At 37.2% G+C, this 51,299-nt stretch overlaps 4 protein-coding genes and 1 non-coding gene across 6 annotated transcripts; 3 read left to right on the top strand and 2 right to left on the bottom strand.

Moving 5' to 3' along the window:
• Positions 1-1,077: 1,077 nt before the first annotated feature.
• On the bottom strand, positions 1,078-27,862 carry LOC137386974 (autophagy-related protein 9A-like). 2 transcript variants are annotated; one of them, XM_068073227.1, is made up of 18 exons: positions 27,575-27,862; positions 26,709-26,895; positions 26,226-26,334; positions 25,117-25,242; positions 24,090-24,234; positions 22,384-22,486; positions 20,745-20,844; positions 16,062-16,208; positions 15,473-15,613; positions 13,502-13,639; positions 12,556-12,706; positions 6,763-6,897; positions 6,369-6,548; positions 5,394-5,492; positions 4,158-4,334; positions 3,219-3,339; positions 2,134-2,286; positions 1,078-1,884 (listed from the first exon to the last, which is right to left on the bottom strand). In XM_068073227.1, exons 2-18 carry the CDS (start codon positions 26,839-26,841, stop codon positions 1,748-1,750), a joined length of 2,295 nt encoding a protein of 764 aa, XP_067929328.1. In that variant the 5' UTR covers positions 26,842-26,895; positions 27,575-27,862; the 3' UTR covers positions 1,078-1,747. The 2 variants fall into 2 exon arrangements, with proteins under 2 accessions (XP_067929328.1, XP_067929329.1); XM_068073228.1 differs by having other exon boundaries at positions 5,394-5,489.
• A 175-nt stretch (positions 27,863-28,037) lies between these two features.
• Positions 28,038-28,137, top strand: Trnay-gua (transfer RNA tyrosine (anticodon GUA)). Its single transcript has 2 exons — positions 28,038-28,074; positions 28,102-28,137. It is a non-coding gene; the product is annotated as a tRNA-Tyr (tRNA).
• A 172-nt stretch (positions 28,138-28,309) lies between these two features.
• On the top strand, positions 28,310-29,396 carry LOC137388001 (uncharacterized). The gene is made up of 3 exons (XM_068074520.1): positions 28,310-28,350; positions 28,479-28,822; positions 29,347-29,396. Exons 1-3 carry the CDS (start codon positions 28,310-28,312, stop codon positions 29,394-29,396), a joined length of 435 nt encoding a protein of 144 aa, XP_067930621.1.
• A 1,740-nt stretch (positions 29,397-31,136) lies between these two features.
• On the bottom strand, positions 31,137-36,815 carry LOC137388594 (small lysine-rich protein 1-like). The gene is made up of 4 exons (XM_068075076.1): positions 36,744-36,815; positions 35,433-35,570; positions 33,100-33,231; positions 31,137-31,741 (listed from the first exon to the last, which is right to left on the bottom strand). Exons 2-4 carry the CDS (start codon positions 35,433-35,435, stop codon positions 31,592-31,594), a joined length of 285 nt encoding a protein of 94 aa, XP_067931177.1. The 5' UTR covers positions 35,436-35,570; positions 36,744-36,815; the 3' UTR covers positions 31,137-31,591.
• Positions 36,816-45,792: 8,977 nt separating this feature from the next.
• LOC137387708 (nuclear transport factor 2-like) lies at positions 45,793-50,698 on the top strand. Its single transcript, XM_068074202.1, has 4 exons — positions 45,793-45,964; positions 47,040-47,111; positions 48,420-48,518; positions 50,373-50,698. The coding sequence occupies exons 1-4, from the start codon at positions 45,878-45,880 to the stop codon at positions 50,484-50,486; spliced, it is 372 nt and encodes a 123-aa protein (XP_067930303.1). The 5' UTR covers positions 45,793-45,877; the 3' UTR covers positions 50,487-50,698.
• Positions 50,699-51,299: the final 601 nt, after the last annotated feature.

Genomic DNA, 51,299 nt, shown 5'->3' with positions numbered 1-51,299 from the left:
CCGGACAGCCCTGCTGGCAGTTTTGCGGAAAAACACAGTTATAGCATCACACAATGTATTGCCATATCTGTCATAGCTCATACCTTTTTTGTAAAATAAGTAAGCATAAAAATATTGCAGATTTGATTCTATTAAAAATGCAGCAATACACTAAGTGAACCAACAAATACAGTCAGTTTTGAAAACTGCAACAAACATCTGCATACAGCAGTTGAACACTAAAGTAACAAAAATCATCAGTGGCAATCGAGCTACTTCGAAACTATTGTTCGCACAGTCCGGCAGTTTTTGTTCCAACTCCAATTTGTTTGAGACCCGTGGCACACAAAAACTGAGGTTGCACTGTATTGAGCTCTCCCAAGTTTGGTAATGTTCAACCAAGAGATGCTCTTTTAAATTTTTATAAAGAGACATACTTTTGTTTTGTATTTATAGTTGACCCATTAGTCCTTTATAGCTTTTTGAATTTGTCTGTAATGAAGCAAACCTCTGGAGCAACATTTAGAGAATGTAAAGAGCATGTATACAAAGAGCATGTATACAAAGAACATGTATACAAAGAGCATGTATACAAACAGCATGTATACAAAGAGCATGTATACAAAGAACATGTATACAAAGAGCATGTATACAAAGAACATGTATACACAGAGCATGTATACAAACAGCATGTATACAGACAGCATGTATACAAACAGCATGTATACAAAGAACATGTATACAAACAGCATGTATACAAACAGCATGTATACAAAGAGCATGTATACAAAGAACATGTATACAAAGAACATGTATGCAAAGAGCATGTATACAAACAGCATGTATACAAACAGCATGTATACAAACAGCATGTATACAAACAGCATGTATACAAAGAGCATGTATACAAAGAACATGTATACAAAGAACATGTATACAAACAGCATGTATACAAACAGCATGTATACAAACAGCATGTATACAAAGAGCATGTATACAAAGAGTATGTATACAAAGAGCATGTATACAAAGAGCATGTATACAAAGAGCATGTATACAAAGAGCATGTATACAAAGAGCATGTATACAAAGAGCACGTATACAAAGAGCATTTATTGCAAGAGATGAATAAACTCCATGCAATCATACAAAAAAATTAGAATAAGCGAATGTAAAAATAGATTTACAACAAATAAAATAAGGACATAATACAGGACTCCGTAATATCGAGAGCAAACAAACTGTCTCAAAAACTAGGGCGAGAAGCGGCTGTTGAAAATTTTCATGAAGGAAAAACTCCTCTATGCGGTAAGTTATAACCTGCCTATTAGTAGAATATAGTATGTGATCCCAAACCGAGGAGGGGATGATTGTGCAATTTATAAAAGACCAACCAAGAACTGCCAAAAGAAAACAAATGATAATTTAGTGGTATGAAACTAACAAAATGTAGAATATTCCACACTTGCAATTCTCCTTCAGTTGTAATGTCAAATGATTCTTAATAGTAAGTAGTAGGTAGCCGATTGACTGCTGGACATTATAGAAAAGCTGATGAAAATTCTCAACCTGCAGCATTGGTAAGCAAACGTAAAAAGCATGCGCAAAAAACTTTACACTTTCAAGTAACAGAACTGAGTGAAGTTGTCATCCCCTTAGTAGCATATCTCGGAAGGCTACTGCGTGCATAAGGCCTTGGTTACTCTTTCTGGCTTTGATCAACACTAGAGATATAAGGGTTGCCAAGAGAAGCACCAATTTGCAAGCATCAGCTCTGTTGGTTAGTATACGATGAAGAAGAGCTGGGTGGCTCGTGAAGTTCCTCATCTATTGTATGAAACTGGGGTACTGGTTGCAACTCACTATCCGTTAAAACTTCCCGAGCTTGCCCCAAGTCTTCATATCCTGCAGGACAGAATGTAAACTTTTACCTCTAACATACGAGCACACAAATTCATACCACACTTTACCTTCTATGTTTACAAGTGAAAGTCAGCGTCGTAATGACTACGCTGTCCAGCCAGCGTAGTCATAACAACAAACATGTTATTCATAGTACAATATATCAAGTGCATCGGAAAAATGACTTGACAAATGACGACAAGACTTAAATTTTAAACTTGTGGATAAAGAGAATGTAGCAATGATTCCTACCAGTGTGGCCAACGTGAGGGCGTTGTTTTCTCCTTCTCAGCTCATGCATGTAAAGAGCGCTTAGACTCATCTCGCTGCTGTTGTACTCGGAGGAAGGGATTCCTAATGTGAAACCTTCGTAGGAGTTAGAGTGAGCCATGGCATCAATAATACCTGAAAAAAGATTGTTACCATGTAACTTATTGCAATATAACATTAGAGTTCAAAGTGATGTGACATTGCAAAGTCTAATGAACAAACAACTTCACTTTAGTCAGAAGTAATTTCCTCATGAGAAAATTAGTAATAAAATGTAAATGAATATTAATGTATAAATCTTTTGTGCAAAGATTTTATAATACACCTTGTTAAAATGGCCTAATAACCAACACAAAAACCAATCTTATGACGAACATAAATATGGGTGTAGTGAGCTATCACGCCCATAAATGGGTGTAGAGCTATCACGCCCATATATGGGTGTAGAGCTATCACGCCCATAAATCTTTTAGGTACAGATTGCTAAAGATTTAAAGTTTGTGTCTCACTGTCTGTCAAAACAAGTGCTAATATATTAATTGTTCAAAAGTCAGCAAAGGTTAATTTTGCTTGAATACATTTGTAGTTTGCCTCAAACTTGTACAAATATAAAAAAAAACACAGTTGCAGAATCTCCTACATTTGGCTGCAAGAAAAATATAAAAACAGCCCACTGTCTCACTGTCTGTCCAAACAAGTGCTAATATATTAATTGTTCAAAAGTCAGCAAAGGTTAATTTTGCTTGAATACATTTGTAGTTTGCCTCAAACTTGTACAAATATAAAAAAAACACAGTTGCAGAATCTCTTATGTTTGGCTGCAATAAAAATATAAAAACAGCCTAATTTTTGAAATTTTTCACAACATCAATTATTTGGTAGGCAGCAGCAAAATGTGCAGCTAGCAATATTTAAATGCGTCATCGCTTCAGCGCAATGGTTTTGACAACAAAATCTGAATAAAAAAGTTTGTTACTGTATGAAGTTGGTGAAATTATCCGGTGTACTTTTACATAGTGAATGTACTGTTAACAGACAATGCAACAATTAAAGAAAAGCCAACAAACCTCCAGGTATGGGTTGATCGGAGAGAGGACCAGTTTGCTGAGTCAGTGTACCTCGGAGTACCTTGTTACTTATGCTGCCATACATGCCTCCCGATCTACTTCCAGGAACTCCCGCTAAGGACTATCAAAGAATATGTCATAAGTAGGCATTCAAGAAGTAAAAAAGTCAAAGTCAAACAATAGTTGAACTACAGAGGCCATACATTAACAACAGTCAAACTACAGAGGCCATGCTATAACAACAGTCAAACTACAGAGGTCATGCAATAACAACAGTTGAACTACAAAGGTCATGCAATAACAACAGTTTAACTACAAAGGTCATGCAATAACAACAGTTGAACTACAAAGGTCATGCAATAACAACAGTCAAATTACAGAGGTCATGAAATAACAACAGTCAAACTACAGAGACCATACAATCATAACAGTCAAACTACAGAGGTCATGCAATAACAACAGTTGAACTACAAAGGTCATGCAATAACAACAGTTGAACTACAAAGGTCATGCAATAACAACAGTCAAATTACAGAGGTCATGAAATAACAACAGTCAAACTATAGATGTCATACAATCATAACAGTCAAACTACAGAGGTTATACAATCACAACAGTCAAACTACAGAGGTTATACAATCACAACAGTCAAACTACAGAGGTTATACAATCACAACAGTCAAACTACAGAGGTTACACAATCGCAACAGTCAAACTACAAAGGCTATATAATCATAACAGCCAATCCAATGCTCTCGAAAAGGCGGCTAATATGGAACAATGCCTCATGAAGAGGTTAAGGATGATGACATCGATAAAACAGTTCTCATTTAAACTACAACATACTGTGTACAGCTAATTAGAAATCCATGGTAACAAGTCACCAGAATCTGGTGACGGTGAATCAAAGCACCTGCACACACATGTCATCCTACTTACAGCTCCCATTGCAGATGTGTCCATTACCCGTCTGGAACTGGCCCAACCAAGAACGCTGTCAGTTAATGGATTAGCCCTGGCAGTGGTAGTCTGCCTGCAGTCCCTGGCAGCACTCTCTCTTATGCTCTGCAGATACCTAGCACTCTGCTCAGGAGGTGCCCAAGTAGGATTGTTCAACTAGAATGAGAAAAGCACATTTCATTCTCAGCAGGGTGTGCAGAGTGTGTAGAAAGCTAGAAGACCAATCAGAATGCAGGTTTGCAAGATGATCAGAACATGCTCTATAGAGGCGCTTGGGCCAATATTCAGGTTTATATTACAGCAATGATATAACGCAATGTCTCAACACAATTCATCACCGTTGTTATACAAAACGCTTGGGTATGTGCCACGGAGTCATGTGAGAAATCAGCTTAGTTTTATTATCTGGCTAATGCAAGAATGGGTGAACTCACAATCTTTATGAAACAAAACGTGTCTCGAGCCTTTGATCCTTAAATTAGAAGACATTTTGTCAAGTACATACGATATTTACTGTTAGTAATAAAAAAGTAAACTTCACGATGCTATTTTACTGCAATAGTAACGAAGCTAAGGCATATCAGCCCACCCTTAATGGCCAATGCTTACAATAAGAATAGCTTTATATCTTGCATATTTAATTAACAAGGGGCTCCGTGACATGCCAGACTTCCGATTAGCAACTCAGAAAAGGCTAGCTAGTGTGCACCAAGCAATTCATATGACAAAGATGCCAGTCTGTGTTTATGTCAAGGCGATCGCAAAAACTAAAGGAAAGACATATTGCCATCAAGTTTCTGTACCAGACTAACAAATTATTATTATATTGGATTAACTCTATGCAACAGTATCGAATGTTTCACAAATAATCTTCACTATAATAGCAACATTCTAAAGCATTCACATAAAAGGTATGCGGGTTTTATGTAGAGCAGCAGGTACTTCAGATTACCTACAACGAAGAGATGCAGGCATCTTAGACTACCTAAGAAAGGGAAATGCGAGTACCTTAAATTATCTACGATAGAGCAGCAAGTACTTTAGATACCTGTGATAGAGAGATGCAAGTAAATTAAATTATCTACAATAGAGATCCAGGAACTTCAGATTATGTATGATAGAAAAATACAAAAATTTAGGTTGTTAGTCACCTCATGACAAAATGTGAGCTAAATGAATGTTAGAAGGAAAAACAACAGACAACTGTCAGCTTACAGAGAAGTTCATGAGTGATAACTCTACTTTGCCTCCCTCAGCCTGCATGTATGTTTCTACACTGTCATCTGAAACGTCTTCTCCTCCTGTTTCACCCTGTTGTATAAAACAAACAGATAAATATGAGTAAATATTTGTTTGCTACTGTTGCTTAGCCATGGTTGATCTCTGTTATGATACATCCGACCGTCTCTCAGTCATACACCCGACCGTCTCTCAGTCACACATCCGACCGTCTCTCAGTCATACACCCGACCGTCTCTCAGTCATACACCCGACTGTCTCTCAGTCACACATCCGACCCTCTCTCAGTCATGCATCCGACTGTCTGTCAGTCACACATCCGACCCTCTCTCAGTCACACATCCGACCCTCTCTCAGTCACACATCCGACCCTTTCTCAGTCACACATCCGACCCTCTCTCAGTCACACATCCGACCCTCTCTCAGTCACACATCCGACCCTCTCAGTCACACATCCGACCCTCTCTCAGTCACACATCCGACCCTCTCTCAGTCCCACATCCGACCCTCTCTCAGTCACACATCCGACCCTCTCTCAGTCATGCATCCGACCCTCTCTCAGTCACACATCCGACCCTTTCTCAGTCACACATCCGACCCTTTCTCAGTCACACATCGGACCCTCTCTCAGTCACACATCCGACCCTCTCTCAGTCACACATCCGACCCTCTCTCAGTCACACATCCGACCCTCTCTCAGTCACACATCCGACCCTCTCTCAGTCACACATCCGACCCTCTCTCAGTCACACATCCGACCCTCTCTCAGTCACACATCCGACCCTCTCTCAGTCACACATCCGACCCTCTCTCAGTCACACATCCGACCCTTTCTCAGTCACACATCCGACCCTTTCTCAGACATGTTCTACCTTTGCATAAGCCATTTTGTAATAAGAAGACACGCGAAGATCGATCAGACATGACCTCCTTGAAGTTTTGAAGGCTTACCATATTATTGCCATGTTTGCGAATGTCTAGTTGGGCAAAGGAGCAGATGTCTCCAAGACCAGCCACATCAACAGAGAAATTGCGGTAAAAGTCGACTATCTCCATAGACTTGGGCCGCAATTTGAAGATGAGGATGAAGGGAGTGATCAAGGGGCTTAATAACTCATGGAGCAAGAACACCTGAAGCCAAACCATAGCATACAGCTGGCATTGTCAACTAAACTAAAGCATGTGACTCCTAGATGAATTAGGTTTGACTAACAAGAATGCGATCATCCTTTGTCAATACTCACTAATAATAGGACACCAGTCATTTCTACAGCTTTCAAAGCTCATTGTACCAGCACATATCAACTATACATTAAAAGAAGACAAGAACGCTCTTCATACTCACTGCCTTAAATTCAAACAGTTGGCCAAACTCTTCCCTCACTTGGCTAGTGTGTGCTTTATCCTTCCATTCTATAGGCTGATAGTGAGTATGGGCCAGAATTTCAATCATCTTAGCTTCAGGCACAAACACCATGTTCTGCGGGCAAACCAAGCACACTTCTTAACAGAAAAGCTAGTGAAGCACTTAGGAACCAAGCTTTTACCTTACCTGGAATCGGTGACTCGTGACTTATAACCCTATTAGCAATATAAATATGTTACTAAACTGATTCAATTACATAAAAGTTAGCAAATCTTTGTTAAACAATTAATTAGGGGGAAAAAACATTACAATTTTAAGAATCTCAAAAGCGCATTAGTCACAAACACAGCTTCCTTTTTTGAATGGAAGTTGCCCAATCATTTAAATTTTTTAAAACACTGCAACCTTGATTAAAGCGGATGCTCGGACTAAATTGGACATTGTCACAGTTTGTGGGCTCTCATGTACTTTTAAAGTGACAGAGACAGAACCCCAGTTCAAAGGCAAATCAAACTTTAATCAATTGTTCTAACACACTGAAAGAAACTTAAAAGACAGTTTGGTTTGTCAGCCAGCAGCACAACTGTGGTTATTAATATACAGTCAAACATGGATAACTCGAACTTCAAGGGACCGAGCAAAAGTGTTCGAATTATCAGAGCGTTCAAGTTATCAGAGCACTGTCACAAGTCCATATATTTACTTATTTATTAGTAGATACATGTACATATACAAACTATAATATAAATCAAAAGCACAAATGGCTTGTTTCAAATTAAATGCTTCTAATGTAAAGTTTAAAACGTTTTCATGAAAAAGTATAGAGATTTTTCTATCACTTGAGATTGGTTTGTTGTTTGAGGTGATGTTATTGCCAGGACGTTTTTCAGATTGACATTGGCAAAACGTGATCGTTGTTGAAATGCTTAAAAGAAAAGACATTTTTTTCTTTTGAGGTTTTACCCACGATCAATTTTGCCGTTTTTTCTTGAAGTTTATGCAGATTACCTTACTTTACCTGGGATTCGTTAAGAGCAACACTCCGAGGCAGTTCAATTAGAAGTTTTACGAGGTTTTACGGTACATTCTATATCACTCACGCTTTTTTAATAGATACTTATTGAATGTACACACGTATTCTGTGTTTAGGTCAAACGATGAATAGTTTTTTGTAGCTCAGACAACGTATACGTTTAATTACAACAATTTTTAAGACGTTTTAAACATTCAACATTCCGACGTTGATTCAACACGGAATCAACGTCGGAAAACTATTCATCACGGGCTAGCCAGGTCACGCACTCAAGGATTTTCGCCACGCACATACAAAACAACATGCGATTTTTGTTTTGTATGGCGTGGTGAAAATCCTTGCGAGCGTGACCTGGCTAGCCCGTGCTATTCATCGTATCGCAGTATAAATCAAATTTCACCAAACTTTTAGAAAAGTCGTTGACAAAAATATTTTGCCGATGGTGGTAATAACGACGCTTATGAATTACAAAAAGATGAAGTTTACCTCTATGGCTTTGAATAAAGTGATTTTCTAAAGCGATAACAACCGTTTCGGTAGCCGTTGGGCAAAAAAACAGTTCAAATTAACAGTGTTGAGTTCGAGTTATCTATAGCAATTTATCATTACGTGGGAACGGACCAAAGGAAATGTTCGAATTAACCATGTGTTCGAGCTATCCGTGGACGAGTTATCCATGTTTGACTGTATTTATATTTGATTCCAGCCGATCTTCCTCTATAGAAGCTCAGCGATGTTTCTGTAATAAACTTAAAGATGTGGTTGCGTCAAAAAGGTCGATTTAATGAAATTAATACCAATAAAAGGCTAAAACATCAGCTACAATTTGATGTCATTTTTGTCTTTGTAGACCAATCCTGGAGGTAAATTTATCTTTTACTATGAGTCTCCTAAAGATATACTGTTGAGTTGGCATTCAGATTATATTTCCCTGTTTGATACTATAATGTAATTTCCTGCGCGTGCGAGATACGTATGTACAGTGAGTTCTTGACGGCTTCTTTTTAATCCATAGCATCTAGCAATACAATGGTTTCAATTGATGAATATACTAAAGGTAATATTTTTAGTAGGCTACTCATTAATACATGTAATAATTAATAAAATTATAACTTTTTGCTATCACTAATCATTGTTTTATAATTTATCGTTTTACCGACCTATATTTGCTTCAAATTTTCTGCGGCAGTTTTATCTAGTAAATTAGATTTATGATTTGACTTTAAATGTTCACTTCTCACTTGTAGAAAATGAAGAAAATCGATTGATCAATGCAAATCTTTAACTTCCAGAACCAAAGCTTCGAATCGTTGGCTTGGTGAACTTATGCTTTTGTTAAACATTTATTCATGTTTAAAATTACACTCGCAATCTAACTCCCAATTTGAAAGCTTTCAATAGATACGCGTTAGAATGACATATATTTATTGCATATGTTTTATTGATTACAGGATGTTTATGTGGTCCCGCCAGCTGAAGCAGCTTTGTCAAACTTTGTAAAGCTTTGTGAAACTCGGATAACTCGCCCTCGAATAACTCGAAAACACGGTTAACTCAACGTATTTGTTTGGTCCGTTCCCACGCAATGATAAATGGCTTTAGATAACTCGACCGAAACTCCGTTAACTCGAACAGGTTTTTGTCAAACAGCTACCGAGACGATTGTTACTATCGCTTTAGAATATCACTTTATTCCAAGCCATAGAGATAAACATTGACTTTTAGTAGTTCTTAGGCCTCGTTATTACCAACATCGGCAAAATATTTTCATTAACGACTTTTCTAAAGGTTTGCAAAAATCAAATTTTACCAAACATCCGCTTAGCGATAACCCTCTGAAAGCAAGAAAAGCGAGGTGAAATTCGGATAAATTTAAAGTAAAATCGGCAAAATTGATAATGGGTTTTTAATAGTAAAGCAGTTTTGTAATAACTGACTTACTGCAAAATTGATCTTGGTTAAAACGCTCGGTAGAAAATACGTATGTATTTTTTCTGAGCGTTTTAACCGTGATCAAGTTTTGCCAATTTTAATCTGAGAACGTCCTGGCAGTCACATCACCTAAAACAACAAACAAATCTCAGGTGATAGAAAAATATCTATACTTTCTGATTAAAAATATTTAAAACTTCACACGAGAGACCCTTTAACTTGCAACAAGCAATCTATGCTTTTGATTTATATATAGTTTGTATATGTACATGTATCTACTGATAAATACGTGCACTTATGACTGTCCTAATGACTCGAACACTTTTTCTCGGTCCCTTGAAGTTTGAGTTATCCGAGTTTCACTGTATATTTATTGCATTTGTTTTACTGATTACAGGATGTTTATGTGGCCCCACTAGCCGAAGCAGATTTGTCAGTGTGGAAACTGTCATAAATGGAAAAGAGAGACTTGAATGTGTGCTGCATAAACCATGATGTTTTGATTGAGTTTGCTGCAGTAGATGAATTTGTCTTATTGTATCAGCTGAAATTATGTGAGTGGCCACGACTTGACGAATATTTTTAATAAAAGCTTTATGCCGAGATGACAATTTTTTTGCTTGTAAAAATTGTATAATAAAATAATATTGTTGAAGATAATGCCAAACAAGATTTGCGGAAACTAATCAAATGTGACCAGGGAATTTTTTTCTACACATTCATACCGATAATGACTCGATAACGTTGACAGTCGACTATACAATGTACAGGACTTTTAGGGATGTAGTTGGTTTCGCCACATTTCGCCACGCAGTTTGCTTATTTTACTTACGGTAGTAAGAAACTAGTTTTCGGTGTGGGCAATGATATACAGCCCTATCCCCTAAGATAGGCGACGAGCATAATGTGGGCGAGGCTTTTGGGAGGCTGTAAATCGTTAGTGTGGGTAGCACCAGAACTGTGCCGATACAAAGACCTTATCCTACATAGTTTGCTTGACAAAATTACCGTAGACCGGTAGAATTGGTAGTCGGTACTAAGATGCTTACACAGCATTTAGAAGAAGCTAATATGACAAGTTTTTAATTTTCCATGTTTGAGGCCTTTGAGACATTGGTAATAATGTTTCTGTAGCTGGATTTAAAATTTTATTCTAGCCAAGATAAAATATATGCCAATAGAGCCGCGTAGGACTAGACTTTTATCACAATAGCCGATGTGAATACGAGAGATGGAGACAGGTTGTATCACGCATTACATCATTTTGGGCAAGTCTGGGCATGTTCTTTTGGCCTGAGTGTTTTTACCGCGATCGAATTTTTTCGATTTTAATCTTCAAATACAGTCAAACATGGATAACTCGAACTTCAAGGGACCGAGCAAAAGTGTTCGAATTATCAGAGCATTCAAGTTATCAGAGCACTGTCACAAGTCCATGTATTTACTTATTTATTAGTAGATACATGTACATATGCAAACTATAATATAAATCAAAAGCACAAATGGCTTGTTTCAAATTAAATGCTTCTAATGTAAAGTTTAAAACGTTTTATCAAAAAGTATAGAGATTTTTCTATCACTTGAGATTGGTTTGTTGTTTGAGGTGATGTTATTGCCAGGACGTTTTTTTAGATTGACATTGGCAAAACTTGATCGTTATTGAAATGCTCAAAAGAAAAGACATCTTTTTCTTTTGAGCGTTTTACCCACGATCAATTTTGCCGACTTTTCTTGAAGTTTATGCAACTTCAAGAAAAAGTTACCAAAGAAAAATCCCTTACTTTACCTGGGATTCGTTAAGAGCAACACTCCGAGGCAGTTCAATTAAAAGTTTTACGAGGTTTAACGGTACATTGTATATCACTCACGCTTTTTGAATGGATACTTATTGAATGTACACACGTATTCTGTGTTTAGGTCAAACGATTAATAGTTTTTTTAGCTAAGACAACGTATACGTTTAGTAAAAACAATTTTAAGACGTTTTAAACATTCAACGTTCCGACGTTGATTCAACACGGAATCAACGTCGGAAAACTATTCGTCACAGGCTAGCCGGGTCACGCACTCAAGGATTTTCGCCACGCACATACAAAACAACACGCTGTTTTTGTTTTGTATGTGCGTGGCGAAAATCCTTGCGCGCGTGACCCGGCAAGCCCGTGCTATTAATCGTATAGCAGTGTAAATCAAATTTGACCAAACCTTTAGAAAAGTCGTTGACAAAATTATTTTGCCGATGGTGGTAATAACAACGCTTATGAATTATGAAAATATGAGGTTTACCTCTATGGCTTTGAATAAAGTGATTTTCTAAAGCGATAACAACCGTTTCGGTAGCCGTTGGGCAAAAAAACAGTTCGAATTAACAGTGTTGAGTTCGAGTTATCTATAGCAATTTATCATTACGTGGGAACGGACCAAAGAAACTGTTCGAATTAACCATGTTTTCGAGCTATCCGTGGCCGAGTTATCCATGTTTGACTGTATCTTGACAATGAGATCGCCTAACACAACAAACAACATATCAACTGATAGACAAAGAAAAATACTTTCTTTTATAATCAACTCAAATTTGATGCAACCCCACCTTTAAGATGGAAGTTGCCGTTATAATACCAGATTAGTTGCGCTTGGCTGAGCGTTTCGAAATGGCGTTTATTAGTCTAAAATCATTCAAGCATCGGTGCTCGGTGAAGGTACAAAAATGCTTTTCAACCATGCGACAGTAATAATATTACTTCATATCAAAAGTTGCCATGCAATTACAAAAACTAAATCAGAGAAGAAATAGAAATATAAATTACCTCAGGCGGAATAAATATCCGACAAGTTGAGAGGACAACTCCGCATGCAGTTATGACCGTTAGCATGTGTTCTATCTGCAGTGTATCTTCGTCATACACGGTGAAACAGATTAGCACAACCAATACAGCCCCAGCCACAAATGACACAAATCTACATAAAAAACATTCACGCATTTACATCATTGAAATAAAGCTCAATGCGTATCATAGAACACGGGTCTGAATGGAGCATAAATTCATTCGACTTTCCTGCATTTTGAAAGGAATTTACGCAAAGAATGCAGCACTGAATCCGCAGAAAAATGGATTACTAGTTGAGGAAGGACAAATAACTATGGTATTAAATTCTATAAAACAAACAACTTCTCATAAACAAAAACTATAACGACCAAGCGCGTTGACATGAAGGGAGATATTGTAACCTTTTGCATCAGCAGTTATGTCCATTTTGAGTTCATCAGAAAAAATGACATTTGCAATAAAAAAAATATCTGCATGAAATGGGCTTGCCTCAACATCTGTCATCAAAATGAAAGACGCACAGACAGAGTGTAACACTCACTTAGCTAGGACAGCAATGAGAGGTGACATGAATCCACAGAGTGTAACACTTACTTAGCTAGGACAGCAATGAGAGGTGACATGAATCCACTGAGTGTAACACTTACTTAGCTAAGACAGCGATGAGAGGTGACATGAATCTACTGAGTGTAACACTTACTTAGCTAGGACAGCGATGAGAGGTGACATGAATCCACACTTACTTAGCTAGGACAGCGATGAGAGGTGACATGAATCCACACTTACTTAGCTAGGAACGCGATGAGAGGTGACATGAATCCACACTTACTTAGCTAGGACAGCGATGAGAGGTGACATGAATCCACACTTACTTAGCTAGGACAGCGATGAGAGGTGACATGAATCCACTGAGTGTAACACTTACTTAGCTAGGACAGCGATGAGAGGTGACATGAATCCACTGAGATAATCATTGCTCACTTGGTAGGCCCGACAGAGCCGTGCATTCAGTTCATGGTCAAGTTCATTGAAGTGTCTAAGGTGAGCTCTGGCATACAATGACCTGTGAATACACCAGTTCCATAGAGTTGTGCACAGATAGAGTAGGTCTCATAACTCCACTGCACAATCTTTACTATAATTTTAACTATAATATGGACTGCATCGTCGATTGAAAGCCATGCTAAGAGCGTAAGGAACAAAAAATGCATTGCATGAGAATTGAACCCCAATATCCTGCTTTGCAGCCAAGCGTGCTACCGACAGTGCAACTTGACCACCTTGCAGCATCATGGAATAACTATGCACATATTGATTAGACATGATAATCTAACGGCAACGAGCCTGCCAGCGCACTAGTTCTATCATGACAGACACAGCGGCAAGCAGAAACCACTCATCACAGAATGGTTATTCTCAGATTAAATCAGAAAATTCCTCAGTTTGACGCCAAGTGAAAAAGCAGTTTAATAACGTATGCAACCTGTGAACATAATTGGGCATATACAAGCTATGTTAAAGGTCCTGTTGGGTTGTCTTCAGGTGAAACATCCTGTTAACACAATGTTGTAAAGCAGAGCCTTTTATGTAGAATTACAGAATTTCAGGCCATTTGAAACATCAGTCTTTTAGCAACTGACCAAAATTTTCATGTATATTTGGCCACGGCTAGAAAACCATCTATGGTCTAAGTAAGGCATTTAATAATGTGTGTAAGAAGATAAAAACAAACACTTGTCACCGTTTACAAAAATTTTTAAATGCTTCGACCAATCATAATTTAGTTCGGGAGCAAAAATCTTTTGATAAAGGCAGATGCGCAACATATCAGGGGTGCATTTACGCTGATGTTATTAAGTAGAACTAATGAGAGATTTGACCTTTGATGACAAATTACGCTAACACATCGCAGGATTAGTCATTTTAAAACTCAACAAACTCTTTGAAATGTGGTATTGTTAGAAATGATCAAAGGAGATCCAAGTGAAAGTAGATCTTAATCTGTCACGCAATGATTTAGCTTTATTCACATTCATTAGAATAACCTAGAAATTCATCTGCTGACTTTTGCTGACTTTTGCACAATCATATTTATGTAGGGTTCGAGAGCCATTAATTAATTAATTAATTTGTTAATTGAAATAATTTTTCAGCTGCCCTAATCAATGATGTGTGATTCTTTTTATACATCATCAAATAGCTGGTCGACAAAGTACTAGTTTCTCAAGCGACAGCAAAATATGCATGTAAATTTCCATCAGCTACAAAAACTGATTCTTTAGATAACCTGAAATTTGATGATTTTACAATAAGACTTCGCTTAGCGAAATGGTGTTAACAAATGGTTTCACTTTAACATGGTCCAACAAGGTTTCATTTTAGCATGGTCCAACAAGGTTTCATTTAAATATGGTCCAACAAGGTTTCATTTTAACATGGTCCAACATGGTTTCACTTTAGCATGGTCCAACATGGTTTCACTTTAACATGATTCAACAAGGTTTCACTTTAACATGGTCCAACATGGTTTCACTTTAGCATGGTCTAACATGGTTTCACTAACATTGTTCAACAGGATTTTTAAATAGGGCATTAAATTTAAGCCTTTTGATTCACATATCAAATACAGATACAAGCAGATCTGCACACAATAGTGAAAATTAAAAAAAACTCTTGAAAATTGTAGTTCCCACAATCTGTAGCAGGATGGACATACTTGAGTGATGCAGTTTTAGTAAATGTTTCCTGACCCAGTTCATTACTGAACTACTAAAACAGAAGTCTTTCTCTTAAAAACTGAACTCATGAAATGTTAAGCAGATTGTCACAGCATGGAGTTATTAGATTGATTCACCTGAACAAGGCAACTTTAAATAGAAACTACGGACAAACTCACCATTTTCTAGAGCCGAGGAACCCCGGCTCGTTCTTTACAATACTGCCATAGACAAAGAACAAATAGAGAATTTGCCATAGAAATATGACAGGACTGAAGATGAGTGATAACAGGGCTACAATCAGTATCTTCCTCGACAGCCTGCAAAAGAGAAGCGGAAGGTGATAATAAGGTGGCACCAATAGCAGACAACAAAGAGGTTTATTTATGCCTGCCATACAGTTACAACTGACTTTCAATTGTCAGTGAAAGATTTATGGTGAAATCCAAGTCACTGAAAAATGATTTTAAAATGTCAAAAACACTATATAGCAGTTCCATATAAATATCAGTTAACAATTAAAACTTATATTACAGGCTTCGCTTATCAAATTTGGGTGTTGCAAATGTCAAGGACAAATGATTTGCATCATGATTTCCATCTTCAGTACGTTTCACAAAGCAATCAGCTAGTACTTTAGCTGTTACGGTTCAAAAGTAACGAGAAACATAATTTTGTTAAAATAATATATACAAGCGATAATGGTGGCCAAATAGATACACTCACGCAGTATATGCACTTTCATAACACATAAAGAATACGACTTACTCATCTGAGAAGTAGACCCTCCTGTGTATACTTTTAAAATCCTCCTTGATAAAGTAGGGGTCCTTGAAGGGGGAGATGTTCTGAGAAAAAGGTCTCCAAAACAGCAACCACTCTATTGTTGTCTTTAGGCCATTGCTGAGATAGGTACTACAGAATACAAGGCTACGTAACCATGGTGACCCCCTGACCATCATTTCATATCTGTTGTCTCGAATCACTCGTATTTCAAACTAAGCAACATTTTTTAACAGATTTCGCAATTCCAAACCTGCTCAGCTTGCTAGCTCAGTTTAAATATTAAATTTGGCAATTTTACAAAAAATACTCACTTAACAACATTGGTTTCACTTAACAATCATTTGTTAACAACAGTGGTGTTAACAACAGTGGTGTTAACAACAGTGGTGTTAACAACAGTGGTGTTAACAACAGTGGTGTTAACAACAGTGGTGTTAACAAATGATTCACTTTAGCATGGTTCAATAGGATCTTTAAACGTAGCATTTAATTTAAGTCTTTTGATTCACAACCTTCATTCAAATTTAATGGTCAAGCTGCCCAAAACAAAGCAATTCTTTTTATACATCATTAAATGACTGGTTGAGACCGTAGCTGTTTTTCAAGTGGTGGCCATGTATAGATGTGCATTTCCATCAGGTAAAAAAACCGATTTTTTAGATAACCTGAAACTTAATGATTTTACAAATAAGACTTCATTTAACAACACGGTGTTAACAAATAGTTTCACTCTAACATGGTCCAACAAGGTTTTAAAAGTCGCATCTAATTGATGCGACCTTTTGATCTTTTTCAGCCTTTTGATGTTTAATCAAATACTGATAAAAGCAGACACATGCACAAAATAGTGAACATAAAAAGGAAAGGTAACTCTTACAAATTGTTGTTTCCCACAAACTATAGCAGGGTGGATATACTTGATTGATGCACAATTTTAGTAAATATTTTTTGAACCGGAAACATCATTGTAATTCAATATGACATACTCTTAATGTCCTATTCAATTACAAAAGGAGGGCTTATCTTGTGAGGCACAATGTCACACTTACTATAGCCCATCACTATTTGGTAATATTAAACTGGATTAAACAGTTCCACCAACACAGTTCCTCATAGAAACAAAACCGTTCAAAGCAATAATCTATATATATATATTTCTCAAAGTCCGTATATCTGTCTGTTGAAAATCCGGCTATAGCTATTATTAGAACAGCTGAGCTGGACAACATTGCAGACTCAAAGTCATGGCTCACCGTCATTGGAAGCCTAACCTTATTAACTAGCTTAGTGGAGTTTTCCATTGGCAATATGCCAGGCTACTAGCTTGAAAGGTACAGTTGTTTGACAAAGTTTTAAAACCTTTACAGTTGTTTTTATCTTTCTCTCAATTTATTTCAACTACACGACACACTTCTCTCATGATGTGTACTTTGAAAGTTATAATGGCAAATGGTGTTATATGTTAAATACAAATCAATTTTCTGTCCAAAGACTCTTCTATTACACGGACAACGCCGGGTGGCACAGCTAGTACTATGCTAAACCTCACAGTTTTGACAAGCTAGGAAAATGATTGTTTCATTCAGATTTACCAAAAATACCCTTAATGAAATGCTAACTGATGTTTTTGCATATATATTAGTATAAACATTTTCAGATGTTTTTTGAAGTTTCTACTTTCACAATGACTAGCCAAACCAAGGTCTTTAAGAAACTTCACAGGTTTTTACGTTTCTTCCAGTTTCTATTCATATCATATATTGCTGTCATGTTTAGGTAACAATATAAAAATTCTCAACATTATTATAGTAAATAAAACGAGTGGAATTAAAATTTGTTAAAATAAAAACGTGAATGACAGCTTGTTATCTTGTGATGTCATAGCAAATTCTAACCACACAAACAACCACACAAGCATAGGCCACACGCAACCAGCTGAATAAGAGTTGCTTCAAAAATCACACAGAAATTTTAATGCTAAATATTTAGTCTGTCCATATTGCCATTTCTGTTAGTCACAAAACTCCCACAAAAAAAACAGAAAATTCAGGTTAATGCTAAGCAAGGACTGGCCTGGTTAAAAGTGCAGCTGAAATAGAGACAGATTCGAATACTACCCCAGCGCATAACAGAACATCTATATCTTATAAACGGAAATATGGCTTTGCTACTCTGCTCTCTGCTACTTGGCCGAACAAATGGCTAAGTGGGGCGTGTGCCCAGAGATGCGCGCATTAACGGCCTCACCTAAAATATATTAGTAAAATCGGTTAAGAGCAGTTTCAGGGCTATAAATACCATCTTTTTTTTGTTCTAAGGTTAAATAAATACAGCATAGCAGAATGTTATGCTATGCATTGCATCATCTACAGAAATCTTAAAGGTTGACTTGCAACAAAAGTCACATCACAGTTATTTGGTATCAAAAGATTCACCATGACTTACTATGTTGTGTTATGAGTGCCAAATATGTGGAAAGGTGATTACAAGCTCTTAAAAGCTCAAAAACGAAAAGCCGCCGTAGATTGGAATCTCTTTATTTATCTGATGTATTCGTTACAGTTGGTTATCGTCTTGTCACGTGATGTTCTCACGTGAATTGAAAGGCCAATACAAAGCTCAATATAAAACTTATCGTAGCACTAGTTTATGACAAACACTTCGGGTTTTACCAAAGACCCCGTATCAAATATAGATGCTCACTACTTTACAGTTTTGTTTCGGCATTATTCGATCGTCAAGCCGTAATCTGATCATGTGACCCAATACTTCGAAAATAATTTTTGCAGCACTTTTCGATCATCACAGGTAACCAACAGGCTCGTCATGATTATCAGACAATGATATGTACTCCTTCGAGCTAAGGTTAAAAAGTTTAACAAATTTTTACAGTAAGTTATAAGATATCAGTGCTAAAAGTGACAGCATTACAATGACAATAAAACAGACGCGTACCAATAGAACATAGACATAAGTTTTATTGAATAGGTGAAGCATATTTGTGAAAATATTTCGACGAATGAGATTGCATGAAAGTGTAAACAGAAACCATCCTGTAACCACTACGTCCCATTTGAGCCGTTTCGGAAAGCAAATCCAAACTACGGCGGTCTCGTGGGGCTGCGATTAACTGTTCATTTTTTAGCTTTTAAGAGCTTGTAATCACATTTTCACATATTTGGAACCTACAACACAGCAGAGTAAGACATGGTGAATCTTTTCATACCAAATAACTGTAATGTGAATTTTGTTGCAAGTCAACCTTTAAAGTTTGTCATCTGTCGGTCTCTCCAGCTGTAGCTGATTAGTATCTAGCAATGGAAAGTCCTGAAAAGTCTGTATCATGGAAGATTTGATCTCAGAACCTCCTGTTCACCAGGCATTAAACTAACCCAAGCTATGCAAGATGCAATGGATTCAATGGGAGATAATTACGATATGTTATCTGGATTAAAATATGCATAGCACTCTGCATTACGGCGCAACGTCACTAAAACTTGTTCTCACGGCTCTTATTAGCAAGTTTAGCAATACGGATACTAGCTTACACAAATTAGCCATTGGCAATGTGCCAGGCTAATAGTAAGAAGCAGGCCACTACATTTATTGCCACTGTTTAACAGCTGTTTTTAATACCCGTGAGATGCTGGGCATTTGGTTAGTTAAGGTATGAATTTTACTGGAACTTTTCAGAACATTTCCAAAAAGAAAACAAGCTTACTATAATGCATGCTGCGAAGGGTAAAAGCTGGTTCACAGTATAACGCCGTAAGTCGGCGTTAATCCCACAATCCCACAGCGTATAAGTAATCCCACAATGCATTGGATGTCGTAGGTGATTACAATACTCACACTATCACAAACCTATTCGCATTCGAATCAACGAATAGTCCACAGCATGGCGTTGTCATTACACAATGCAGTCACTGAAATTATGAAATACTAGTCCCGCAGCAACTATCATGAAGTGAACTATAGATTAAGCAATCCACAACAGCCAATCACCATCACCGAAGCAGTGCACATTGTACAGACTGTTATAGATTTAAGGCAAAATATCGGCAAAGTTTGACTGCTGCAATGTTTCATGACATATCCGTGTTGCCTCGGCGATGCCATCGGTCTATGGTGCACATGGTCTATGAATAATCGACGAAAGGACAACCCTGACATGATTAATTGCAGTGTGAACCAGCCTTAAGCCTGGTTGCCATATACGCCGCAAAGCACCGGAGACAGCATTGCAGGCTATTAGCGGTGAAATGGGAACCAACGCCCCGGGTACCGCCATGGACCGCCGGTAGTTGCCGGTGGCAATGCAATAGTTTAGCGCTATTCAAATTTCGCAAAAGGCCGCAGGCAAAACCTTCTCGAATGCACTGTACGGGTGAAGGTCACCATTATAGAAACGGCATGTCGAGCGAACATTTTATTTGATTTCGCGATTATGTTTAGCGATGCAGCTTTTATGTGAACAGATGCCACCAAGCCTAGTGTCGCAAGAGTTTTGCTGCGCATGTTACCACCGGAGTCTCGCAATCGATATGGGAACCAGGCTTTAAGTGTCATGCTGTTAGAACAAACCATGTAACATGAATCTAGATCCCAAGCTAACTTAGTATGGAAAACTGCAAAACAATTATAATCAGCAGTCGGGCTACTCACAATCGGCCAATGAAAGGCAGGCTGAACTTGACTGGAATAACCGATTTGTTAATCATGGCGATGAAGAAGTTCTTGTATCTTAGAATTCTGTGATGTATATCTGTAAAAGTTAATAGATATACATAATAGCTGACGCAGATGCTCTGCGCCAGATATACCAAACTCATTCCATTGAATCATGGCCATGAACCACAGGCTGCAACACGTATCATAATTGAAGGAGCGCTACAAATTATGCAGATGTTCCCCAACAACCAGGGTGAGAAAATCCATAGTATAAAACTTCACAAGTTTAATACATCCAGAATTGTTTGCTAGTTATTGAAAAAGGAGCCATGTTGGCTGGTAAAGAGCTGAAAAGGTTTGTGACATAATATGTTTAAATTTGTGACATAGTAAGTCTAAATTTTAAATGTAAACAATGCAGAATGACCATACAATCAAGCTTGTAGAAAGGGTCAACTTACGGGGTTTAGTAAAACGCGAGACGTGTGTTGAATTTCGTGACACTGCGTGATGGCTAAAATCATGCCAGATCATCATAAAATTGCTCCCAATGGCTTACCAGATGCATTTCAAGTAATATCTCAACAAACCAGTGACTTTCTTTCCATGTTGAAATTATTTTCAAGCTAATACAAGTCGAAGTTTTTATAAGCATGTGTGATTATGACTCCTGAAAATTTCTAATAGATTTTAAAGTGTTTTTAACTAGTTTTAATACACTTTGGACCAATTTTGACCCTCATGTATTTTTCTAGTTTGTTGAAATTTTTCTTGAGCTAGAAAAAAAATGTGAGGGTCAAAATTGGTCCAAAATGCATTAAACCTAGCTAAAATTGTCAGAAGTCATTTTCACAGATACGTGAAAAATACTTTGACCTGTATTAGAGTGAAGATAATTTAAACTTGGAAAGAAAATCACTGGTTTGAGATAAAATGCATCTGGTAAGCCATTGGGAGCAATTTTATGACGATCTGGCATGATTTTAGCCATAGCGCAGTGTCATGCAATTCAACACGCATCACGTGTTTTACTAAACCCATCAACTTACAGCTACTGCAAACATCTGTTGCTGCAACAATGCATTACAGTACTCAACTAATAAAGGGCACGGCTCGGTCACTAACTCGGTCACTAACGCTGCCTGAATTAGTGAACACCTGCTTGCTCAGTGCCTACTCCCAACACTCACAAGTGCATTAGCATGCTGAGAATATCGTTATGTTTTCATGCTCCACAAGTTTGTCGGCATCCGCAAGATGGAAATGGCCCAAACCCACAAGTCAAGTGAGTTTCGTTAGGCGCCAATTTTTACCGAATGTTTCATATTTGCGAAAGATGGAAACAGCACTTGCGAAGGATGCGCAAGAAAATGCAGCTATAGCAATTCCATTTTAAACATTTTTCACACTCCAGTCGTTCGTATGTCAATTTGAGTAGTTCCGAATGCGCCACTATGACCTCTGGCGTGGAAATCACCATCTTTTTTAACAAAGCGCCCGCGTTAATCCGCAACACACGAATATCCATCGAAACACATATCACACGGTAACTCAACATGTGCACAACTCAAAATCACATCATACACATGTGGAAAATACACATCGTGGAAACAGTGTACATGTAGGATAATACCTAGAGGAGTGAGCTCATTGTTGTATATACACATCTGCACGTTCCTCTGCGCTTCTATAAGCTTGCTTTGTACCTCTGACCATGTCTTGTTATCCAACTCGTCCTGGTTTGAGGAACAAAGCATAAAATAGGGCCACCTGCTTTACAATTCCTCTATGTAATCAAGAAGCCTTCACACAAAGCTTACAATTGAAATGCCAACTCATGGCACACACCAACAAGGCCCCGATTAGCCATAGCAAATATGCAGTGAATCACAAAGATGGACGATAAGTGCAATGATTTGCATTGATAAGCTTATACTAGTCCTTTCTTAGTTTTCTGAAGGAAAACCTAATACTAGATGTTTGTAAACAGATGTGCTAAAAGAGTGTGTAAAAGAGTGTGTAAAAGAGAGCTGGTGTCTAATAACAAGGTAGTTTCAAGCATATTTTACGGTATCAAGCGCAGTCAGGCTATAATTATAAAATTATTCATCAGCTATTACCTCTAAACTCTTCAGCCGTATGAATGATATCTAAGGACTATATCTCTCTTTGTTTGTCAGGGGACCTTGCATAAGTGTATAACAGAACAAAGCATTGTCTGACAAGCTAGAGCCATGAACTAAGCTAGGAGCTGTCCAATTGGTCAGCTTGTACTGGTCACCTTTTTTATTTATCAGCTGATTGGTGAACTGCACTTTGTACCCCATGAAGTTTGTTAGCCAACGATGTGTCAGCAATTTTATCTATTAATTTTGTTATATATCACAGGGACATCAACATGGGTGAGGGTAGGCAAGATATAATGGAGTGAGTCTACAGCTGGCACCGTTATAAACAAGTTTGTACTCACACCAACACTATAGAAAGACTAATCAAGACTTCTGTGGCAGAATATATTAAAAACTTGACATCCCTTGTAAAATAAAATCAAAGCAAACAATTAATTCTCCTGCTTTCACAATAACAAAGAACTATAGATATATTTTCACGATCCACCTCAACTCTTGTTGGGAGCTAAGGCTGCAGTACATACTGCTACAATTGTTACATTTACGAAGTGAGGCGAGGAATAGAGACCTAGCTGCGAGGAGTGCATACAATGCTCCAATAATTACGGAGAGAGCCAACAGTAGCGTACATGGGGTTAGCCTAGGTCATTATCCACGGTCATATCCTATCTATATTGAACGCTTGTAAATAGTTACACAGCCTTCCATTATGCCCAGGGGCGAGCGCAGCAGTGTTTTACATCACACCGTGAACAGCATTACGGTTAAATGCATTCGGATAAATGAAGCATGCAAATGCCTGTATTGGTCATGAACTACTTCATCTGCACCACCCTAACCTTTGTGTAAACCCAGTCGGACAAAAATATTACTCGGTCCTGCTGATGCAGAGTAACGCATATCATTCGAAGATATCGAACTCAGAGTTGTACTCTCGCTTTCTTAACACAAATCCTGAGTACTTTCTAAAATAATTAAACTTCAACATAAGTTAATAATAATTTTGGAAGGATTTATAGTATTCCAAATTATAGTTACGCACACTGGCTAAGACCACACAGAAATAATCTGATACAAATCATTTAAAAGAATCAAGCTATCTGCTACTGAGCTGACCAGAGAACTCCGAGAGTGAGTACAGATAACACAATAGTTTTTAAAACATGTATTAAAACTCTGAACGTGATGCAAAATAGAGGTAGGTACTCACGGGGTCAATGTTCATAGCGTGCCGATAGAACTGGCGCATCTCCCAGTACTTTGTCAGGTTATAGGCATAGAGAAGGGCTCTTGTCAGGAAGAAGGCAAGCGCAATAAGTATGCAGATAGCTACAGTCGGTATTGAAAACCCACAGCTGCAATATGTAAAATAGTCTTTAAAAAAATGGAAAGCTGCAAAAATTCAATGTATTCATATCATATGCATTGCTAAAGCTATGCGAAACTACAATCGCTACAAAGCTATTACGATCCTCTACAATGTTCCTTACTCTCACAAAGCTATTACTTTCACGACCATCAGAGTCAGTGCTGTCACATTCATTATTTGTGTATTTAACTAAGTCTGAATCTGAACTGGCTAAAATTTCATCACCAAAAACTGTTATTTTTCTAACACAAGAAGTGTTGCGGAAGCCCTATTACAACTAAAAAGTTCGATCATCAGAAAAAAATGTCTGTTCTTGACTTCAAATTTCCTGATCAAAGATCCTGCTTCTCGAATATAGGCTAATTTTTTAGAAAAATATTCGGACATCACCGTCAACGCCTTAGAAACACTAAAAATCGTTGGCTATGTTGCCACAAACCAATAATATTCAGTTACTACACAGCCACTGTAAATTTCGCAAAATTGCGTCCATGGCAGGCAATCATAGATATCACATAAACTCGCGTAGGACAATGAAAGGGTTAAGAGCACTTCCAATCCAGTAATTTTGGCAATGTGACAGGAGCTACGTCATGAGAGAAATTACTAGAATGCCAAAGGGTTGAAAATCCAGTAAAACACAAAACAGGATCTACTTGACTACTAAGTTTGAATCTCCAGACCTACTTCACATACTTGTCGACCTTCACATAGACCCATAACTAAACTGGTCACAGCTAGACCATCACGCCAATTACGATGGAAGGCTGGTATAAACCGATTAAAGGTTGCCAAGGTTACACCTTATAACTCCTTTATTAACAATAATATTAGCCAGTTGAAAAATGAGGATAGTCTGAGGCCTAACCTGCACGGTGTGATGATGACATCAGCAAAGCTATGCTTAGTCCCAGACTCTTCGGTAGCAAAAAGGATTCCATAATCCACACATTCTGTTAGAAAGCCGGCGAAGAGTACGATGATAAGAAACTGTCTGCAACAGAAAATACACCTTGGCACCACACACAACCATGAGGCACCGCATATGAGCTTTAATATAAATCTTTCATAACCTAATGACAATATATAGCCTCAGCACTCGGCATACGTGTCAGTGAAGTGTACAACCACAGAGGTACCACATGCGTGAGCAATCCCTCAAAGATGAAGTATGATGTCTGCTTAGTTTACTGCAAGCAGAGGCTGTGCGTGTTTTTTTAAGAACATTGTTGCACAAATAATGGCTCTGTGATCTTGTCTGGACACGTCTTAGCCTAGTGGCAAGGGAACCTTAACGACTGAAGCCATGTCCAGTTGCAGAGAGCAACTTAAGGTTCAATGTCACTCTTGTCACCACCAGTGATCTTTTTTGGAACGAACCCCAACCTGTTGTTTCAGGTCAGGTGTTCCAGACTATGGCTGCTCTTATAGTCACCATATACACCCTCAATCATGTATGATATCCAGGCGGCATACGGAACCCACAGACATAATCTAATGCGTACACCACACACACACATTCTTAAAAATAGCCTTAGCAGAATAACTCAACTGACATCAATTGCAAGAAAGAATACGATGAAGGAAACTGATGCTATTTTGAACTGAAAGTCTCCGGGTGGGGAACTCTTTCCCCCATAGACTTTAGACTATAGACCCATAGTCTTTCTCATAGACTCTATTGTGGGTCAGCTGACCAGGTAGACTGTCTGAAATCTAGAGTCGAAACAAGCTGCCATTCAAGCATATTCCAAGCTGCCACTAGAATATGCATGAACCTTGGCACTCATTCATGCATGTCTGCATTCGTACATAAAACATCTAGTCAATACATATATGTATATTATAACACTTGTTCTATAATACAAGATGCGCAAATACAAAATTTGCAATTGCATAGCTGTGAAATCTGCAGTAACAAATGTCGCTCCATTGTATTGCAAAACTACAAACATAAACACAACAGCGCCAACTTACATGAGTTGACAAGCATCCTCGATTGCCATACAGAAAAAACCATGTCTTTGATGGTATGTATAAAGACGAGAGAAGAAGTCGTCCAGGTTCTCTATGTGATGCCATCTCGCTGTAACACAATTTTTAAAAACTTTCAAAAATTATTTTTAATTTTATTTAAAAACCCCTCTTTGGGGCAATCATCCAAACATTTTGACAACGGCCTCAAGGCCAATTCCAAATTTTTTGCTGTTTTGCCATTGTATCAGCTCTGATATCAGTGCAGCAGTGTGAGCGCACTGATAAGCTGAGAAGCTGATTAAAACCTTACAGTACCAGAATCAAACCCAACTATTTCACCCTAGCCACTAACCAATTAAAAATATCTCAACTCTCACAGACAGGAAAAATGATTTACAGAATGTAGCATCATGGCTCATAGGTGACCGTATGCACATACTTATACAGTTCCTTTCGTATTAAAAGCAATATTAATAGTTCTACCTGCGGGATTTTGTTCTCTTTGACGCACAAATACGGGAGCCTCTTCATCTTCCACATAGAACTGTGAAGGGGCACCATCCTCAGAGTCGGTTTGATACGGCTGGTATCCCGTCACATACTCTCTTCCAGCCATATGATATTAACCATTGATAATATAATTTTGTCTAGTTTTGCTAAACGTAGCACCCTGCAAAACATTGAAATGTTAAAAAACCTTGGTTGTTACTTTTCTGTTCTTTTAGCATAATTCCAATACATCTCTGACAACATAACTAAAATGACTTTCTCAGCAGGCCTCAACCACCACCACGAAATGGATAAGTTTTAGATGCAACTTTTTCGTGCAAGTGAAAAACATCAAAGTGATCCAATCTTAAAACGACTTGCTATTTCGTGTCACATTTTGTGGATTTCTAGGTTAGGGCTACATTTGTTGCTCAAAAAAAAACTTGGGACTTCAGAATCTTGTGCAAAAATGCCAAAGTCGTACTCCAAAGGTTTTTTAGCAAACCTGTTGCCGAGATACACTATTAAATCGCAAAAGCGTTCTTCTTTTTTAAACAAAATACTGTACGATCAAATAACATAGCCTCTAAAAAACAAGTCTGCTTACACTCTCAACAACTGAGAAATGAATACCTGACAAATGCAAGATAATCAAGTACGTACGGACATTAAGTTAAATGTTACTACAATCAATACAAATGTATCAAATCACAGGTGCTATGTAGTACCCGTGTACCAAACTCAAAAATATTTGTCATCGTTACTCCTTCATTGACATGTAGTCATTCCAAGTACACAAGTAACAAAAATGAGCATTAAATTTGCAAATATATGAAATGCGTGATGAGCAGCATTAGTACCTGTAAGCTAATAGTATCCTTTACTGCAATCAGTTGATGAGGAGCAAAGTTGGTGAAGGAGAACAAAAAATAATAACTATACGAAGATAAAATGTCGATGTACTTGTTGTCAGATGCAACCAACTTCAGTTGGTACAAAATATGGCGATTAATATTTTAGTTGTAAATTCTCTAAAACTTTATAGCTTAGAGATTTGTTTTTGGTCGCTTGGTACGCACTCATTTATTTCACATTAATATCGAAGATATGATCACGGTTCATCGATTGCTCTGCATTACTATCGTAGCAACTAGTAGCAAATTACTAACTGCCTACGCACGAATAGGTAATAAGAGTGTATTCCATGTCAAGGGTTATGAGATACAATAACCTAGTAACCCTAATACCGTGTAGTAACCCTAATACCGTGTAATAACCCTGAGTGTAGTTTAGTACGGCAATAAAATAAAATTGACTAACTGACCCGCGATAGCTCAGTTGGTAGAGCGGAGGACTGTAGTAGTAAGAGAGGCAACTCTCAATAGCAATCCTTAGGTCAGCGGTTCAAATCCGCTTCGCGGGATCTTGTTTTGACAATAATTTAAAGGATCTCAAGCTGTCTTTTTATCAATTTAATATGGTTAAAAATGTTTTGCAGAGTGTATATAATAATAATACGTAAATGTTGTCAAATACTTCAACGTGAAAATAAAGTGTCACATGGTATGGTCTGAGGAAAACAACAAAATATAGAGATGCGATTTGATGGACATCGGGCGGATTTCAGCAGCCTGAAGTAAACCCTACTAGGCAAGGATAGGCAACTCTCAACTCTATGGCAAGCCCACACAGACTCGAGGATGAGCCGATAAACAGACTCAAGGATGAGCCGATAAACAGACTCTAAGGCAAGCCAATATACAGACTTAAGGGCAAGCCGATAAACAGGCTCGATGGTGAGCTGATAAACAGACTCGATGGTGAGCCAATAAACAGACTCGAGGATGAGCTGATAAACAGACCCGAAGGCAAGCCGATATACAGACTCGACGGCGAGCCGATAAACAGACTCGAAGGCAAGCCGATATACAGACTTAAGGGCAAGCCAATAAACCAGCTCGATGGTGAGCCAATAAACAGACTTGATGGGGAGCCAATAAACAAACTCGATGGTGAACCGATAAACAGACTCGAGGATGAGCCGATAAACAGACTCGAAGGCAAGCCGATAAACAGACTCGACGGTAAACCGATAAACAGACTCGATGGTGAGCCGATAAACAGACTCGATGGCGAGCTGATAAACAGACTCGAGGATGAGCCGATAAACAGACTCGAGGATGAGCTGATAAACAGACTCGAAGGCAAGCCGATAAACAGACTCGATGGTAAACCGATAAACAGACTCGAGGGTGAGCCGATAAACAGACTGGTGGGTGCCTTCTCCCAACTTTTTTGCCCAAGTAAGCCAATCGCAATAATTCCTGAGGTTCGGTCAATAGCACGTATAGTGAATGCAGCTATGATACGCTACCTAATATTACAATGCTAAAGTCAGAAACAGTGACAATAATTTTATTCTCTACTTTTCCTTGAAAAATCAACCTGCTATAGTTAGAGAACGCACATATTTTGCACTTACAACACTGCAAAGTAAGACATGGCGAACCTTTTGATATCAAATAACTGTAATGTGGATTTTGTTGCAAGTCAACCTTTAAACTTGTTATATTTGGAGTCAGCCATGTACAGATAGATATAAAGAGAATAACAAATTGCATTACTTTTGCAGCTTTAATAACAGATTTTCATGGAGATAGCATCTACAAATTACGGAGATGAGATGAACACCATCGCAAGCCAACTTCCAGATTCAATCTAGTGTATCCATTGTACTATTAGGACATTGAGAACTCGGCATAAGGAAATCTCAGATAATCACCAAAAGATAGTAGTTATAGCCCAGACTATAACAACTTGTGTCGTGCGATTTCAAGATCCGCATTTGGTTCCAATCTACATCGGACCTGAGATTATGATAAGAGATTACACAAATTAAAATCTTTGCTGAAGGAAAACAACAAGAAGAAGTCAAAAATCTCTTAAACTACAAGATTCACAATCAAAGATCTGAAACATGTAGTTTCACTCCTGGACACTAAGGCTAATGCTGAATCAATATAAAAGGAGGAATATTCACTCATAATCTTCACTTTCAACACAGCGTCATCATGGCAGACAGGCGTGTCAATAAAGCAAGACGAAGAGTCGATTACCGAGAGAACAAGAGGGTGACTATATTTAAGTCTCAGACATTTGCTTTCTATTCTTATAATTTATTCTAAAAGGATTAACTATTATATCTGTTTCTTGTTCTTAAAATAAACATAGGGTTCTGGAAACCCCTTGACAGTCTTTACTTTAGGAATTTAATTTCCTTTGAAACTGTAGTTCTACATTGCAGCATCTAAAAATGTCCACTGTCAAATCTTAATTACAATAATCAACAACACAAATTAATTAAAACAGTCAATAATCAGGACCTTACCTAAGAGCTATTAGCAATAACTATTTATAGCAGCCCATCTGCCCATATGATAAATTATTAAACTGAGTCATTCCCAATACACAGTAGAGTAATTGGTAGAATAATCTAAATCTATCAATTATCAACACAGCGAGCTTACAGAAAAAATGATAAAACATTGTTAAAGCTTTAGCTGAACTTTGTTCACTGAACGTCTCGTTGCAGAGAATTTACTCTGAGAATGATCAAAGCAGGAACCAAGTATCTATGACATAGAAGCTTTTTTGTATACTATGACATAGAAAGTTCCGTAACAGTTTTGAAGCACTGCACTATGGTGAGTTTATCAACTGTCACAAACTTTAACACCAAAACACCACGAGCACCAAGGGCACCACGAACACCAAGAACACCACGAGCACCAAGAACACCAAGGGCACCAAATATCATCACGAGTACCAAATATCTTTCCTTAGTAGACAACTCACAAGTCTGTAAAAATGCAGGTTTTGTTTAGAATTTGTTGTAATGTATTATGATGCTACCTTATAAGAAACATCAGAATTTTTTTAAATAAAATGAAGAGCAGTTGAATTAGCCTCAACAAAGGGCACAGTTTAAGTCTCAACAAAATTTCCAACCACTCTATAATAAGTTCAGGAAAGATAAAGGGCTAATTTCCGTTTCAAATCTGACTAATTAAATAAATATGTAACTGATTTACTATAAAAAGTACTTATATTTTTACCTTTACACGCTATTATCTATGGTTCCAGATCTTTCACTGCTTCGATTGCTGCAGTGTTTGTTAAAGTATTCATCAACAAGCATGGAATTTTTGCTCTATTGCCTGCTCAAACACATATGGTGTGACAACTCCAACATGTAGACCTATGTTGATATCACTATCAGTATGTTTGTAACGACACTATTATCATTGTTTCAATTACAAACGATATCATGGTGATAAGCTGAAAACAGTTGCTGAATTATATAAATGAAGAAAATAATTTCAAAACAAAACATTAATGTTGTACAGACTTGGATGGTGAACAATAAAGTTAATTTATTTTATACTTTTTTACATTTTAAAAATCACTGTAGTAGACAAGTAGTCAAATGACAATTTGGTTTTCTCACAATTAAGAGTTACAAAGCAGTTTCTCTGAAAAATATCGAAAACTTGCTATAGTTCTTGTTTTGCAGCACCAAGAAGTTGTCTAAGACTAAGGAAGAACAAAAAGAACACAACGATAATAAAAATAAATAAGATTTATCTTCTCATGATTAATCACAACGCGCTATGACCTTTAGCTGTAGGACTTGAAACAAGTTAAAAAAATAGTTGTATTTATTGGAAGTAGAGTGAAACTAGAAGAGATTGTTTGGGAAGAGCCAGTCAGTTAGCAAGCACCCCTACAATAAATACATGGTAAACATAATATGGTTTTCTATTTATTTGTATCCTTGTAACAAGCATCTACTAAAATTAATTTTTTTCTGAGCTTGGCTACTTTTTCTTTTTCTTCTTTCCTTTTCCACCTTTTTTCTTTTTTACTGTTGGTCCGGTATACGGAAAGCCCCGCATAGATAATGCATCAGGAGAGTTGTGAGCAATGTAGTGCAGATTCAACATGGCAGCTGGACTTAGAATATCCACCTGTTAAAACAACACCAAATGTTTTCCATTGAATAACCCTACTTGTATAGACTAAACAGCTGAATGCTTGGCATTGCATGAGTAATAAACTAACAACCCAATGAATTTGAGTAAATTAAGCTACCCTAGGACACTTATGTATTCGCCTCATCTAACCTTCGCGTTTTCGCGGAGTCGTCCTTTCGCGCAAATTTCATGAGCGAAACTAAACTATCCTAACGAACGAGCGAAAACGCCGAATTAAATAGCTTTGTTCATTGATAGTCCAAAAAACAAATGGAGCAAGCGATCAAATTGCATTATCGATCTCGCCCACACAATTCTACCTGCGGTTCACAATTACAAACTAGTCCCAAATTGACAATTTTCCTTACCGGTGAACCGAACCTGAGGAATCTAATTATGTTTGTTCCACTGCATTTATTTTCACATCACTATATTTTCGCACTCATCAGAGCTGCGAAATTAAGTTGCAGCAAAATTTTACTCTGTATGCTACTCACAAAACTAAATACTAGCGAAATATAAGTGTCCTAGGGTAATTTAAATCTTTACTTTAATAAAAGCCGTGACTGTCAGTCTGAAGCCAGCCTGTAATCATTATGATTCCCTGTCATGAAGCCAGCCTGTAATCATTATGGTTCCCTGTCATGATCTCTCACGTAATCAATCATGATCTTCAAGCTAGTAGTAGCCAGTAATATTTTCGCAAGCACTTGAAGCATGCACATTTTAACGGGTGTAATTAGTATGACCACAATTATTTCATCATATAGCAATGTAGCCGCTTGGCCTAGTGGATAGCACACCTGTCTGCAAATTTAGAGGTTCCGAGTTCAATACAGTGTAAAGCGGATTTCTGTTCCTATAACTTTAGTGCTATAACTGGACACACAAATGACAGATGATTCTGTGTAGTGTAATGGTTAAGTTCGCCGCCTCTAGATCTGGAGGTCCGGAGATCAACTCTAGTGCAACGTGGATTTTCATTGCATGGTTTTAATTGCTATAATTAGAAACAGGGTTTAATGTACATGACAGTAGATGCACTGAATGTACATGTACTACCATGTACATACAGAGCATAGAATGTACTGCACGTGCCATTCTCAATGTATGTACAGTGTGTACATACTTTGGAATGGTTTTGTACAGTGTGTACAGACTTTGGAGCGGTTTGTACAGTGTGTACATACTTTGGAATGGTTTGTACAGTGCATACATACTTTGGTTCATACAGTGTGCTCATAATTTGGAGTGGTATGTACACACTGGTAAGTATGCATAGTGTTTTTCAGAAAAGTGTTAATACAGAGAAAGTCAAATGAGCCTTAATGTACATATACATAGATACATACAGAGCCCAAGGTGAGTGGAGCAACTTTATTTTTCTTTGCACTGCCCTTGCCTTTTCCTCCTTTTCCTTTCTTTTTGGAGCCTCCGCTACTGCCTCTCTTACTGCCGGCACTCGACTTTTTGGGTAGATTCGGCTAACAAAATGTAAAGACAAATTCTATGCAAGATAGCGTTTTGAGTGATTAATCATAAAGAAAACTACATTCTAACACTGAATATAGACTGAACACAATGGTTCAGGAGAAGAGGCTTTCGCTCTATGAAAGTTAGGTGTGAAAACATCATCGAATGCATACTGATTTCGCTAAAGTGAACATGTTCTAAATTTATTTCAAGGATGACATTACCGATCAATCTTTAATATTAGCGGAATGTCCGGGTTGCATGGGTATTAAAAATCAGCTTATAAACAGTAACTGGTAATGTAGTTGCCTGCCACTTGTCATTAGCCTGGCACAATGCCAATGACTAATTTGAGTAAGCGGGTGTTGCGAAACTTACTAATAAGAACCGTGAGAGCAAGATTTAGTGCCGGTGTGCCGTAACGCAATGCGTATTTTCACCCACATAGCAACATATATCGCCCAATGAATCCACCAATCTCACGTAGCTTAAATGGTAAAATATTTGCTTGGGTAATGGGAGAATCCAAGATCAAATCCATCATGAAAGGGATATTTCATTCCTAAATTTTAATAGCTACAGCTGGACAAACCGAACTACACACATATGCACAAACTTTGAGATTTATATGGATTGACTAGCTGTACAACTCGGCGTTGCCTGGGTAATAAAAAAGTCTTTGGACAAAAAAATTTACTTGTGTTCAACATATAACAACATTTACTATTCCGCCTTTTAAGCTACATATCATGAGAAAAGTGATTTGTGTAATTGAAATAAATTAAAAGAGAAAATAAAAGCAGCTGTAAAAGTTTTCAAAAGTGGCGGAATGAAGCGCTGGACTAATTATGCACATAATTATTACGCTTGATGATCTTTCACGGCACACAGGGCAGCCAGCAGACTAGTATGCATTAAACGTCCATTTCACTATTGTTACATCGCATTATTCTTTAAAAATCTACAACAAACTGTAACAAATAAAAAAAAAACTCTAGATAAGGTTTTTAGTGCAAGTATCTAGAGAGACACATAAATGAATGACCTTGCACTGAAACTACCAGCTAATCTTGGTCTGGTCGCTGAGTTCAAAAGAGAAAGAACAATATTGCGATAAAATGAAGTCTATTACGTGAAGTTGGAATACAAAGGCTAGAACTGTTCTCTGAAAGACAAACAAAGACTAGAAAATGCTCTGAACTGGTGATAATGGCCTGCAAGCTTGTTTATAGTACCACATGGGCAGAAACTGATCATACGATTACATGATTATATAATAGCCTCTTTCTCAATTGCATTATGAATTGAATCGCCAGCTAATAATAGCATGGACAATAACATGCTGAGTAGTTGAAGAGACATATTGGTAATGCATTAGCTCCTCCGTGAAACAAGCTGTAAGACTGCTTGATCAGGTACGACAGAGGTATAAGAGATGTCAGCAGCGCTGACTGCTAGCCAAAATCTTATTACTTAAGTGAACAATAGTCCAATTGCCGGGATAAGAAATGTAATCTTTGCGTGATGTAACATAGTATGTACAATGTAATTACATAAGTTATAAAGCCATAAGCTGGTTATAAAGTCGTGGGCGTGTCATAAGTCGTAGGCGTGTCATAAAGTTGTAGGCATGTTATAAACTTGTAAGCATGTTACAAAGTCATAGATCGGCATGTTATAAATTCGTAGGTATGTTAAAAAGTTGAAGGCATGTTATGAAGTCATACGCGTCTCATAAAGTCATAAGTACATTATAAAATCAAATGCGTGTCATAAAGTTGTAGGTATGTCATAAAGTTGTAGGCCTGTTATAAAGTCATAGGCACATTATAAAGTCGAAGGCGTGTCATAAAATATAAGGCATTTCATAAAGTTGTGTGTTATAAAGTCATGGGTAAGTTACAAAGTCGTAGGCACAGTAAAAAGTTGTAGGCGCGTTATAAGGTTACTATTACAAAGTCGCAGGTATGCTATAAATTCCAAGGCATGCTAAACTATGCTCTACAGCCCTGTTCACATGTAAACACCTCTCGGCTGACTTTAAAAAAAGTGCAGTGATTGAATGAGTCGAAGTGTAAATGAATAAGTGAAGCGACGAAATGAGTGAGGGACTGAGTGAATGAGCGGAAGAGTAAGTAAAAAGGTAAATGAATGAATACATTTATGAGTAACTAAGCGATCAAGTAAAGAAATAAGAGAGTAAAACACTTACCATTCTGAATGTGTGGGCTATCAGAACTTTTTAAAAGCTAATCTGCATTAAAGAGTCATCGTTATAGTGGAAGACTCGTTGGAAGACAAACCAGGAACTTGTTAGATGGCGCTAAAGATCCATCCTAGGAACAGCTCCCTGAATATTTTACATGAACATTGAACATACAAATACATCAATTCATTTGTCATTGGAATCAATCTTACAAACTGGAAAAGGACAAAAATATTTGCATGCATCGTTGAAAAACTGTAAACAGATTTAAGATAAACCCAAAATTCACTTTTTATGAAAGCGTTGAATGTTTACGCAAAACATCACATTTTTCGTTGCGTGATAATGGCACTTGCAATTATCAAAAGCTAATTGTTTAACAATGGAGCTAAAAACTTAGAAAGTTTATGCCACCTTTACATGTTAGCTGTTTGCATGTATGGTGAAGCTTGGAACAAATTTTAGATTGATGCAAACATCAACGATTTGTCTTACTATTTAAGCATTAAGCAAAATTTCAATTAACTGACACTTTAGCTTGAATGATACAGTAGTCACAGAAACATTCGAGCTTTGTTAATAACTTCTCAAAAAGTTTCATGCTTTTCACCTACATCAAGACATTCAAAACCATCAGCGGAAAACCTACTGTATGTTGAAACATAATCACTATTACTAGGCTTATTTGAGAAGCAAATCTTTTTCACAAAAAACGCCTAAACTTTTGCGTATGCAATTGTCTAAATGTACATGTTACTTTGCAAGAATTTTTCACATAAGCAAGTATCTAAATAGTCTGGTAATCATAACCCATTTGTTAGTAAATGTACGCCAAATACTATTGGAAAAGCATATTATTGGTTCTTAAAGGAAGAGAACAGCTAGCTAGTAGTTACATTCACAGTTACATACATTTTAAAGCAATTACTTACATTGACAATTATATTTATTGCATGTCTAGATATTCTTATTGATGTTTTATAAAGCATCTAAAAGATATTATAGATGAAAAATTAGCATTATATGGTCATAGTAGCAATACTACATTTATGTGAGTACTCATTTACTCTTGCTTCTAATTACGATAGTTATAAGAACTTTTGTTACTAAGCAACAGAATACAGTACATCAGTAACACTACAGTACGCCCTTGTCGAGTCATGTATATATACATGAAATGTTGCACCTGGTACAAACACTGAAATGCTCAAACTATCACGAGAGAAGGCACATGGATCAAATCTTACTTTATAACGGTTTTAGTGAAAAACAAACCGTTGCAATCATGAAACATGACACAAATAACAAATTATTTACCAAGAGTGAAGAGTGTAAGGCAAATTGTGCATAGAGCCTCGCCACTATTGAGCGGTTTCCCTTTACTTATTTAATACATGTACTCATGTTCCCGATTGTTACTGTGGTGATAAGCTGTATTATGTCCGCATTTGTAGCAACTGAAATAAATAATAAAAAATAATAATTTTTTAGATTACTGTTTTAACAACAAAAATAACGTTTAACAATAAATAAATGAAAATACTTATTTGTGCTTAATTGTGCGGTGTCAGTTTTTCATGCGGGTGTAACACCGTCAGTTCATTTCCGACTATACTTCAAATTTAGAGCACACTAGCTTTATTGTTGCCTATTTGATTGACAATCACCATCTCAGCAATTTTTATTAATATACATTACAATTTTTCAATTGCATTCATTTATGTGTAATTATAGCTTTAGCATAATTCTGCAAACATGTCAAAATAGGTGATGTGTGGGCCGTTGCACAATGAGATGCCGCTTCCCATGTTATATTTTAACAACTACTCGGTTTTAGTAGAATAAAGTTACTTTATTATTATTATCACTTTCTAAAAGCATGAATAATTTAAAGAGATATCGAAATGCAAAATTGAAATGTTCTGTAGAGCGTGATTTTCTGGGGGCATCCACTGACCCCATGCCCGGTTCTACCACACCACTGACAGATCCGTACCTTTCAGTCTTTCTGCCAGTATCAACTTCTACTGCATTGCTTTCACGCATTCCTAAGGCAATTTACAGCCAGTTTGTCTCTCTTTGCTCTGCAGAGCATACTCCACAACTTACCGCTATTGCCATACAATACAGGCTTCTTAGCCTCACTGTTCTCTCGGCTTTTTTCCTACTGTCCTTCATCTTCGCAACGCTCTCCTCATTGCTCCTTTCTGGCTGTCCACGACCACTAAGTGTCCTTCTTTCAGAGCTGTCTGCCATAGTCAGATTGTATCGCTTGAATGTAAGAATTTATTTGGAACAATCTGTAATGTGACAACCTTTTTACTACCAGTTAGTAAAAACGATCCTTGTCTAATCAAGGTCTACTGATTCAGCCACTTTGGGTAATCGTGTTCCTAAGTATTGCCCCAGCATCGGACCTCTCTGAGATTTGGGTCTTCTGACTACTCTCACAAGAGTCACCACTCAATAAACAACTTCCGACCGTAGCATTTGATGGTTCATTCACTATATCCTGTTCACTATATCACTATTCCTTCAAATATCCTGTTTTCTTCTCTCATTTGTTCTCCACAAGCTGGCTATTTACTCAAAACCATGTTTCAACTTCCACACTATCCTCAAACAACTCACAGAAATCGTTAGAGGTGATATTTTCAGCACACTCACAACTACCATTTGTAAGCGTTAGTATTGCTGTGAAATTGTCGGATGAAATTGTTATTCAGGGGAACAGATGTTTTCTATTTCTCCCGATGTCACTCAAACCAACTCTTACTCAATAACTGCCTGGTGCACTGTCCCTCCTTGCTACCATACCTACTGCTCCGGTGTGAGAAGGCGCCTTCACATAGAAACCGGTCCTGGCTCAAATTCAGGCAATTTTGATACCCTATGCTTGATATCCCAACTGCTTTTCAATTTCGACTTCGTTTCCTTTTCTCTACTTTCTGACTCCATATAATCTGCTTCATTTTTACTGCTTACACCTAAATCCGATTTGATCATGCTGCCAAACATTAGTTTGCCAGGAAAGTAACCAGTTGACAGAAAGATTGTGCTATGGACCAAAAATGCCATATCTTTGTTCATTAATTTTTTCCACAAAATTTTCACTGTCTCAACTGCGCTTTCTGCCAACCCATAATTCTGTGGGTACTGAGGACTACTAGTAACTACTCTCATTTTGTACAAATTTGCAAAATCTTAGAAGTCTTTCCATCATAACAAGGCCCGGTATCTGACCGCAGAATGCTTGGAATACCAAAGCAAGTAAACACTTTCTTCATTTCCGCTGTTACTTCCCAAGATGCTTTAGCATTGATTGTGCCGCGCTTCAATCCACCTGGAATAGTAATCAATTTATCAGCAAATACAACTTCCATTGAATACAAATATGTCACTACCGAGTACTTCCCAAGGCCTTGCTTGTAATTTTCATACAACCACAGGTTGGAGCTTGAATGTCCCATGGATGATACAAATATCGCAGCACCTTACGAACTCACAAATGCTTACTCCTGGTCACCAGAAGTGGCGCCTAGCTCTCCTATGGCATTTATCAATTTCCGGATTACCAACATGGCACTTCTCTAAATACAATTTTTTCATTGACCTAGGTATGTATAGGCAGTCCTTGAAGAAAAGAAACCCATCTTGTATCATAAGCCATTTTCTCGCACTATAAAGCTTTAAAGGTTCATCACCCAACTTCTTACCACCTCCCGGCCAACCTTTCATAACGTATTCCAAACACTCCGCAGCCTCTGTATTTTTCAAGGTCTCAGACCTTAACTCTCTCATAAGGCTGTCCATAAAATTGTCAATGGTCGCACAGCCAACTATCGCAACATCTACTTATCTACACTACTTTCACTGTAAGACCTGTCATTAGGTCTACTGAAAGACTCAGCCAAATACATTTTTTTTCCAGGTGAATGAAAAATCATGTAATCATACCTCATCTTAAACCTCTGACTCCTGACTGGTAATGCTGACAAGTCCTTTTCACCCAAAAGTGAAATCAATGGCTTATGGTCAGTTTCAATCTGAAACTTCCTGCTTGCTAAATAGTAGTCAAACTTCTCACATGCTCATGTAATGGCTAATGTTTCTTTCTCTATCATCGTATACCTTTCCTCAGTTTCTGTCATTTTCCTCGATGCATACTTAACTGGCTGCCACCTATTACGCTCATTCAATCGCAACACTACTGCTCCAACTGCACTCCTACTGACATCTAAAGACACCCGATGCCTTTTGGTTAAATCAAAGGCACACAATACTGGTAATTTAGATAAAGCTATCTTCACCTTTCTAAACGCCCTTTTCTGACCTTTTTCGGAACCCAATACCACTCTGATTTACTCCCTGACACCTTGTAAATTGGTGTGCATAACTCTGCTAGCTCCTTGTTAAACTTACTCGAGTAATTTATCATCCTTGTGAACTTCGCCCTAGTTTCATTTGCCGGCAGCTGGAAGCCTAAAACTGCCGCAACTTTACACCGATCTGGCTTAATGCCAGTCGCTGCAACCAAATAGCTCAGAAACTTGATCTCATTTTTGCCTAACTCATATTTATCTTTCCTCAATGTAACACTTGAGCAACTGATTCTCCTTAATACCTCCCTTAATTTTGACCAATGCTCATCGGCATCTTTCCCATATACTAAGATATCATCCATCCATACCACTCCCTTGATACTGCCTACAACCTTTTTTCATCTTCTGGAAAAATTCAGGAACTGAGGAAATACCAAATAGCATCCGATTGAATCTATATCTACTCCAAGAGGTAATAAAGTTCATCGATGACTGACCTCTCCTTCATCTTAACCTGCCAGAAACCTGAATTCGAGTTCAATTTCGAAAACATTGTTCTCTTTGACAGTTCACTGAGCAAATCTGGAATTTTAGGCAGAGGATAAACTTCGTGCTTGACAGATATGTTCATTCCCATCAAATCCACACACATTCTCATCTTCCTTCCTGTCTTAGGTGCTATAGTTACCCCTGAGGACCACTCAGTGGGTTCCTCAACCCGCTCACTTATTTTACTGGTCAACATACTGTCTAACTCCTGCTTAGCCTGCTCTCTTAACTCAGCCGCTATAGGTCTATAGGTGAATACAACCTGACTGGCTCTGAACCTTCCCTTCTAAAAAGACCTGGCATAGTGCCTAGACCTTCAAAAACTTCTAAGAACTTCTCAACCGGGTCAAACTCGCTGTTGCATATACATTGACCACAACCAACAGATTCAGCTGCCTTAATTTGGTTATGCTCAACAAGTTTGCCTTTGATCCCTTCAACACGTACACTTCAGTTTTCATAAATATACATTTACTTTCCAACTAAACTCTCACTTTGCCAACTATTCATACCTCACACACATCTATTTTTGCCAAGACTGTCGATGGCTCCTCTAATCGTAGGTTCAACCTTTTGACTGTTCTCTCGGTTACAGCCGACACCTCGGTATCAAACATAAACTCGACCATTATCCTCATTAGCTTTCAAAAGCTGCACAATTCTCCAACCTAGTTATTTGTCTTCACCATATTTATCCAAAGCCAGAAAATCTAACACTTCTGTCCTTACTACTGTTCTCACTCTCACTACATACCCTAGAAAAAGGTTTTCTTCTATGGTCACTGTCCCTCTCATCATGCTTATCTGTACCCCACCTCTCATACCGACTGTCTCTCTCATAACTACGACTTTTTCTACTCCTATACCTGTCCATACTGTTATCCCTGTATTTACTCCATTTATCTCTCACTTCACCAGGACTTTTTCTGCTTCTATTCCTCTCCCTTCTACTATCTCAACTACCATACCTCTCACAGCTGGTGTCATGGCCGCTTTCTAGCCTACTGCTGCTACCTCGCCGGTCATACCTCATTTCTATTTTCTCATCCCTTAAGTCATGCGATACACGGCTTTCCCATAAGAAAAACACTTGATGGTGGGACAGCTTCACATTTCATGCCCACTTTGCGTGCAGTTGTAGCAAACTTTTTTTACCTACTCTACTACCTCCTCCCTGTCTAGAGACGCACTTCTCTTTGCTATTGTCCTTGCTATTGCTTCTATACTTCCTATTGACCCTGTCCTTACTATAGCCCTGACTCCTTGTCCCATACCTACTAACATCATGCGCATTATTGCTATCATCATAATACTTCCTACTACCTCTAGGACTACCTTTCGGAGAATATTTATCTCCCGAATCGTATCCTCTCATCACCCCTTGTGTTCTGCGCACGGCTGTCGTACTCTGACACCTTCGCCACCTCATTCTTAATCTCGCTTTTCAAGTCACTACCTTAACTCTCTGCTCTCAAGAACCTGTCAAAATTATTCGCCATCTCATGAGCCGCAATGCCTCATTCAACATAAAGTAAATCAAATTGGCATTCTATATCGAGTCTCTACTCCTCTATTTCTCAACCGGTTAACTGTCACTTTTAGAGCTAACCTTTATCAGCATTATTGAATACCTTGACATGTCTGCTCAAGCTCTCAACTCGCTGCAAAAACTATCAATCGTCACCAACTGCCTGTCGAACTGCTAGGAACTTATGACCCTTCACAAACATTCTTTCCCATATTCCATAATACTCCTGCAAAACCTCCACTGCCTTTTCATAAGTGGAATTTGTACCATCTACATCGAACTCTGCACCTTCAACACCTCTCTACCACTTTGCCCAATGGCTCTCAATAATGGCACCATCTTATCTCTCCCTCTCATAATAGGACGTCTATTACTACATTCGCATTCATAACCTCTCTTCTCAACTGCACTCTCGATACAAAATTCATGTCGATAAATCTTTCTTACCAACCATTGGCGTGCTCACCAAACACCAGCTTCGGATAACTGGACTATCGTTTCACAACACAATTTATTCTCCACCGCTAATGCCATTCACTTTACACCTCATCTTTTATTTTTAATTCTCACCCTCTCCTTCATGATTAATAAATTTAAATGTCTTACCCTTATATCTTCAAACACGGCACTTTACAGCTTCGACAAATCGCTACTCCAACACCTCACCTTCTCTCACACCTCACGTCACCACACCTGCACGCCCGTTGAAGGGTATCGTCAATCGTTAAACCTACCATATCAACAGTACCAGTACTCTTTTGTTACATATAACAGAAAAAATTTAGAACTTTGTCAGCTGCACCATGTTGTATAAACAAGTTTACCCACACGAAGCTGTAGCAAAGAAGAACCTGGTCTTTTTCTCCACTCACCTTTATACTAACTCCTTCACTCGACTCCATTACTATCGCACCGATTTCTCATTCGACTTCTCATAACCTTTCATGTTTACCTGTAACTGCTGTGATCTCAAACATTAGTGTAACCTGTGGCCCACCAACCCGATTATACAACAAGCCCAGCGCAATATGACTGTTGTAGGCAATATTTGAAGAATTTTGTAGTAAAAGTATGTAAGATTATAACATTTTTGTTATGGTTTTTGCAAACTGTTACCTCACTACTATCGTTCACTGCAAATAGGCTTACAATTAGCTGATACATTCTATTTTATGAAGAGTATTTAAAAGAAACAAATGTAAAATTCAGCTAAGCTGGCAGGCTTCAAAGTTTTAAAAGGATATTGAAAAAGGCCCAGAATCTTCTTGTAGAAAGATATTTAGGCTCTACTAATACATTTTGGGGTTGTTAGTTCAATCAACCTAACCCTTCAACTCTAATGGCTATGGTGAGTGCAACACAACAAAAGTAGCATATCAGAAGCTTGCCTGAATGTCACATAGGCAACTGTAGTTGTTTTCTCAAAGATCATTGGAGTTTTGTATCACCTTATATTAATCTTTTGCAACGTGGTTGACTTAATGTGCAAGTGAGTCACTTACACAACTTCAGCTGCTCCTTGCTTTAATGGTGCAATCAGTAAATGAACAAACACCGTACCGTAAAAGCAAATGCGTTTTTACTATCAAGCACATGTAGGCATACAAGAAACAAATTATATTTACTAGTTTATTTGTAATTTCATTGATGTTATAGTATTAATTTTTATCTTTAATATTCATAAATTTACTTCACAATCCGCTATGGCACAGCATATCAGATCACTAGGCATCTTATCACCACTGCGCAAATCGTTTGTCTAAATGCCTACATGGGCTTTCAATCCACTACAGTGAATAAGCCTGTGATAGATCTTTAATTGTCTAGAAACTTGATATTCGTTGTTTTCTGCTCAATTATGGGGTTTTCAAGGGATCAAAGTAGTCAACTATCAGCTCTTCCATTGAACCTTCAGTAATGGCTTGCTGATCAGTAACCACGCTTGAACAATTGATGACAGTTATGTTGCTCAAACTAGCCTAGTGACAACTATTTTTTCAGCTCATTTTGGAGTATTGCGCTATTTATATACTGATAGTTTTGGTTAAATGCGGCTTGTCTAACATTTTAGCCACAGATGCCCTCCAACGTACATCAGCCGTTCTAGATTTTATCGTTTTATGGTATACAAAAGTAAAGTGCATGTAAATAGCCTAATCTGTTTCAAAATCTTCCCAAATCCAATCCTTTGGTCCTTCAAATGAAAAAAAACTAAACAACTTTATAATTTAATGACTAAGTACACTAGTTGTGGTAATATTGGTTTTCATCGACCCCTTTTTCTTTTTTTCTCATCACTTTTTATTTGAGTCCAAGATTATATCAATTTTACTTTAAGCCAAAGGGAAACGCACACCTTCAAGGTCAATTTAAATTAATCTTTTTCTCCATAACAAGTTCTATGAAGAAAAAAAAGAAAAAAGAAACGGTACATGCGTTTGTTTAAAGGTATGGAATTTCAATTCACGTGAGAACATCATGTGTCAAAACAATAACCAAATGGATTGATTATGTCAGAGGAATAAAATGATTCTGATCTACGGCAGTTTCGTGATGGTGGCGATTAACTCTTCGTTTTTGATCTTTTATGAGTTTGTAATCACATTTCCACATATTTTGCACCTACCACACAGCAGAGTAAGACATGGTGAATCTTTTGATACCAAATAACTGTAATGTGAAATTTGTTCCAAGTCAACCTTTAAAATAAAAGTGAAAAATATATAATAGATATCATTTTCTCTCACAAGTGCAGCATATTTTTGTGTTTTTAGTTACTACAGTTTTTTTGTAATTATTTCATAATCATATGAAACTACTTTTGTTTGTTCATTTAAATTTTTTCCAAATACTACAACTGTTGTTGTAAAAATACATTCCAAAGTGGTAGAAAATTTAAAACTACTGCAAAACTGACAAAGATGCGTACAAAAAGTTTTGATGTGTATGGGAGCTCTTTTTTGTCTCCGCAAAAAAACATTTCAAAAAGAATTCTCAGCAGTAAAAGTTAGTATAGTTTCCATAACACTCTGAATAAGACGGCATATTTTTAGTGTAGTTTTTGAGAATATTCACCTAATATGTCAACAATTCTTCTATAGAAAGACTAAAAGCGGTGAAACTTTAGTTCGCCGAAGTTCCAATGATAAACAACAAGGCTCTACTGTCAATTTCATTTTGTCTTGATTAAGGACATCTGACGTGTTTTTTTACTAGCTTGATTACAATTATGATTGTGTACCTGTTTTAAGTCATGTTTGTCGTATCTTTTATAAGCTGCTTGTAAAATATTTTTCAAAAGGTTCATGTTAACGCGGAATTTTCATGTTAAAAATGGTTGTTCATATTTATTGCTTATTACAATATGCTTGAGAATTTTTTTAAATGAAAAGCTGTGTTTTCAATTGTTATTAGGCTTGACGTAATAACAATAACGTAATTAACGTAAATGTTCCCGGAATGGATTATTTACGTTGTAGGAGCATCTATTGTATATGTTTTAAAAAATCATTGGAATAACTAAATTTCTTTGAAACACTGCAATAAGTAGCGGAAAACTGAGCAAAATGTAATTTTAATGCAGCTACTAAGGCATGATGAACTTTCGTTGTAGGTACAAGATGGTTAGATTTGTTCTTATCCTTTGCTGAACTATATTTCCTTAAAACTAAATGTTTACCCGAAATGATCCTAATTTATTCAGCACTTGTTCTCAATAAGATCATCACGCGGTAACTATAGTTCTGTAATTGTAAATTGTAAAATGTAACGGTTAAGGTTATTTCTGGCCCATTTCAATTCAAATCTTGCTGATGATATATGATGCACTCTGAAACCTAAGATACACGCCGATGTAAAAAAGTAGCCCATTCTAGCGAAGCACTTTTGAGCAGTCTTATGTAGGTGTCTATTTAAAGTTCAGTCAACTAAATAGACATGGGTTTAATTAGGAATCTCATTTCAAAGCGATGGTTTTAGGTGAGTTTACTCTGTGCGGAGCACTCGGAGCACTCGCATTGTTTAGGGACTAGGAAGAGGATAACCAAATAAAGATGAACGTAGAAACGGTCAAGCAACAATTTGCACAGTACTACCAAATGTTTGATGCCGATCGGAGTCAGCTTGGCAGCTTCTTCAGCGTATGTATGTCTCTAGCTTTTAAAACTGACAGTCCATTGACACATGGATTGCAGTCGCTATTCGCACAGGGTGAGAATATGTAAGTTTTGGCTGACAATAATGTATGCGGTCATTCACAGCAAGCATCTAAAAAGTAGTTGAAAGAATTTATCAAACACAATCTGAACCGATATTATGTACTAAACAATGTATCTTGCTTATATAAATCATTGCTGTAAAATATTTTGAATAGTTACACGGATGTCACCTAGTTTTGGTTTATTTGCAAACATAGGGTGATTTGTAAATGGTAGATTTTCATTCTAAAGTAGCGGTGATCTGCTGGTATTTCTTTTTCAGCTTCATTTAGCCATTACTGGCGCTTTTGAATTTCTTGTATGTAGGTCGTATGCAATTGGGGTACAGGTGAGGACTTCGAATTCCAATCATTTGCCCTTCACAATTCTAGGAGAATAATAGTAGTTTTGCCTTGATTAAAAAAGGGTATGCAATAGCTGAGTTGAAAAGTTGAGAATATCTAAGGAGTCGTCTATTCTTTATAGAGAATATTTACGGTGTCATCTATCCATTATAGAGAATATCTTAGGAGTTGTCCATCCATTATAAAGAAAATCTAAGAAGTCTTCTATAATAGATAAAAACTAAGGAGTCGTCTATCTATAACAGAGAACATTTAAGAAGCAATTTCACGCTTATTGGCGTTACAAAACATGAAATAAAGGTTGACACAAGTTTAATTGACTGCATGCATCGTGTTTCATATTAAGCTTTCAACAGGCCTTTTTGGTCAAGTGAAAGGGCTCCTGTTAAGCAAGCATGTTAAGCTCCTGTTTTCATTTTTATGATGAATTCTCTGCTAAACTTTTTTCAATAGACAAATAATGTCCCACACTTAGCAATACTATGTATTGAAGCTGTATGAACGCATATACTTGGGTGTATGTCTAGTAAGCTACTTTTATAAGCTATTCCTGTGTGCCGAGCAATTGATGACAATGTATCTATTTTCTTTTACTTGTGTGTTGTAACGTAAGTACTCTGACAAATATGTATTTTATTTCACTATTTTTTTAGGAAGAATCCCAGCTGAATTTTGAGAGCGGTGATGTTATTGTGGGACGAGAAGCTATCATTGCCAAATTCACTGTAAGTATTTCCCTGCATTAGATGATTATGTCAACCTTGTTTGCTAGCCATGAGCAATTCAAACGAAATCACATGATGGAGCAAATGTGGCTTGAACCCAGTGACTAGTACAGTAGACTCCCTTAACGCAAACCTTACTATAAATTCCACATAACGTAAATAATTTATGTAAATTTTGCTTCGTACTACATAAAAAACCTCCATATAACGTAAAGCGTTAAGTCAGTGTAAGTTATCCTAAGTTTAAGTTTTAAGTTATTAAGTTCGGTTTAAATAATCTCATAGTTAGCTTTAAAAGTATTGTTTTTTCTTTTCCCGTATTTCGGAGAAAAAACGACGTATAGAGTTATCTCTATTATCTGTAATTATCTATTATCTGTATTATCTCTATTATCTAGTTATCTCTCTACTGTATGTACTAGTATCCTCGAAGTCTAGGGTGTCATGAGAGATCGTCATGCGTGTTCATAAAATACAGAGAATAAGTAGCTGCACAAATATTCAGAAATACTTAAAGGTGGTCTATTGGTGGGGGTGTTAGATTGTCGGTTTACCAATCTGAATGTCACGAGTTGGAGTCTTATTGAAAGTGATGTTTTATCCTAACTTCGACCTCTAACCCTGGCTTCGCCCAGATGAATGAACAGACGGACACTGCTATTCATATATAGCAAGAGCGTTTTAACTGTGATTCAGTTTTATCGATTTCAATCCTAAAACATCCTGGCAATCAGAATACCTCAAACATTAAAAACAATCAGAAATGATATAAAAATACCGATATTTTTTGATAAAATCTACTAAAATTTTGTGCAAGTTCATCTTTAATTTAACTTGAAATCATATCATAGTAATAATGAATAATAGTAATAATGAATAACAGTAATAATGAATAATAGTAATAATGAACTCTAAACTGAGTGAATTCGATAAGAAAAAAGAGAAAAGTTGTTGATACAAGTAAATAATTCCACTGCTGCTGTTCACTCGTTAAATTGAAAAGTTGAGTTTAGTTCTTTCTTTATAATTCAAAGGGGTGAGTTTGGAAAGATCTTGGAACGAATTATGCAATTCACATGTATTTTATGGTTTGTATAACATAACATCCCTTTAATGTAAACATTTCTGGAACGGATTATTTTCGTTGTAGGAGTGTCTACAGTATTCTTAGATGATTTGCATTCATGAAAGGAATCGGCTTAACAAACTTTGGAATTAGAATTAAGATGTACCTACAGTCCAACTGAATGCCAAGCGACTGCCTTAAATATCTCCGCATCTATTAACTATCTAAAAACTATTTTTTAGAGTCTCCCATTTCAAAAAGTTGATCACATCATAACAACAATCGATGTGCAAACCACTGGAGATAGTGGAATACTCGTCGTAGTGAACGGGCAACTCAAGGTTAGTTCTTTTCCGATTTTGATTATTAGTTTGTTGGCAGGCATCTATGGTTGACTGCTTTACAAATAGTAGCCTATTGTTCCAGTGGTCTACAATATTAGTGTACTGAAAGGACAAAGGCTAATAGCATGTGTGCCTGAAAACTGTCAAGTCGTTGATAATATCGATCAGGACTCAATAATATTTCTAAAATCCACTTAGTATTTATTTCTTACACTTAGTCTTCGTAGCGAATAGTTGAAGATGCACGGAGGTTATAGTCTGGGTTTGGTGATTTATTTAATCAAAAGTTATGAACATTACTGTATAAGCTAATAGGCCGGGAACATAGGCTAGGAACATGGGCTAATAGGCCTGGAAAATAGGCTCGTAGACCTAGAACATAGGCTAGTAAGCCTGGAACATAGGCAAGTAAGCTTGGAACATAGGCTAATAGGCCTGGAACATAGGCAAGTAGGCCTAGAACATAGCCTAGTTGGCCTGAAACATGGCAAGTAAGCCTGGAACATAGGCTGGTAGGCTTGGAACGTAGGCTAGTAGGTCTGGAACATAGGCTAATAGGTCTGGAACATAGGCAAGTAAGCGTGGAACATAGGTTAGCGATTCTGGCCACAGTAGACATTTTAATCCTTTCAGATATTTGACATAAACTCAAGAGAAATAGTTGTGCATAAAATAAAACATCACAACATCAGTTCTTATATTGAACCAGTCTAAATTCTTGCATACTACACTTGTCACAAGACAATATTTCGATGAGAGTTACTTATGACCTAATTTCATTCATATGACCCCAACAGGGAGTTGCTTACTCTTTTTGCTAGCATTGCCAAACGTTTCACAAATATTCTTACTCATTACGACATGACAATAGGACTATCATTACAGCTGTTATCACCTGTATCAGGTAGTGTATCTATTTAGTTAGAAATAGTATAAGCAATCACCTTGTTCAAGATTGTGTAAAAAGATAATTTATGTCTATAATGGTAAGCTAAGAAATACTTTACTGTAGGCTATGCAAATTGTTTTGGTTGTTTTATAAAATAAAACTAGAATACAAATAGGATTGCAGCCATAATTATATTAATGTTTTTTGTTTGGAATGTTCATTTTTTCCATGAGCTAGCAAGAGTTTTGTTAAGTGAACAAAGTTATAATTAATACTGAGAATTTAATTACATCATATTTTTAAGCGCAGCCAAGCTTCAACTTTGTGTTTTCTCACAGCTGAGAGCGTTTTTTTCACAAATGGAAGAATTTGTTTGTCATTTTCTTATTCTTGCATTGCTCATTATATTATAGAATGTACAAGTGCATTGTGTACAAGTGCATAATGTACAAGTGCTTTGTTTTAGTAAAAAAAGTACTACTGTTGTAAAGAACGATTATGTTGCCATGGTTATATGAAGTCGTAAATCAGTACAGAGACATCAACAATTTGCTGTGTTTTGGAGGCATTTCCTGTATGCAAGCAACAGAGTTGATGCAAGTTAACATATGCTTTTGAAGTATTGGTACTTTTGCGGCTGTCCTAATCAAACTCCATGAAATCGTGTCGTAAATACATAAATCGTGTGTGCAAATCAGTGGTGGAAATTTTTTTTGGCACTGTCTTTATTTGTCCACATATATTATTATTTGTTATTTCGCTGTATTGTTTGAATTTTGTTACTTAATTTTGTAAACATTACTTGATGCTGATGATTTTGGTTGTATGGTTTAGTTGATATATTATATCATAAGGGAGGTATTGTTAGGCATTCTGCGGGTAAATTATCGTATATTTTGGGGTTTACTATGGCATTAGACCATCTACCATTACCAGTAGTGCCTTGTAACTTTTGCTTGTAGACCGATGAGGACAAGCCAATGGGATTCACTGAAACATTTATATTAAGACAGAAGCCAGACGGAAGCCTGTTCATCGCAAATGATGTGTTTCGAATTAGTCTCCACAACTTTTGAGTTTTACTGCTCATACGGATTGTACTCACTCAGCTGCATGAACAATACGTTGGGTCGGGTGAACCTTGTGGATAAACTGAGAGATAGGATGTAGAGCTACGGAAAGGCTTCACCTCGGCTAAGACTTGCGCTTCGTCTGTCATTAGTTGCTTTGTGTAATCACTGACTATTCTTAACCTATTTTGAAATAAAGACAATGCATTGCCTGCTAATGTTTCCTTCACTCCACTGTGTGTACACCAACATGCGTTTTTAGCCCAGTGTCATTTGTGCCTTGATATTTATAGATTCCGTGTGCCTTCAATTAGTGCTCTACTGAAAACGCTCAGTGATCTCTGTGTCAACCATTTGAAAGACAACATAGTTGTCTAGTGAGATTCAGTTAATTACTACCTAGACAATAATACATGTCCTGCCTTCCCGCAACAATGTTTCATGTAACTATCTAATTTAGTGAAGTTGTCTATAGTTATCCGCTTCCAAGTTTATATTTTTAGAAGAGAGGACAACTCTTTCAACCCAAACCTAGTAGCGCAATCCTCTGAGGTTATAGCTATAATATGACAGACAAACTGAACTCTGCATAAAATCAATTGATTGTACCAATTCATCCTCATGTATGTTGTAGAGCTATGTCGGACTGTATAATTTGCTGATGCCAAGAGCTTTTTCTACAAAGGTGTGTAGCATAGCACTGCAAACAGCACTATCACTGATAACTGGACAACAGGAAAAATTCCATGTAGACACTTTTATGTGTTACATAAATAATTAAGTTGGTTGATGGGGACATTTAGGCAAAGCAGTAAGCAA

Source organism: Watersipora subatra, chromosome 2 (genome assembly GCF_963576615.1).
Source record: "Watersipora subatra chromosome 2, tzWatSuba1.1, whole genome shotgun sequence".
In the NCBI taxonomy this organism is placed as follows: Eukaryota; Metazoa; Bryozoa; class Gymnolaemata; order Cheilostomatida; family Watersiporidae; genus Watersipora; species Watersipora subatra.
Note: the sequence above shows the minus strand (reverse complement) of the source record. Positions and strands in the feature narration are given on the sequence as shown.

Bases quoted from the DNA above. Each gene is read 5' to 3' on its own strand.
- LOC137386974 (XM_068073227.1), bottom strand. From the start codon at position 26,841: ATGGCTGGAAGAGAGTATGTGACGGGATACCAGCCGTATCAAACCGAC. The intron at 15,614-16,061 runs GTAAGTCGTATT...TCTCTTTTGCAG, and splicing joins AGGGTCTACTTCTCAGATGA to GCTGTCGAGGAAGATACTGA. The intron at 4,335-5,393 runs GTAAGCTGACAG...TTCTCATTCTAG, and splicing joins TATCACTCATGAACTTCTCT to TTGAACAATCCTACTTGGGC.
- LOC137387708 (XM_068074202.1), top strand. From the start codon at position 45,878: ATGAACGTAGAAACGGTCAAGCAACAATTTGCACAGTACTACCAAATG. The intron at 47,112-48,419 runs GTAAGTATTTCC...ACTATTTTTTAG, and splicing joins CTATCATTGCCAAATTCACT to AGTCTCCCATTTCAAAAAGT. The intron at 48,519-50,372 runs GTTAGTTCTTTT...TTTTGCTTGTAG, and splicing joins TAGTGAACGGGCAACTCAAG to ACCGATGAGGACAAGCCAAT.
- LOC137388001 (XM_068074520.1), top strand. From the start codon at position 28,310: ATGCGATTTGATGGACATCGGGCGGATTTCAGCAGCCTGAA. The intron at 28,351-28,478 runs GTAAACCCTACT...GCCAATATACAG, and splicing joins GCGGATTTCAGCAGCCTGAA to ACTTAAGGGCAAGCCGATAA. The intron at 28,823-29,346 runs GTGAGCCGATAA...TTACTTTTGCAG, and splicing joins ACCGATAAACAGACTCGATG to CTTTAATAACAGATTTTCAT.
- LOC137388594 (XM_068075076.1), bottom strand. The intron at 31,742-33,099 runs GTATGTATCTAT...TTGTTTTAACAG, and splicing joins CTCCACTCACCTTGGGCTCT to GTGGATATTCTAAGTCCAGC.